This window comes from Humulus lupulus, chromosome 5, assembly GCF_963169125.1.
Source record: "Humulus lupulus chromosome 5, drHumLupu1.1, whole genome shotgun sequence".
Classification (NCBI taxonomy): domain Eukaryota; kingdom Viridiplantae; phylum Streptophyta; class Magnoliopsida; order Rosales; family Cannabaceae; genus Humulus; species Humulus lupulus.
Genome location: NC_084797.1, coordinates 179,801,012 through 179,871,117, shown reverse-complemented (window position 1 = coordinate 179,871,117; position 70,106 = coordinate 179,801,012). Strand labels below are relative to the sequence as shown.

The window sequence follows — 70,106 nt, the reverse complement described above, 5'->3', positions numbered from 1 at the left end:
TGCTTATAAGTTCGTTTAGTTCTAAGTTTAGTTTTATGTCAATGTATTAATGCTTAGGCTATCTTACTTAAGTATGTATATCAATGTATAAATGTCTATTGTACCTAAATACTTATAACATTGTATAAATGCTAGAGTTTTTGTTTTCATGTCTCTTTTTAACTTGTCTCCATCCTTATGGATGACATTTCTAATTAATGAAAGTTAACTTAATTTCATTAAAAAAAATAGAATTAATTCTAATTGCAAATATATATAAATTTAAAATTAGGCCATTAAAAAAACCAGAATTAATATCCAATTTTATTAAATTTGGTTAAAAAAAAAAAGAAGAATGAGACTTTCTACTTCAGTTTTTATGTATAAACAGAAGTAGAAAGTAGGGAATCTACTTTAGTTTATACATAAAAAGCGAAGTAGAAAGGTTTATATATGTCACACACTTAATTGTTCAAACCTTTCTACTTTGCTTTTTATGTATAAACCAAAGTAGAAACCTGTACTTTCTACTTCAGTTTATACATAAAAACCAAAGTAAAAACTATAATTTCTACTTCGTTTTATACATAAAAACCGAAGTAGAAAGTTCATTTTCCACTTCAGTTTTTCACCACCTTTTACTCCCGAACTACTTCTGTAACGACCCAAAATCACTAATATGGCTTAAGGGCCTTGATTAGTGTGCCGGGAGGGCATATTTGGTCCATGTGTCGATTAATTGATTAAATACATGATAATATGTTAAGACTGCCTGTTTGATTATATGAATGTTAAATTGTGATTAAATGTTATAATTGTGAGAACCACATTATTATGTGGGCAAATCTGCAGCGTGCGACCTGAGGCGATCCTAGGGAGCTAGATAGCGGGAAAAGTCACAACGGGGCTTAATAGTTGACTTTGGATAACTCAGGGGTATTTTAGGTATCGGGTAATTATTTAGACTATCGGGTTATGAAAATAAATATATGGAGATATATTCGAGGTTAGGAAGTCTAGGCGGGAATATTGGAGAATTTTACTGTTTTGGCCTCGGGGACGTTTCTGGCACCCCAAGCCTCGGGATTTACTTAACGGGATAAGGATAGGCTAAAGTTAAAGGAAAATAGTAGAACACAAAAATTAGACCGACCCTTTATTCTCAACATTTTCTCTCTCTTCTCTCTCAAGGAAAACACAAGCTAAACACAGAGAATTTGGAGGATTTCAGCTAGAATTTAGTGAATTGAAGAGAGGATTTTGAGGTTTAACTCAAGGATTATCCAAGAAATTTAATCTGTACTAAGGTAAGCAGTGATTCCTTTCCTTATTGGTTAGAAAATTTTGAGTTCTAGCTGGGTGTTGAGATGGTTGCAATTTTGATGTTTAAGGGCAGAATTAACGTGGAAAGCTTGGGAATCAACTTGGGTTTTTCTTGGAGAAGTGGTTCAGCAGAAGAGGTAAGCTTCAATTTGTGAATTAGAGGTTTAAATTTGAGTTTTGCATGGCTGGTTTTAGTGTTTAAAGTTCTTGAGTTTCAGAAATTGAAGATGGGATTTCCATGAGTTGTAGGTTGAGTTTTCAATTGAATTATGTTGTTTAAGTCATTCTAAAAGTGTTGGGATTACTTGGTTTTGAATAGGAAGCTTTGGGATGATTTTGGGTAAGGTTTAGGTGTTGAAAATGGTGGAATTTCTGGGCACGAAGGGAAGGGTCGCGGCTCTGTTCTAGAGCGCTGCAGCCCTAGGATGCAAAGGAGCCAAGGAGGCTCGGCCAGGGGTAAGCGCCGCGACGCCCAAAGCAAGGGCCGCGGTGTGTGTCTTCTTCCAGGGATGCCTTAGGTTCTATTTTAGGGCAGGGCCGCAGCCCTTGGGTGCTCACTTGAACATTTGGGGATTTTAGGCACGGGATTGTGATCTAGGGTGCTCGGGATTAATTTCCCCACCGTGCTTGGTGGAACTCAATGTCTCGTAAGCTAGTGTTGTATCCGGAAACCCTTATCTGAATACTAATGGAACCCTATATCTTGGTTGTGACTAGGTGTTGAGGCTAGGGCTCGGGAACGGATCGTGCTTGAGAAATGTTGCTCGTAATCAGTAACCGCAAAGGTCAAAGGTAAGAATACTGCACCTGGTTGTATATCTGCAATGGGAATAAGGGTTCCCTATTGTGTATTCTTGAAAGGATGGTATTATGTCAGGCAAGCGAATTAGTGAACCAACGGCCTAAGGGTGCCAAGGGTTACACTAGCGCACAGGGCGCGACTTGGCCATTGGTAGCCGAGGACAGCTTAATATGCACTGAGCTCGGTTTAAGCGGGCCAGAGTCAGTGGGGTAAATAGAGGGTGTGGCCTATGTTGTCGGCCCTGATTATTATGTGACTTGAATGTTATAAGTGATTGATTGCATTCTCAAATCTGAATATATGCTGATTGGTTAATGTGGATTATTTTGTGAAAGATCATGCTTAGTGAATTTACCATTTGTTATTATTGTTTGTGTTGCACATTGTGTTTTCTTGATTGGCCTTGTCTCACGGGTGCTACGTGGTGTAGGTAAAGGCAAGGGCAAGCTTGATCAGCCCTGACTTGGAGAGCTCTGCAAGCTGAATGTACATGACCAGCTGCTCAGCCGCCACGGTTGAGATGTAGGCAGGGATGCGAGAGCCAGAGGTGTTCATTTTGCCTTAGTATGGCTGTCAACTGTCTATGTTTTGGAGAGTCTGTAATCCAACTTTTATACTCTGTTTCTTTTGGGATCCCATGTATATAACTGTTAAATTATATAAAATGTAACTTTTGAGACCAAAACCATTTTAACCCTAGCCCATACATGTTTAGTGACACATTTTTAAATTAATGACTTGATTAGCAAGTCTTGGACCTTTACAAGTACATAGTGTAACGGCATTGGCTATCTAGAGCGTTACAACTTCGATTGCGAATTTATGCGAAAACTGAAGTAGTTCCACCTTAAAAACCAAAGTCGTAGCCCATTTTTCTTGTAGTGTCAAAGCCAAGAAAAACTACATAAATTTCTTACAATCATCATATCATATCAAAATAGCATTTCATACATGGCACATCATCATATATATCATTTATATTCATACAAGCCAATCTTACCGTTCATAGCATAACAAATAGAATTATATCTAACTTCTTTACCTCAGGGCCCTACAAAAAAAAAATTGACAAACTTCACAACGATCTTATAACCATAATCAAATAACATTCATTAGCATCTCATAAGATTTTCTTGTGCCCAACTCATATACCATATGTGTGCATGGGCCATGCACACATGCTAAAACTACACATATTTTCCAAACATGCATATTTACACATAAAATCACTAAAAGAATAATGAAGATTATACATATTTTACATGTATGGTTTTTAAGTAAAAATCATATGGTTGAATATTAGATATATTTTTTTAACATAAAAGTGCATTTGCATGCGACATGCACACGTGGGAACGCTATTAAAAAGTGACATTAAAAACGATAATTCATACGCGCTTATTTCTATCATTTTCAAAATAAGGATTTAGCAACATACTTTCTTACCATTATTTATTTCTTTTAAATCCCTAAGTTGATTAAACCTCTTAAGACATTATGTTTTTTTTCATAAAAATAATTTATTTAGCTATTTAAATTAATAAAACCATTTTTTATTTTTTAAATTACATAGAAATAACAAAGGCTTGAAATTATTTATAATACTTATAATTATCATGTTTCCTTAGAAAATAACAATTTTATTTAAATTAATAAAATTACAAATTTTATGTGAGAAAAATATAAATTTTAGGTGTGAGAAAAATATACTTTGCTTATATTATTTTAAGAATAAATTTTATGTAGTATATGTGATAATCAAATAATTATTTTTAATTTATTAAACTAAACTTTCAGCCACTATTTAATTTATTTAAAAATCACAAGTGAATTAATCTCAACATTTTTCTTAATTAAAATAAAGAAAATCGTATCTATTATAATGAACACTCGTGGTTACATTTAAAAATACCATTTTTAATATTTACATAGTTTAGGTGTTATATTATTTTACAAACCCACAAATTTTCCTTTAAATAAAAGACTTTCCAATATTTTTACCAAAATTTCCATCAACAAAATAAACTCTCAAAAATCACCATCTTGAAATTAAAATCTCATAATTTCTCTAAAATATACAAAAAAATATGTTGGTATTCATTTGAGTAAAAACACAATTTTAATGTATATTAAAATTTCCTTTAATTTCTTAAAAACATCATAGCAGTTGCAAATTCATTTAAGCATGCAAAATCATTGTTTTATCATATTCTAAACCATTTAAACAAAAAAAGAATCAGCAAGCTTAAAAAATCAAGAATCCATCTTTTACATCATGCTTCACAAAAATTTACACAATAACCATACATGTTTAAATCTATACAAATAAATCACAAACCCTAGCATGTTTCTATCACTCAAGTAATCCAAAAGAAAACAAAATTATCACAGACCCATTTAAAATCTTACAAACAACCTATCATGTTTCTAAGATTATAATTGAAATGAACACATAAAGGTGAACTAAGATGCTTGAATAACCATCCCTTCCGAAATTCCACAAGCCAAAAATAAACAAAACCCTTGCATGCTTACACATAGAACCTTTAAGCCAAAACATACATAGCATCAAATCATAGGAAAAACCTTAGGTAGCATAACATCAACACCACCATACTTATGATTTTAAGATCAAAACAATTATCCTTAACAAGAGATTGACATAATGACCATACATCAACAATAAAATATTGCCACAAACCACAACACCATGAATACCCAAGTCCACGCCTAGGTCAAATCCCTCATGCATCAAAATAAAAATATATCCATCAATCCATATAACCCAAGAAAGCATAATAACATTTGGGCTAAAGATTCATTACCTCTCTTGATTGTAGAATCAAGAATACAAAAGTAACCAACACCAAAAACTAAATCCACCCCTTGATCAAGCCTAGGGTTTCAAATCCCACGTGAAGAAAAGGTGAAACCAACAACAACAACAACAAAAGGAAAAACTTGTCAAAACCAAGAATCATAAGAAAAGAGTCTAGAAATCACAAGTACAAAGAAACATACCCTAGGATTGAACCCTCTTCTTCTTCCTTTTATCATCCTCCTTCTCTTTCTCTCTCTAGTTCGTCCACTCTCTCTCTCTCTCCTTCTCTCACTAGGCCGATGGCTCCAAGGCTCCAAATGGCCTCAGTTTTTTTTCCTCTCTTCCCTTTTTATTCCCTCATGGCCGAATACCCTAGCCCCAAACAAGAAAAGGCAACTAATTTCTTTTCTTTTTACTTTATTTTATTTAATCCCTTGATTTCCTACATTTTTAATAAAGGGTGGTGAACCTTCCTTTTTCCCATCTAATTTCATATAAATGTGGGATCTCAAAAAAAAAAAAAGAAACAACCCTCCTAGCTTATGTTCACACTCCACACGCCACCCTCCTCATTTCCTCTTCCTTTATTTATTTTTTTTCTCCTAATTAAATAAAATAAATCTAATAAAAGGAAATAAAAAAAATGTGTAGAAAATCTATACAAATGCACCATGAAACCATGCACATGCACACACTCAAATAATAGGGTGCATCACTACCTACCATGCACATTGGTGTATTCAACCATAACTCAATTATTCACATATTAAAATAAATAAATAAATAAACAATCAACAATTAAATTCACAAGATTCTACCAAACAATTCTAACAACTAATTTAAACAAATATATAAAATAATTCACAACACTTAACAATTAAATAAAATAAAGCACAAAATTTAATAAATAAATAAAAAATTGGTGCGCTACACATGTATAGGTAGAAGAAATGGTCTCTCCATGGGCACTTGACTATTTGGAGATGTTCAAGAAGCTAACAAGCCTAGCATCAAAGCCAAGGTCATGTCGAATCAAAATCAACACTGGTCCACCCCGCAAAATACTATTGTCAAAAACAATATTGATGTTGTTAATGATGAAGGGAAAGACAAAGTTGGTATTGGTGTTGTATGTAGGAATAACAGCGGTGAAGTTCTAGCATCTATAGCTCTCCCTTTAGATGCAACGTTTAGTCCCTTAGTGGCAGAGTTGAGGGCTATTATCCATGGCATCAGGATGGCTAAAAGGTTGGGCTATTCAAACATCATTATGGAGTAAGATTGTTTGGTGGCTCCATGGCATTAAGATGGCTAAAAGGTTGGGCTATTCAAACATCATTATGGAGTCAGACTGTTTGGTGGCTCTCAGTCATATTAGGAACAAAGTTGTTGTAACGACCCAAATTCACTAATTAGGCTTAAGGGCCTTGATTAGTGTGCCTGGAGGGCATAATGGGAACTATGTGTGATTTTAATGATTAAGATGCATGACTATGATTTAAAGCATGTTATATGACTATGTGTATTATGTTATGTGATACTTATGCTATGTGATTTGTACCACGTGGGTGTGGTGGTATCAGTGTGATGCACGTGCCGAGACGGTCCTAGAGAACTAGATAATGGTAACTGGTGATTTGGTAACTTGTGTAACTGTTAGTAACTATAGAGAGTAACAAGTTTTGTTGGAGAAGTGGTAGAATTGCAATGTTAGTAAAAGGACAAGTGTGCCCTTGAGGTTTAGTTAGAAAGGGATATTAGTGGAGGGATAAGGTAGTCTTTTGGCAGTGGTATAGATGGCTTTGGCTGAGGGAAAAGGATATACACGATTCCTTTATGCTAAGTATAACTGAAATTAAGACTTGGAAGGCTAGAAAGATCAAGAAGGAAAAGGAGAATCAAGAACCTAGAAGGCAAGGTGGAAGAGGAGTTGAGCTGTGTTCTTTGAGGCTAGTAAAGGGTTTAAGACTATGGAATCAAACACAGATCAAAGTCTACACTGAGGTAAGGATTTAGTCCCTGTTTTGTTAAGTTCTGAATTTGGTTTTGGAAGGAATTGAAAGATAGCCATGGCTTGTTTTGCATGAAAATTCAGCTGGTTTGTCAAGGGGAAATTCAGTTTAAAGCTTGGATTAGAGGAGGCTCAAGTTGGATTTCTGATTGAGGTAAGGGTATTAAACATGCTTGTAATCTCGTAGCTGTTATGGTTTAAGGATCTAGAGGTCTGGTTTGTACTTTTCTCAAGTTTTGGTTTAAGTGTTTGAATCTGAAACTTAAGTATAAATTCTGAAAGTGGTTGTGTAATCAAGCTAGATTATGATGTTTATAGGTTGTTGTATGGTCTATTTGGGGTTTTGAATTGGTTTTGGGGCTTAGGTATGAGTATGGGGTGATTTGGAGTGATTTAGGTTCGGGAAAAACGCAGGGGAAAAACCCAGATTTCTGGGCTCGCGAAGGAGTGTCGCGGCGCGAGGCTATTTCTGGGCAGAGCAAGTTCTCTGACTTTCTAGGCGCCGCGGATCTAACTTGTTGGGCGCCGCGACGCTAGGCCAATTTCAGAGCATGGATTTTGCTATTTTGAGCCTTTGCTCCGGGGGTTCGGGGGATGTCTTCGGGGCATTGTTTTAGGGATTTGGGGGATTCCGAGAGTGTGGGATTGGTTCCGGGAAGTAGTTTTGGATTGATTAGTGAAAAAGGATGTTTCATTTGCATTGTGACTAGGTCACTGGAGAGGCTTGGGGTAGAGGACCGTGCTCGCGGCTTCATGGCATCGGAAACTAGTAAATTGAAAGGTAAGAAAACTGCACCCGGTTAAATGTTTGTGATGGGACTAAGTGCTCCCGAGAATTGTGTCGTGTCAATGTTGGTATCACGCCATGGGACATGTAAAAGCGGCCTAAGAGTACCATACATGATACTAGCGCACAGGGCGCGAATTGGCCACTAGTAGCCAAGAACTACAGCATAACGGAGGGAGCAGCATGAGAGCGCTAGCCCTGGTTATCATTTGTGAACTGTACATGTTATGAATTGAAATGTTTAGTATGTGGAATACTTGATGGTACTGACTGATTATATGGTTGAGATTATGTGATGCAATATGAGATATTGACTTGTCTGCTAATTGATGTGCTCTGCTGTTGTTGTGTTTTCTTGCTGGGCCTTGGCTCACGGGTGCTACGTGGTGCAGGTAAAGGCAAGGGCAAAATGGACCAAGCCTGAGGTGGAGAGCTCCGAGGTGGAATGTACATAGCCAGCGGTTCGACCGTCACGGTCGAGGAGTGGACCAGGACAGGGATCACCTAACTGCTTGTTTTGCCTTAGTATGGCCGGTTGTTATATATAAACATTGAGACTTTTGTAAACGGTCTTTGAACTTAATATTTTTGGGATCCCATGTAACATATAATACTTTTTAATGAAAATGTGGCTTTTGAGACCAAAACGCTTTTAACCCTAGTTCCTTTATAGTTTAAATGACACGAATTTCATTTAAATGACTTGATTAGCAAGTCTGGCACTTTATAAACACACAGTGTAGCGGTCTTGGCTATCCAGGGCGTTACAACTTGGTATCAGAGCGTCCTAGATTTATGGGTCCTGAAGACTGGCTGGATATGTACATTCACCGCGGGAGACAAGCTCAACTCAGGGTTTGGTAATTGTGTATGCATGATTATGTGCTTAAATGATTTGAGTGAGACATGACTGTTGATGTCTGTTTGATGAATAAGGGGCATGAGATACTGATAGGGCCTGGCCCTTGACTATTGCATGATGTTATTGAGGCGTGCTTATTAGCATTGCTGTGCATGTGGGTGAATATCTGGATAAATTGCTATACTTTGATTGCTTATGAATGAGTGGAGTTTCAGTGATGGATTATGGAAAGATTATTACCCTGTCATCTTAGCCTAATTACCGAGTCGTTGATTGCAGATTGACTTGAATAGCTATGCGTTCAAGGAAATCCACACGACAAGCCGGCAGGTCTGGGGCTAGAGAGGATGACCAGGGCCCAACCCCTCCGCCAGTCCCTAAGAACTGGCAGCAGTTAATGGCAGAAATGCAAGCTCGGCTTCAGAGCCAAGACGAACAGATCCGAATTTTGCAGCAAGCTCCATCTGGGATTGTTGCCCCTGTTGTGCCACCGGCACTGGTACCTGTGGTACAGCCAGTTGATGTTGGGAACAAGATGGAACCGTTGTATGAGCGGTTCAGAAAGCAACAGCCCCCGACCTTTGAGGGTGGACCAGATCCACTGAAAGCTGAGCAGTGGATGACTTTGATCACTACCATTCTTGATTTTATGAGAGTGGAAGGACATGATAGGGTGGACTGTGCCACTTATATGCTGAGGGATGATGCCCGAATCTGGTGGGAGGTGGCATCACAGACTAGAGAGGTTGCTACATTGACTTGGGAAGGGTTTAAGGATTTGTTCAATCAGAAGTATTATAACGTTGCCATCAGGGGCAGCGAAAGTGAGTGAGTTCGTGGGGCTGGTTCAGGGCAGTATGACAGTTACATAATATGCCTTGAAGTTCGACAGACTTGCGAAGTTCGCACCAGATCTTGTGCCTACTGATGCAGCCAGGCAGGACAGATTTTTCAAAGGGCTGAATGTTATGATAGCCCGAGATGTAAGAATTACCACAGTTCCTGTAGTGACTACTTATGCTCAGGCTGTGGAGAGGGCTCTGACCGCTGAGGAAGTGGAGAATAGGATATGGAGGGATAGTGCAGCAAGAAAGGAGGGCCGCAGGGCGGTGCCCCCATACTCTGGGACTAGTAGGGGCGGAGGCCCCAGTGATTTGAAGTGGAAGGCTCCTGATGCCCCAATCGCTTCTAGGTTTGATAGGGGAGGTCGGGGTACTCAGGGTGGCCGTCAGGGGGGCGGTGACTCGTGGAGGACTTATCCAGAGTGCACGAGGTGCAGGAGACGCCATCCGGGTGAGTGTCGGGCTAAGGCCTGCTATGTGTGCGGGGTGGTGGGACACCTCAGGAAGGATTGCCCGACCGTGAAGAAGGGGGAGACAGGTTGACTCCAGCTCGAGTGTTCACCCTGACGCAGACGGAGGCCGAGACTAGTCCCTCGATAGTGACAGGTCAGCTTTCTAGTGCTGGCACTCCCTTTACTGTTTTGATTGATTTTGGTGCTACGCATTCATTTGTATCTGATAGGGTGATTGATAGACTGTGTAGGCCTAGTGAGTATAGTTCTTCAGGGTTTGGGACTATATTGCCTACAGGTGAGCTGGTAGTATCTAAGAGGTGGATTAGAGCACTGCCAGTGTTAGTTGATGGTAGGGAGTTGTCAGTAGACTTGATTGAGTTGAGTATGGAGGACTTTGACATGATTCTAGGTATGGATTGGCTGGTTAGATATGGGGCGACCATTGACTGTAGGAAGAAGATGGTAACTTTTGAGCCAGAGGGCGAGGATCCCTTCGTCTTTGTGGGAGCGGTGCATGGACCCCGCGTACCCAGGATATCTACATTGAGAGCCAGAGATTTGTTACAGGGTGGATGTATAGGCTTCTTGGCTAGTGTGGTGGATACCACCAAAGTTTCACCAGTTGGACCGGAGACACCAGACTGGTTTGTGAGTTCTTGGATGTGTTTCCTGAGGATTTGCCTGGGTTGCCACCGCGTAGAGAGATTGAGTTTGTTATTGAGTTAGCACCAAGGACAGAGCCAGTGTCGAGGGCACCATATAGGATGGCACTGGCGGAATTGAAAGAGTTAAAGATACAGCTGCAGGAGCTTCTGGATTTGGGGTTCATCAGACCTAGCTACTCGCCATGGGGTGCTCCAGTTTTGTTCGTTAAGAAGAAGGACGGGACGCTGAGGATGTGTATTGACTATCGACAATTGAAAAAGTTAACAATCAAGAATAAGTATCCCCTACCAAGGATTGATGACTTGTTCGATCAGCTGCAGGGTAAGACGGTGTTCTCAAAGATTGATCTTCGATCTGGTTATCACCAGCTGAGGATCAAGGATGAGGACATACCTAAGACGGCCTTCCGGACACGGTATGGGCATTATGAGTTCTTGGTCATGTCTTTTGGTTAGACCAATGCCCCAGCAGCCTTTATGGACTTAATGAACAGGGTGTTCAAGGATTTTCTAGATCAGTTTGTTATAGTCTTCATCGACGACATCTTGGTGTATTCCAGTTCAGAGACAGAGCACGAGTTTCATCTTCGGCAGGTTCTTCAGAGGTTGAGAGAGCACCAGTTGTATGCTAAGTTTAAGAAGTGCAAGATCTGGTTACCTGAAGTGACATTCCTTCACTACAAGAAAAAACAGTATTCATAACACTTAAAAACTGCTAACCGGGAGTATTGATAACGTTTCTGAAAATGCTAACATAGCCCCTGTTATTAAAAGTCCTGTCTTTTCTATAACAGTATTCGAATGTTATGTTCGATGTTATCTTAAACTATTCAATAACACATTTTTAGTTGCTATAATATTCAAATAATAACATTTAGTTAGAGTATTTGATTATAAATTTGGAGTTTAATCTTATACTTTATGCATAACACTTTTCCACTGTTACATTTAATTATTTTGATAGCATTTTTAGTTTGTTATATTATATAAATCATAACAATTTGTTATGCTTGTAATATATTTCTAAATCATAACATATTAAAAGTCTAGTAATAAAATTTTGTTACTTTAGTGTGGATAATATATTTTAAATTTTATTTTGATAAGTATACTTATAAGGTTTTTTTTTTTAATTAAAAGATTTTCATTATTGTATTTTGATAAAAAAAAAACAAAATTAATCATAAAATGTAATTCTCAATAGATTGATAAACCACAAGTATTACATTAAACAATAACTAATTCAAACCATAAATATGTCTACTTCATGAGATCTTAGTTCTAACTTAAATTTGAAAGCATAACATAATAAAGTTTTATAATCTTGAACATTTTTTACTTTAAAATGAAAAACAGAAACATTACAAGATACACAAAAGTAAATCATGCATAAAACTTGCTCCATCCTTCAATTCATCATCCAACCAAGTACTTGCTGCTGAAGTTGTTTGTTGCCATCCGAAGCTCTCTAAATATCAAAGTCTCCCTCATGATCTACAACAATAATAGACCATAGAAATTTGGTTAAGGAAAGTTTCCATGATAATTAAAAATGAGATACCAAAAAACAATTTAAAAAATACAAATGTAGCACAAAAATAAATACAAAAAAATTAAAAACCAAGAAAAAAAATTTAAATATAAATTCAAATACCAAGGACTTTTTCTAGCTCACTTATAATGAATTTTACTTGCAAAGCATAGATTACTGACCTTATATTGCACGAGAACATCATTGTCCTTCATGGTTTCACGAACAATATTGCCATTTTCATTTTCCACTATGAGAACCTCTTCTGGCTTGGCCATACGAGAAATCATAAGCATTCTTAACTTTGACATTGGCTCAGCATATAATTGTCGCCGCTGCATCAGTTGTGATCCAAGGCCATCAACCATACCAGGTAGCAAAGGCATCTGCTTATTCAGTATAAAACCAAAGGCTAAAATAAGTATATGTCCCATTACAAATTTCGAAAAAACAAATAACACATAAATAAAAAAGAATCACACAAACAAAGAGGAGATGGAAAGACAATTTCCTTAATAAGCAAAGGTTTGACATAATTCAAGAACAGAGATTACAGGTCACAAAATATTTGATGTCACAAAACTAAAGAAATTATATATTACTATCTCCAACCATTTAGACTACAAAAAGGAAAAGAAAAGAAACCCAACTGCTCTGAAGGTTCAAAAGACAATATTTATGGAAAACACAAATTGAAATGAAAATTACATATATATCATGGAAAACACAGAAATAAGAAACAAATCAACTAATTTTGTATCCGATATACAAAAGTAAACAGTAAACTGCAAGAGGAAAAAGATGATATGTGCAAGTGCAACCATATGAAAATAAAACAATCACACCAAAAACTATAAAATATCATCTGAAAGTAAACAATATACAAAAGTAAAACAGTAAAGTGCAAGAGGAAAAAGATGATATGTGCAAGTGCAACCATATTACAATCACACCAAAAACTATATAATATCATCTGAAAGTTAACATATTCACAATACCTGCAGCCCCATCATGTTTTCCGTTATAGCAGGATTATCCAAATTGTGGTGTGCCTCAAATAGTTCCAACACAAACGAATTCCAAAAGTCTAAGCAAACCTGTTCCGGTCATAAAATGATTAAAACTCATTCCAATTTTAACAAATTTCACTTGTATGTTCGAGTCTAGACTACTAAAATATTGGTACCTTGAAAACTTCTGTGTCATCCACATATGAAATTTTGGTAAGATATTCAACACCCATGAGCAAAGCAGCTATGTTCTCTCTAGGAGTTTCCAGCACACGAATGTGAGACTGCACAAGGATAGAACGATGTAAATGTTGCAATGTATTTAAACAGCAACTTCAAATCTTTGAGATTTGACAAGGAAACAATGTGATTGTATATTATCTTATTAAATCCCTTAAGCAGTGAATGTTGCAATCTATTTAAACAGCAACTTCAAATCTTTGATATTTGACAAGGAAATAATGTGATTCCATATTATCTTATTAAATCCCTTAAGCAGTGCCTTATTGACACATTAAGCCTGTTCTACAACTAAATGAACCATAACTTACAGCCATAAGAGGATGGCCATTGAGATATAAATATAACAAAACGTGGTAAATACTAAGATCAAGAAAGTATAAAGGGAAAAAAGAAAAAAACTTGCCTTATAAAATGAAGTGAAAAACAAAGCCAAATTCTGAATAAAAGCCTGCAGAATAGGTAAGTTAAAAAAAGAAAGACATTGCCAGAAATAAACAATTATTGAGCGAACACATAAAAAATGGTCTTCATTAAATTTTGAAGCGCCAAAAACAACTTTACCTGCTCTTCGCTGGAACCAATTGCATAAGCCTCATGAATGTTTGTATTAAGAGGAATCATGGTCTGACCAAAAGGAAGAAAAAAAAATATTAACAGCAACATAGGAACAAGACATACAATTAAATAAAAGAAAAAACTGGACAATGATGTGATGAGTAAGCCAACCAAAGATAGTACTACAATAAGCATTTCATTTCGGACCTACCTGTAACAGTTTCATGAATATGGTGTACATCTTAACATACTGGGCATTGTAGAAATCTCCAAAATTAAGTGCTGCAACCTAAACACCAGTGCAGTGAACTATGAGAACCAGGCACAGTTTTGAAGCAACTCTTAACTAAATCAGCATACAAACACACCTCTGTCAAACACTGAAGAGTGAGATTCCGATACGATGGCATGGGGAAAAAATTCAGCAGCGTTTCAAGCTGTTACATAAACAAACACAATCAGAATTTTGCTCAAATGTACTTACTCTTTTAAGGAAGTTATTAAGTATTAAATTCAAAGGCAATACAACAACCATCCATCAAGCAAAGCACATACCAATGGAGACTCAAATATATATCCCAGGGGAATCCATGAGAGAAATGCGTGCAATGTGGAGAGTGTTGCAAGTATAAGCTCAGTTCTTTGAGAGGCTGATAGTACATATAAGCATAGCTCATGAATGAGTTGAAATTCACTGCAACAACCAATCACATTATGTGTGAGAGATTGGAAAAATGCATAAACATATCAATACGGTAACATGTGGCATGCCAATTAGAAAATAAAAGCCAAATATATGATGACTATGAACTGGCAGTACGTGACTATCAGTAGTCCAAGATAAGTGATAAGATCACTTGACTTTGTGGTGGCAGATCACCCGGAAGACATTGTATCAAAATATGTGTATAATAGTGAATAAAAATAACTTAAAAAGTGCATAATGACTTCTCATCAAAGGATATCTAAAAGAACTGTCCTTAATATATATATATATAATTATAAGCAAATGATAAGTCTACAGAAGGAAAAAAAAAAAAGAGCACTCATGAAACATTACAATATAAAACATGAAATGCATCCCAAAATTAAATAAAAAAAAAACATAAATTATCTACCTGTTCAATGATTGTTTAAGCTCCTTTATCTTACTTTGAGTCACCTCTCCTCTTGAGAAATCAAACACCTCTTCACTTAGAAGCTGAAGAAAACATATTCAAGTAATTAGTGCCAACTAATTCTCAATAGTTTAAGAGAGAGAGAGAGAGAAACCTTCAATATAGCCATGCAATTCTCACAAATTGTTTCACTAGTTTTAGCAGCTGAAACAAGATCAGGAATAAAGCTTTGCCATCTTGCTGGCCAATCATGCTTCAAAATCTGTACATTAAACATAGAGGAAGCAAATTAGGGTTGATTATAGAACTTCAAACAGAGATACAACTCACCAAACAAAGTAGCCCCTCACTTCAAACAGAGATACAACTCACCAAACAAAGTAGAAAAAACCAATTTGTCAAAATGAGAAAGTTGCAGGTGGGGAAGGGAACACAAAACTAGAAAGAAATGTATTTAATTTTTTGATTTTATAGAACTTCTTGCAATAAAATAATCTCGTGGCCTTGAAATGTATAAAGAAACAGAAAATCAAACTAGACCCAAATTTTAATATGTTTTACATGATTTGGGATTTGCTTTTCTATGATGTAACTAGCTAGCAAGAAAAATTATAGTAGTTTACTACTACTACTACTACTAATTTCAAGTAAATTTAAAAAGTTTGTATTATCACAGAGAAAACTAATCCAAAATACAATTTAGATCCTTTACCAAATAGGTGGTGGATTTCTTGATGGCATCCTAGCTAAAATACCCACCAATCAAGTAATTTAAGAAATGGGATTTCTTGATGGCATCCAATCAAACAACCTAATAGCTTTATCGACTTCTCCATGTTTAGAAAACCCATAATTATAGAACTCTAAAATATAACATCTAACTTAGAACTTTCATCAAACAGTTTTCTTGCTTCACTCAGAAACACACAAAAACAAAAATCATTAGCACATACTACAAATATGCAATCTGAATTCCAAAGTAAAAATCTTAGTCAAATGAAACTCATAAAATAGTTGGGAAACAGCCAAACTAGTCTTAAAATCAACTACGGTGGCAACAAATCATTCTGATGCTATGCAAAGCCAACATCTTTGAGCTAGATGATAGTTAATAAGTAGAAAATTAATTTTCATCTACTTGACAGTTTCAATCAAATCTCATCAGTCTCTCAGTGTTTTTCTTACACAGAAACTGAGATAAAAATTATCTAGATGTGATTAAAAATAAGAAAAGGATTCCTTAAAAAAAAATAACTTACCATGCCTTTCATTAAGATCACTAATAGTTGTCTTTTTGTCTAATTCTGATCAAGAGTCCAGTATTACAGTATATCTATAGACAATGAAGCTCAGGGAGGAGGTTTAAGCTCAGTATTACAGTATATCTATATTCGCTCAACTCTATAGACAGATGTAACTCATAAAAGTATATCTCAGAAATAGTATTACATGTATATACCTGAGCGAGTATAGAATTGACTTCAGAAATTTATTCAAAAAAAATCTTAATAAATGAAGACCTGATGCCGTGAGATACTGAGGTGTTGTGCCTACTGCTTGCTGCCATCTGGCTTTTGTGAAGCTTTGAGGTGTCCTTCTGAATTGATGCCATGACTAGTGAGGTGAGCTGCCTTGAAGACCTGGTGTCATGAGAATGCCACTTACTTTTTGTCTTTCATAAACCGAAAATCTTGGACTCTTGGAATATTTCTGTACACAACAAAAATAGCACAGAAAATTTTTAAAACAAAATTGTACTTGGAATAGTATTCAAAATATGAAAACTAACAACGACTTCCAGTACTTGAACTAATTAAGGAAACGTTTCCATTGGTAGTCTTGAAAACAAAATTAGAACCAGACAAGAAGAGAACAGAACATTGAGAAGAAAAAATAATACATAAAAAGATCTAATAACCACCCTTGAGATCGTTGACAACATCATAAGGAATGGGGGTGACAGTTTCCAACTGAGCTCCTTCGACCATGAAACCTGGCTTAGGACCCTCTGGCTGCCTCTTGGTGCTGATGGCCTCACCTTTCAACTTGGCCTCGGCCTTGAGCTTATCGTTCCTTAACTTTCTGTTTCTGAACTCCTCAGTGCATCTAGAGGGCTAGACATGCTCCACACGAACATGAATCCTCTTCTTAATGATGCGGTTCCCAACCTGCTTGTTAACCTCCACGCCAATAGCGCGCTTGGTGATGTTCCAGACACGCCCAGTTCGGCCATGGTAGAACTTGTGGGGCATACCCTTGTGAATGGCCCCGTTAAAATTTCAAATCCATAAATCAACACAAAAAAAAAATCAAAATTGACAGGCTCAGTTACCTTAGTTTACATATAAATCATACTTCATATATCATAAATTAAAAAAATGGGTTAAAGTTACCTTACTTCACATAATGGACAGACTCGGTTGCCCATCGCCCATGGAGGAAAGGCCTCTGGTTCGCGCTAGGGAGAAGAAAGGGTCAAAGCACTTTGGGGAGCATCTGCTTCGCCCCTTATTGCGTCTTTTCATCATCGTCCCAAAGCCCTTTCTTGGGACCCTTCATCATTGATCCTTAGCACCATAATCTGAAAGAGAATGAGAGAGAGAGGTTGGTGAACGATGGTTCCAAACCAGAGAGAGCGAAAGAAATAGTCACTGTGAGTGGGATGAACGAGAGATTGAGAGAAGGCAAGAGATTGGAGTGTGTGTGGCTATTTTTAGAGGGAGAGAAAAAGAGACAGAGGGGAACACGATTAGGGTTGATTTGTGAAGAAGAAGAAACAAGAGAGAGAGAGAGAGAGATACTTTAGGGCTAATATAATATTAGAGGGGGAGATGGAAAAGCTAGTGGCGGGCTGTAAAATTTTACTGTACCAAGCGCGCCTGATTTTTCTATTTAACCATAGCATTTTTTAAAAATTGTCATTTTTAGGTGTTATATTAGGCTAAAATTCTTGTAGTGCTTGGACACATTGTAGGTGCGGATGGGATTAAGGTGGATCCGTCTAAGATAGAGGCAGTTAGAGATTGGCCGAGGCCAAGGAACGCCTCGGAGGTGCGGAGTTTTCTGGGATTAGCAGGGTACTACAGGCGGTTTGTAGAGGGCTTCTCGAAGATAGCAGCACCCATGATAGAATTGACAAGAAAGAATTTGAAGTTTATCTGGTCAGACAAGTGTGAAGACAGTTTTCAGGAGTTGAAGCGACGACTTATTACAGTGCCAGTGTTGAGTCTTCCTTCGGGGGAAGGGAAGTTTGTGGTATACTGCAATGCATCGAGGTTGGGCTTAGGCTGTGTGTTAATGCAGAATGAGAAGGTAATAGCCTATGCATCACGACAGCTGAAGGAGTATGAGCAGTGGTATCCTACTCATGACTTGGAGCTGGCAGCAGTGGTTTTTGCCTTGAAGATTTGGCGGCGTTATCTTTATGGGGAGAAGTGCGAGGTGTACACTGACCATAAGAGCTTGAAGTATTTCTTTACACAGAAGGACTTGAATATGAGACAGAGGCATTGGCTGGAGCTGGTGAAGGATTATGATTGTGATATTCTTTACCATCCAGGGAAAGCCAACATGGTGGCTGATGCATTGAGCCGCAGAGGTCCTGGTCAGTTGTATAGTTCTGTTCAGATTTCGAGGAAGTTAGCTGATGAGATGGTTAGAGCAGGGATAGAGTTGATGGTGGGTCAGTTGGCTAATATTACTCTACGGTCGACCCTGCTAGAGCGGATCAGAGAGGGGCAGTTGACAGACGCTCAGTTACAGAGGGTTAGAGAGGATGTCTTAGCGGGAATAGCTAAGGACTATTCTGTTTCTGAGGTTGGTTTGCTTCGGTATCAGGGACGGATTTGTGTTCCAGCTGATGAGGGGATCAGACGAGAGATACTGGATGAGTCTCATTCGACGCCGTACTCGCTTCATCCGGGTACCACGAAGATGTATCAGGATCTACGGACTTTGTATTGGTGGCCCGGGATGAAGAGGGATGTGGTAGAGTACGTTGCCAGATGTTTGACCTGTCAGCAAGTGAAGGCTGAGCATCAGCGACCAGCAGGGTTGCTTCAGCCTTTGGGTATCCCTGAATGGAAATGGGAGGACATTACTATGGATTTTGCAGGAGGTTTACCCAGGACAGTAGGACTTCATGACTCGGTGTGGGTGATAGTAGATAGATACACCAAGTCAGCTCATTTCCTTCCAGTGAGGTCAACATATACTGTGGATCAGTATGCTGAGTTGTATGTGAGGGAGATCGTACGTCTCCATGGGGTTCCTAAGTCTATAGTGTCAGACCGGGATCCTATTTTCACTTCCAAGTTTTGGGGTGGTTTACAGAAAGCTTTGGGAACTCAGTTGAAGTTCAGTACAGCCTTTCATCCTCAGACTGATGGACAGTCTGAGAGGACGATTCAGGTATTGGAGGATATGCTCAGAGCTTGTGTGATCGATTTTGAGGGTTCATGGAGTAAGTACCTTCCGTTGATTGAATTCTCGTACAACAATAGTTATCAGTCAACGATTGGAGTAGCCCCCTATGAGATGCTATATGGGAGGAAGTGTAGATCACCCATTCATTGGGATGAGATGGGTGAGAGGAGATATTTGGGGCCAGATATGGTACAGAAGACAAGTGAGGCCATAGAGAAGATCCGGGCTAGGATGCTCGCGTCTCAGAGTAGGCAGAAGAGCTACGCTGATCCTAAGCGTAGGGACTAGGAGTTTCAGGTTGGGGACCACGTCTTTCTTCGAGTTTCACCTCTGCGAGGGGTGAGGAGGTTTGGTAAGAAAGGCAAGCTAAGCCCTAGATTCATTGGACCATTTGAGATCCTGGAAAGGATTGGTCAGGTGGCTTACAGGTTAGCTTTGCCGCCATCATTGTCTGGAGTTCATGGCGTGTTCCATGTCTCCATGCTTCGGAAGTATGTCTCAGATGTGACTCATGTATTGAGGCATGAAGATCTGGAGTTACAGGAAGATTTGGCTTATGAAGAGCAACCAGTTCAAATCTTGGATCGAAAAGATAAGGTGTTGCGGAATAAGACGATTCCTCTGGTTAAAGTGTTGTGGAGGAATAGTGTAACGACCCGGATTTTCAAGACTCGATAATGCGGAAATATAAATGTTTTCATTTAACAAAATGTCTCAAAAACCCATAGAAAAAAAAACTTTTTAAAAAGTCGTATGGCCATACTTAACATTTAGTTACAAACATGTTTTATAAAGATTAGAGTGAGCCTAGTTTAGGAAAATTACACAACATTTCCAAAAATAAAAAGGCTTCCCAAAAGGTCGGTCCACATGTACATTTGCAAGGAAGACTCCAGCGCTCACTGCTCTGCCTTGCCCTTGCTTTTACCTACAACATGAAACAACTAGGTAAGCAAAAACGCTTAGTAAGATCAACTTTCAAACAAAGCATGTAGAGAAATAGGGATCCGGACCCTACACAATCAATTTCAAGAACGCTAAAGCGTCCTGGCAAACTTATGGTCATGCCTGATAACCAAGGATAAATTAATTCACATCTAGATAAAAATCCTGCACTCAGAAAAATCCCAGAACAAGCAGATATATTATATCACAACTATATCTTATCAACAATTATATCCCTGCACTCAGAAAATCCCAGAGCAAGCAGATATATTATATCACAACTACATCTTATCAACAATTATATCCCTGCACTCAGAAAATTCCAGAGCAAGCAGATATATTATATCACAACATAATTCGAGACCAACGCTCGACAATTTCCAACAATTCATGCGTAACGCGCCCTCCAACATAATTGCTAATCTGTAAAAGAGAACCGAGTCCCCACACTAAGATCTAGCCAATAAATATTCTCATCAAGGGTAACTATCGTGTTACCTAGGGCATCGCTACTTATTCAAGAGTGTAATCCAATTTACACGGTTTTACGGAGACTTCTATGTTAATCAGTGGTGCTGGTGAGCAGCTGCCCCTAGGGTGTTCAACCTCACTCAATCTTGGCAACCCCTAGTATCTCTAGGCACTCTCACGGAATGGCCAATATTCACGGCTGCTATCCGAGAATAACTTATCAGAGCACTTGCTCGGATTCTAACCGTCCAATGATTAAGTAAGCATGAGGGCCCCTAGGTCCCATTTATCTTGGCGCCCCTAGGTTTAACCAGCTTATCCTCATCTCATGGCCACTCGTCTCGGTAATGAACCGGACATAAATAAAATCAAGCAGTGTGACGGGGATCAACCGTCTAGGATATGACGGACTTCTACCGTTCATATTTTCTAAATCAGCACTCACTAGACTAACGTCTCTAAGCAACTTTCTATGACAGCCTATGTATATGCATGTATCCCTATACTAACATACAAGACAATAATCATTTCATGTTGCAGTCATACAATATAAGTTGACTTACTTGGAGTCCTTAGCGCTCAGCAAGTTTTCACCCTCCAACGTTCAGTCCAGTTACGCTTAGCCAATACTGTAGTTATCCATACAGTATACTCGGATTAATTATGGCACTAATAATTCATTATTATTATTTTGGGCAGTTTGGTCATTTTAATAAAAGTCATTTGTAAGGATTTACAATCCTTATTTGGTTTTAAACCTATTAAGGAAAGTTATACAAAATATTCGAGACTAAACCCTAAGTCTTGGGGAGACCTATCCTAAGGTCTCGATACCTAGGCTCAGGTATCACAATGGTATTTCCCACAATCCGCTAAAAATCTTATTCTTTCCAGGTATCGCTATTAACCCGCACTTTCGACTAGTCGGTTAAAAGATGTAAGATTTTAGCCGGTATTATATCCAGAAAATACAAATAAATTCCTTAATTATTTTTAAAGAAAATAAACTCTTTAAATTTTCCTTTTATTTTTCTTAAGGTTTTAATATCTAAAAACCGTTTTAAGAAAATTGCCTAATTTGTCTTAATTAGGAAAACCGTTATAAATTTCTCATCTTGACTAATTAATTTTCCAAAAGCAATTAATCAATTTTTACTTACTAGAAAAATAATTCATTTAATTATTTTCTCAAAATATAGGGTTTTAAACCCTCTTTTAATTTATTAACTATTAATAAATTAAATCTCTTATTTTTAGAAAGAATAAAAACTCTTTAATAAAAATAATTCATTTAAACTCAAAGGGTAAATTTTAGTGAAAATATGATTTCAAGACTTACTAATTTATATCTTGAAATAAGCAAAATTTTACTTTTTACCTTATGTTCCAAAATCTCATTTTTACACTAAGTGTGAAAAACCTAATTTTCACATTTTTAACTACATACTTCGTTAGTTCATAACTTGAAATTTACTTACCCAATTGTTACCAAAATTTCCCAATTCCATTTTTGTTATGCCATTTAGGTCTTTGTAAAATCTTAGGTCAAAATGAGCATTTTTGATTGGTGAAATCATTTTCCAACAATGAGGTAAAAATTACCTTATTTTCAAGTCCTTATTTTTTCCAAACTTTGACAGTTAATAACTTTCAAACCGTTTAATATTTTCTTACCAAATTTTACAGTGGACTAATAGGTTATTCCAGAAATATTTCCACAAAATTTTAGAAAAAACTGGGTTCATTTGCCCTATACAGTGGCTGTCCAAACTTGGTTCCGAAAATGATAATACGAAAAAACAGTTTTTTACCTAAACTTTGAAATAGCATAACTTACTCATTTCTAAACATTTTTTTGTGTTTCAAAAGCTCATTTTTATGTACTCAATCTCAACAACATAACAGTACAATTTAATTTTACAAAAACAATATACAGTGGCTGCTTGACCCCTTGGAAGTCACAGCTTAAAACATGTTTTGTTTTAGGGTATCCTACAAAACCCTTGGGGGTTTTGGTTCCCATTTTCAAAAATCAATACACATGCATCATAAAAATTATTAAACAACTACCATAACCTTATTACATCATCAACAAGAAACTCTAAGCATTAGATATACAAAATAATGCTTAAAACTAAAAACCCTACAACAAACTCATCAAAAGTAAACTTTTTTACCTCTTTGGTGTTCTTGCTTAAGGTTTGGACCTTCCTATAAGCTTTGACTCCTTCAAAACCTTTCAAAAGACCTAACAAACTTCCCCCAACAACATAGTCAATTAGCTATTTGAAACTCTATGCTTAAAACTTTACAAAAACCTAGATTAGTGAAAGTTTACCTTAGGGAAAATACTTCCTAGACCAAGACTTAGCCTCAAAGTTTCCTTGGTGTTTTTGGGCTTGAAAAATGGAGAGAACACTTTGAGAGGTCTTCAAAAATCAGATGATTGAATGTGAGAGAGTGGTGTGGTCGGTTGGGGAGGGATGGAAGAGTTATATACTATCTAATTTACCCTAAAAACACTCAAGTATTTTACCCACTTGCTTTTATCCCTAACCTTTAATTAAATGGGATTTAAATCTTATAAAAATGGGTTCACACAACTCTAAAAGACCACATGGCCGGCCACCCTTTGCCATATATGATCATTTCATTTTTTTTTTTTTTTTTTAAAGGGTTAATAAATGTTTCATAAGAAGAAAAGTCCAAATTGACTTTTGACACCTTTTTCACTCTTATTAAGTTTTAATTACCAAACTTAACATTAATTAATTAAATTAAATGTCTCTCTCACATTTAATTTAATTAATCACATAATAAAATTTAACCTAAGGTCCATTCATGGAATAAAATTCCCCATTTCGGCAAAATTAGGCATTTAACACAAAATGCCTTAAAATTTCCATTTTCTTTTAGGTTTATTATTTTTGACCAAACTTTAACTTTTATGAATGTATTTTATGCCCAAAATATAATTGCCATGATTTTTCGTTTTATTTTCCGAGATTTTTACCCGATCAGGGTTTTTGTGTCGGTCCAGGACCGAAAGTCTTATCTTGACTTTTAAAATCACAAAATTCATATTTTGGCTAGCAATAACTCATGGAATACTTACAAACAAAATATAATATTATTTAAAATAATATTCTTAACCCGGGGGAAAAATCCCGACCCGAGTCGTTTAAAGGTACCCAAAAACGTAGGACGTTACAAATAGTAAGGTCGAGGAGGCGACCTGGGAGCTTGAGTCAGCGATGCGGGATCAGTATCCTGAGTTTTTCAGGTAAATTTTGAGGACGAAATTCTCATTGGGAGGGGATAGTTGTAACGACCCAAATTCACTAATTAGGCTTAAGGGCCTTGATTAGTGTGCCTGGAGGGCATAATGGGAACTATGTGTGATTTTAATGATTAAGATGCATGACTATGATTTAAAGCATGTTATATGACTATGTGTATTATGTTATGTGATAATTATGCTATGTGATTTGTACCACGTGGGTGTGGTGGTATCAGTGTGATGCACGTGCCGAGACGGTCCTAGAGAACTAGATAATGGTAACTGGTGATTTGGTAACTTGTGTAACTGTTAGTAACTATAGAGAGTAACAGGTTTTGTTGGAGAAGTGGTAGAATTGCAATGTTAGTAAAAGGACAAGTGTGCCCTTGAGGTTTAGTTAGAAAGGGATATTAGTGGAGGGATAAGGTAGTCTTTTGGCAGTGGTATAGATGGCTTTGGCTGAGGGAAAAGGATATACACGATTCTTTTATGCTAAGTATAACTGAAATTAAGACTTGGAAGGCTAGAAAGATCAAGAAGGAAAGGGAGAATCAAGAACCTAGAAGGCAAGGTGGAAGAGGAGTTGAGCTGTGTTCTTTGAGGCTAGTAAAGGGTTTAAGACTATGGAATCAAACACAGATCAAAGTCTACACTGAGGTAAGGATTTAGTCCCTGTTTTGTTAAGTTCTGAATTTGGTTTTGGAAGGAATTGAAAGATAGCCATGGCTTGTTTTGCATGAAAATTCAGCTGGTTTGTCAAGGGGAAATTCAGTTTAAAGCTTGGATTAGAGGAGGCTCAAGTTGGATTTCTGATTGAGGTAAGGGTATTAAACATGCTTGTAATCTCGTAGCTGTTATGGTTTAAGGATCTAGAGGTCTGGTTTGTACTTTTCTCAAGTTTTGGTTTAAGTGTTTGAATCTGAAACTTAAGTATAAATTCTGAAAATGGTTGTGTAATCGAGCTAGATTATGATGTTTATAGGTTGTTGTATGGTCTATTTGGGGTTTTGAATTGGTTTTGGGGCTTAGCTATGAATATGGGGTGATTTGGAGTGATTTAGGTTCGAGAAAAACGCAGGGGAAAAACCCAGATTTATGGGCTCGCGAAGGAGCGCCGCGGTGCTGTTCTTGCGCGACGCGGCGCAAGGCTGTTTCTGGGCAGAGCAAGTTCTTTGACTTGCTAGGCGCCGCGGCTCTAACTTGCTGGGCGCCGCGGCCCTATAGGGCAGCGCCGCGACGCTAGGCCAATTTCAGAGCATGGGATTTTGCAATTTTGAGTCTTTGCTCCGGGGGTTCGAGGGATATCTTCGGGGCATTGTTTTAGGGATTTGGGGGATTCCAAGAGTGTGGGATTGGTTCCGGGAAGTAGTTTTGGATTGATTAGTGACAAAGGATGTTTCATTTGCATTGTGACTAGGTCACTGGAGAGGCTTGGGGTAGAGGACCGTGCTCGCGGCTTCATGGCATCGGAAACTAGTAAATTGAAAGGTAAGAAAACTGCACCCGGTTAAATGTTTGTGATGGGACTAAGTGCTCCCGAGAATTGTGTCGTGTCAATGTTGGTATCACGCCATGGGACATGTAAAAGCGGCCTAAGAGTGCCATACATGATACTAGCGCACAGGGCGCGAATTGGCCACTGGTAGCCAAGAACTACAGGATAACGGAGGGAGCAGCCTGAGAGCGCTAGCCCTGGTTATCATTTGTGAACTGTACATGTTATGAATTGATATGTTTAGTATGTGGAATACTTGATGGTACTGACTGATTATATGGTTGAGATTATGTGATGCAATATGAGATATTGACTTGTCTGCTAATTGCTGTGCTCTGCTGTTGTTGTGTTTTCTTGCTGGGCCTTGGCTCACGGGTGCTACGTGGTGCAGGCAAAGGCAAGGGCAAACTGGACCAAGCCTGAGGTGGAGAGCTCCAAGGTGGAATGTACATAGCCAGTGGTTCGACCGTCACGGTCGAGGAGTGGACCAGGACAGGGATCACCTAACTGCTTGTTTTGCCTTAGTATGGCCGGTTGTTATATATAAACCTTGAGACTTTTGTAAACGGTCTTTGAACTTAATATTTTTGGGATCCCATGTAACAGATAATACTTTTTAATGAAAATGTGTCTTTTGAGACCAAAACGCTTTTAACCCTAGTTCCTTTATAGTTTAAATGACACGAATTTTATTTAAATGACTTGATTAGCAAGTCTGGCACTTTATAAACACACAGTGTAGCGGTCTTGGCTATCCAGGGCGTTACAGTTGTGGATGCTTCCATCCACAGTGTTGTAATTATTGATATTCTTACTTGTTGTAATGATCTTAATTTCATCAACTATAGTCGCTGTAACATAGATGTTAATATGGTAGCCCGCTCCCTCGCTCAATTAGCTCTCTCATTAGAAGATGAACATGTATGGTGGCCAGGATATCCTAGTGAAATTGTAACATCCATTATGGTATATGCCCATTATCAATGACATTTGTAAGACACTATTTTTCCTAACAAAATTAGGAGTGGGAATATAGTCACCATTTTTTAATTCTTACCCCTATAAATTTATTCACACATGCTAGCTTTAGTATTAACTAAAGTCACTTTTTCAAACAATGAAATGGTTGTAGAACTTGAGGAATGTCATCCCTAGAAAATAATTAAAATTATTGAGGAATACCTTATAATTTCCCTTTATATATATAAAATAATTTTTAGGGCAATTCTTTAATCCCTCAGTTGCATTTGAGGGACTAAGTCCATCATTGGATGTGAGCTGATAGATTTTCTTTTAGTCATAGTGGACGACTGGATGAGCATGTATTATTTAAAAGTTGTTAAAATACCCAATTTACCCCAGCAACCTGCAACTGGTTAGCTTTTCATTTTGGGATTTTTTTTCATTCATGTGGATTTTTTTATACAGTTTTACATACCATGTCACTCTTCTGATCTTCTCACAACCTCACAACCAAGAAAGTCAGCGTCTGTTTCTTCTTCGGCCTTGACACCCTCTGTAAGGAATACATGAAGTTTGCTGCACTAAAAGCTCTGATCTGAATTTTGCTTCTTCAACCTAAACTTTGTTGCTTAAACTTCGATCTGCCATGTATGTACTCTGTCACTAAGATTTCTTTTAATTTTAATTGGGTTATAAAATTAGTTGTTCTCCCTTGTCAACTCAAATTAGATTAATACCTCCAATAACTAGAAAAACATTTTTTTTTTATATAAATTACCATTTTTTCTACCGAAGCTTTCGTTTTATGCTTCCAACAATAAAACCCCATAACCTTTATCTTATCAAACATGATTTTTTTTTTTTGGTTTGGTTTAAGCGCATTAAACACTATTATTTGTGTTATCCCCAAAATTTGAAAATTATGACGTGGCAATGGAAGCGTCATGTCCGCCCGGTCAGGTGCTTGTCCAACCAGTCACATGCTTGTCCGCCCGGTCAGGTGCTTGTCCGACCAGTCACATGCTTGTCTGCCCAGGCATGACCTTGTCCGACCAGTCATATGATTTTCTGCCCAGGCATGACCTTGTCCAACCAGGCATGACCTTGTCCGACCAGTCATATGATTGTCTGCCCATGCATGACCTTGTCCGACCAGTCATGACCATGTCTGACCAGTCATGACCATGTCTGCCCAGCCAAGTGCATGTCTGCCCAGCCAGGTGCATGTCTGCCCAGTGAAGGTTTGGCCAACCAGCCTGAATGTGATATGAATTGACTAGACAGAGCAGGGCTATGTGAAAAATCCCAGAAACGGCTTCAACAAGAATCGGTCTTGGCTTGCACGGGAATCTCTCAGTTTATCCCATGAATATAGTGTATTGTTATATTTTGAATATTATTGTAAATTAAATATAATGAGAATAACAAAATATCCCAATTATGAGGGGCATCATCTGTACGATCCTGAGCCTATAAATACAAGGCTTATGGAATCAAAAATGGGACTTTTGGACTTTTTCGAATTCTAATTTTCTAGAGAGAGAGAGTACTTGTATTTGAGAGAATTCTTGTATTCTTGTAATCTGCACTGAAGAAATTCAGTTGACTCAGGTTCATCTGATCTTGAGTGCAGATCTATAATCACAACTCTAAGTGGATTAGGCTATTACCAACACATTGGGGCTGAACCACTATAAAAATCGTATGTGTTGTTTATTTCTCTTGAAGGTTTTTGTCGTTTGGACGTCTACACGTCGTTGGCCAAAAACGCGGTCAACAATTTGTTTGTTTTTGTTTTTTAAATCTATATAATTAAAAGAATAACTGATATATGTTGTATATACTATGTTCATAAGCTATTTGATAAAAATTATATTTACAAGGTATATAATTGCTTATCAATTACTTGTCTTTCCCACCAAGTTGAGCTGGTGAAACTGGTCCAAAAATCAAGTTTTTTGGTCCAAGATGCATACCATTGAACTTTATTTCTTAAGTTTTGAAAATTGACTTATAGTAGCATGTTTTGTTTTCTTATATATGCTTCACTTTTGTCTGGTATTTCTAAAAGGAAAATGGCTAAAGATCTTGTGGTTGATTCTCCAAGTCAGTCGATCCTTATCGGGTATTGTGTGTTAGGTTGTGAGTCATTGAGTGTGGTTGTAAAAGAGTGTTTGGACTAAGTTATAGGGTACTAAATTGTGAGTTTGGTGAGAGTATCCTGTAGTGTATGAGAGTGATCTTTGATGTAAAATAATGTTATTTAATAGAAGAATTTGACATTAAGCTCAAATCGGATGTAGGCTATTTTTATAGCAGAACCATTATAAAATTTATAATGTTTTTCTCTATTTTTGTGCACTTTAAAGTTCTTTGTTGACTACTGCTGTAATGTTCTTGCTTTCTGTGATGTGTGTTCATTGTCTTTACAAGTTAAAGGAAATCTTGAATCGGTTTAATTTCTAACAGTTCTTATACCAATAGAATAAAGGAAGATTATTTAAGGTAATGGATAAAAACAAGCTATAACAAAAAAAATGAAAAGCCATATGACGAGTAGAAGTATTGAATAATTTGCTAATTTTGTTCACCATTAGGTATGTCTATAAAATTACATGACATGTCTTCCTCTCATTATATGTGGATCCTTGACCCATATTTGCCAATGCAAAAGTTAACTCATATTATATAATTATCAAAGTCTCTTCTTTGTAGTTTTAGTTCTTTTATTTTTGTTTGACAATGTTAGATCTATATATATTTTTTTGGATCTGACAAGGTTATAACTATTTGGTTTAATTAATTGCAGGATATTTGTATCTACAAAGCATAAGAACAAGATTGGCTTGCTGGAAGTGCTTTTACGATTCTCTAAATAGATGAGAAATTCAAATTGAGAAATGATTGTTTTAATGCAAGTATTCACTTATTTTCTGGAATGAGAATTTTGTGTTTCACTGCCTTTTTCAAGAAAAAATACATGTTGGGTTACAAGATTTGTGTTTGATTTTGTACTACTAAATGATTAAAAAAATATTTTTATTTACTATATGCTAGAATATTATAAAACAAGGAAAAAAAAAGCGTAGTATTTCTTAAATCACATTAAGAAATAATTTGGGAATGAAAGGCATTGAGCCCACTCAAGTTACGATATATTTTTTTTATGTCCATTGATATTAAGAACCAAGTAATTATTTATTTTTATTAATTTAATCTTTTTTCTAATTAATTTTAAAATTTATTAAATTATATACATATATAATAATAAGCATTAAAAATAATAATTACTAGTTTAAATAGTTTTAAATTTGTAGATATTCAATTTTGCAAATATATATATAAAAAATTAATCAAACATAATTAAATTTATGTATTTTATTATGAGAATTGAAGTGATACATTTCAAAATAATTTAAATGAATCTACACTTAAATATTTTTATTATTTATGTCAAATGGCTACAATACATTAATTTCACCCTCATGTAATAGTTTATGGTGACCTTAACTTATTTTGTAGTATTTTGGATGTAATCAATTGTTGGATTACCTTTCACGATGTTCTAAGATCAACAATCACATGTGTAAAGAGTGTTCTTGTTGACTTTAGTGGTCGGTAGTTAATGGAAACATTAGCTAATTATAGGATATTTTGGACCTAAACAACAGTCGAATTGCCACCTACTGTGTTTCTATATGGAATCTCCAGTCGTATTGGTAGGAGGGCAGCTGGAGGAGGGTTCGATTTCTTCAACATAGAAGTTCTTATGGCCCTCTTCCACACGTATGTACTTCTATGCTCTCTCTCGAAGTCATCCAAATTCGAAACTTCTCTTTTGAGCATGCTATCCCACAACTTGCTTCCTGGATGAACTCCGGCTGTAATAGCCATCTTGTGCTCCACTTTGGTTAAACCCCCCACCTTTGTGGCTTCTATACTGAACCTATGGATGTAGTCCTTCAGACTTTCATTCTCGCCTTGTTTTATGTTAGCAAGGCTGGTAATTGGCATGATGTAGTCACAAGCTGCATGGTGTTGCTGAAGGAATTCATCAGAGAGTTGCTGCCATGATTTGATTGTTCCTGGCCTTAACCTCTTGAACCACTTGTACGCCACTCCTTTAAGCGTAACGACGAAGCAATGACACTTTGCCCTGTTGTTGACCCCTCTTAACCTCATCAAGTTATTGAAGGAGTCTAAGTGATATTTTGAGTCTGTAGTACCCTCGTACGGAGTCATGCGAGGCTCTCTGAAGCCAGTGGGCATTTGCTCAGCTTGAATCTCCCTTGTGAAGGGTGAATCACGGTCGAATTCTTCGTCATCCATGTGCCCCCCAAGTGCAGTGGTGATCTTGCCTCGAGGGCTTCGCATCTTGGTGTCTAGTCCCCTCCTCTTTTTGCATAAGGAGTTTTGCGGGTTCTCGGGTTGATCCCTTGCCTTGGTTGTGTCCCTCGGGGGGACCGCGGGGGATACGTCTCTTACTTCTGACCTCTCCCCATGGAGCTCTTTTCTTAGGCCAGGGGGCGCCTCTTTTGAGGGGACTTCGGCCTCGTTCTTACAACCATCACCTTCCCTCAGCCTTTGCTCCTGGGCACCTTTTGTTGGCCTAGGTCCCCCCTGATACTTTGTCTGGGGGGTTTTACTGGTGGAAAGTTGGGCTCCCCCATCATCTACGGGGACAGTGCTTTCCCCTTTTTCATGCTCCTTCCCTTTACGCATAAGAGGGGGTGTGCTTGACTCTCCTCGCAGTAGGTCGTTTAAAACCTCTTGCATGTTCTCTATCTGGGTTTCCAGCCTTCGAGTCTTTTTATGTAACTCTTGAATCTCATCCCTGTAGAAGCGAGTCCTTGAGCTTGAACTTACCGAGCGTACCCCGGGACTCTTGCTTGGCCCGTGCGTTGATGGACCTGGGTCTTGGTGGCCTAAGCGTGGTGCCACCGAGGACCGGTGAAGTGAATGCACTGGCAGCTCCAAATGACCTCCGTCGGGCCGGATGGTCGAGGATGATGCTTCCTTCTCCTCCCTTGGGGGAAGAGACTCCTCCGGTCTGCCTCCATGTTTGGGCGGAGGGGGGTCTTTCTGGGTAGCCCTTCGCTCTACTTCATCCCGGAGAACCTCATCATCTTGTATTCGCCATAGGCTTTTTGAACGTCTTAGCATCTTTCTTTGCTGGAAATGATGGAAGAACGCTGGCTTGATGCTTGTTCTTCCCACAGACGGCGCCAAACTGTTGACGGTGAAATCTCGTCAACGATATAAGGTTAGAAAACTAAGACTATATTGCCAAAGGTATCTCAGAAGAAGATGGAGAAAACTTGAAAGAGTAAATATGTAGAATTGCAATGGAGTCGAAATTGTATATTACTTAACAGCCTTTGCATACAATCAATTTTCCAACCTCTTTTCAGGAGGGGTGATGATCTATTTATACTGGAGCTCTAATGACTCCCCATACATTGTGGTCCCAGGGGACAAGATTGTACATAGTTACATTCTCAGGGTAGTGGCACAGGTCGTGGTGGAGCAGAAGGTTATGGTGTCGGCCTGGTACACAGTCAGAGGTATGCATGTAGTGCTTCCACTCTCTGTACAAACTCGTACCTCCACCACTTATAGGACACAGATGTCAGAGTCATGCCTTTGCCCTTTTTCAGGGTTGTACATCCCGTGCTTGTACATTCATCTCATGCCTAGTGGTCCCGCTTACTTAAATACCTTCTCTAGTTTTCTTCATATTTTAGTAAGTATCGAACCATACTTCTTTCATCCCGACCCTATTTCCATGTATGAGACCTTGAAATGGGGATGTACGAGGCTAGGGGATGGGTCTCCCAAGGCGAGACCCTTGGTCCCCAGGCGAGTACCCATGCATGACTTGGGCATTCACGAGGCTCGGGGATGGGTCTCACAAGGCGAGACCCTCGGAGCCTAGGCAGGTGCTGGCTTGGGATGGCTGCATGCGCACGGTGGGCAGCCTCGCATAGCGAGGCCCTAGGAGTCTCGACAGGTGTGCGCACACGATGGGCAGCCTCGCATAGCGAGGCCCTAGGGGTCTCGGCAGGCGCGCGCACACGATGGGAAGCCTCGCATAGCGAGGCACTTAGGTCCTTGGCAGACGCGCGCGCATGGTTGGCAGCCTCGCATAGCAAGGCCCTTGGGTCTTTTTGGGAACCTTCGCTAAGGCCTCCTATGAGACATGGGTCTCGTGTGGGGCAAGACTTCGGGTTGCTTGGTTTGCCCGAGGCTAATGAGGGTAACCCTCACTTTTTCTCTTGAGAATTGACTATGGCTTTGGTCAATTTGTGGCATTCACAGCCACCTATTGTGTTTCAATATAAAGAATCACACTTATAAAGAATGTTCAAATTGACTTAAGTGGTTAAAAGTCTCCAATCAATGTCGATCGCCACCGATCTCGCCTGAGATAGTAGTTTATAGCAACCTTGTGTATTTTAGACATAATTAACGATCGGATCGCCACACGTGTTGTTCCAAGATCAACAATTACACTTATAAAGAGTGTTTATGTTAACTTTAGTGGTCAAACAGTACTAGAAATATAGGCTTTAACTTCGATTTTTACACATGAAAATGTTGGAAAATACATGAAAACCGAAGTTAAAGCCTTTAATGGGCTTTTAACTTCGGTTTTAGGTTTAGCGCTCAAGGGAAGAAAGACCTTTTTGTAATAAAAAAATGCGGAGACTTTTAACTTCAATTATTACCAAAAAACCGAAGTTAAAAGTAAAAGTCTTATATATCCGACCCTACCACTTCTCTCATTTATTAGTTTGAAACGAAACCCTAAGGAAAACCTCCATAGCCACCATATGGGAGAAGAGGGTTGCGCTCATTTCCCCTATTTTTTCTTGTTTTGTACCAATTTTTACCACTATTCTTGCTAAAAAAAGCATAAATACATAATAGATTTTGGATTATTTTTTATTTTGAGGGGTAAAAGAGATTATTTGGGCGTGGGTATGAGTGTGGCCGTGGGTCCAAATAACTAAAGTTAAAGCCCCCTTTTAACTTTGATTTTTTTAAAGATTTTTAACTGCGCATGGATAGACTTTGGTTTGCATTTATGCGAGAACCGAAGTCTATCCACCTTAAAAATCGAAGTTAAAGCCTCTTTTTGTAGTAGTGAAAAGTCTTCGATTGGTGTCAATTAACACCGATCTTACCCCAAGGTAGCTGTTTATGGAAATCTTGGCTAATTATCTGGTATTTTGAACTTAATCAACAGTCAGAGTTTCAACTACGAAGAAAATATATCATCACCATGACTGCATTGTGCAATTAATTTCCAAATTAATCAGTATTATATTAGCGACAAGGAGTATGTTTGTAAAAAATATATCAATCACAAGAAAACTACAACTAATTAATGTTAAATATTCAACCATCTAATTAATCTGAAGGTCAAATGCATTGGGAAAAATGATTAATACTAAACATTCTACCATCACTTTTTTTTTAAAAAATATATATAATTAATCTTATTGTCAAATATATTGGAAAAATTATTAATATTATATATTTGGCCATATATAATTTTTTTGTTAAATAAACATTAATTAGTCTTATTATCACATGTATTGGAAAAGTTAATTAATAATAAACATTCTACCATCTATAATTTTTTTTTTAAAAAAAAGCTAATTAATCTTATTGTCAAATACATTGACAAAAATAATCAATGCTAAACATTCTCTATTTACCTTTTGTTAACATCTAATTATTCTTATTGTTAAATACATTAACAAAATTAATTAATATTAAACATTCTATCATTTATAAAAAAAAAATTGTTAAATAAACATCTAATTAATCTTATTATCACTTCTATTCACAAAATTAATTAATGCTAAACATTCTACCATCTATAAAAAAAATTCAAAAAATCTAATTAATCTTATTGAAAAAAATAATTGAAGCCAAACATTCTACAATCTATTTTTTTTATTAAAAAATATAATTAATCTTATTATTAAATATATTCGTAAATTAGTTTTTTTGTTAAATAAAATATAATTAACTTTATTATAAAAAAATATTAGCAAAATTAATTAATGCTAAACATTCTACTATCTATATAAGTTTTTTTTTTAAAATAAAAAACCACTTAAAAGAATTAGAATACACCATTCATATGACTCATTCTACCGCATAATATATCCTCAAATCTTCTAAATAATATATATTCTTAAACCTAATTAATGGTAATTGAATCATCCCAAAATTAACAAAAATAAAAATAAAAATCTAATTTGTCTAAAATATTTTAATACAAAACTCACATACTTCAATCATAATATATATTAGTTTTTGTTACGTTTTACTCATTTCATGTGACCCAATATATTATTTTAATTATATAGCTACTGATAAATTTTTACATAGTTAATATCATAAATTAGTCTCAAATTCATACTAAAATGACCTTACAACCCCCAACTCATATTTTTTTGAACAGACATTTATAGTGATATCCCTTACTTTATTGAATCACACAAACTCCTTTAATTCAACCCTTTACGGCAACCGAATACACCATAAGCAAAAAATTATACTATTTTTTACTGCTAGAAAATAAAAAATTCTTATTAAAGGAGCTTTAAATAAATGAGATTTTTTTTTTTTTTTTTTGAGAATTTACTTATTTGGTAATGTATATTTTTACAAAGTATCATTTTGATACTTCTATTTTCAATAATGCTCATATAGTACTTTGTATTTTAAAATTATACATATTTGATACTCTAGACTCAGATTTAATAGATAAAATTTTGGCAATATGAACAAACTGTCATCAGTTATATGTAACTAAGTAATTAAATTTAAATTTAAAACTTACATAATTGACAACAGTTTGATTAAATTGGTAAAATTTTATTAATTAAATTTGAGTTTAGGGTATCAAATATGTACGATTTTAAAATACAAAATTACATATGATCATTATTAAAAACAAAAAGTACCAAAATGCTACTATGCAAAAAAAACTAATTTTTTTTTTTATTATTCAAATTGGAAACACAGTCAATTTCTTAGGTTAGGTACATTCACAATCTATATAATAATCTCTATATATAAACATATACATAGGAAAGCACCATCAGCCAAACTCGGAGAGAGGGCAGAGAAGAGTGGCTGAGATTCGGTTTTCCAATAACTCAGCTTAAACCCAATCACTGCGTCTTCAGCTACACACACATATGATATAACAGCCACATCTCTTTCTCTGTCTCTAGTCTAGTACGTAAAACTTTTCAATCCACCAGACCTGTTGGTTGGTCAGTAATTTTCCTTCTACCCAAACACTCTCTTGTGGTTCTTAATCCTCAAAATTCATTCCCATTTCCCATTTCTCTTTCAATTTCATTCTTTTATTTAACTGAACATTCAAGTACCCTTTTGTTTGTTTCTCGAAGATTCTCTTTTTCTCCAAGGAAATTAAAATAAAATTCAAAGCTCCATTATTAAGACTCACCAAATACCTTCCCCTTCTACCGTAACTTTTGGTTTCAGTCTCGCTTTCCAATTCCGTCGCTTTCTGGTAATCTTACCTAATATACCATCTCTTTCATTTTTGCTTTTTCAATACTACTTTTTTGTATTAAAACTCATATGGGTTCTTGCAGATATCGTTTTCTGGTCGAGGATTACTTTCTTCGCTCTCAATTCTTGTCTTTTGGATCCCTTGCACGTACTTTGGTCGGTGAGACTTATAGTTTCTTACGTTTGTTAATGCCCTCTTTAGTTGGTTTCTTATGTTGTTTACTTTTGTAGATTTCACACAAATCTCATGTTTCGATTTCGGATCCCTTTTCTTTGACTATGATTTTTTTTCTTTTCTTTTTGAGTTATGTGTTTGTGCTTGCATTTTTTTCCCTCTTAAGGAATAATATTCAGCATTGGTTTCATGGTGAATTCTACTTTAGTTTTTATTTAAAATGAAGCTTGTTCATTTACCAATTCGATCCTCCTCTGTTTCTCTATCTCCGTATTGAGCATTTCATGGAAGCTTTGGAATTGGATTATTATGAATTGTATGCTATGTTTTGGCCAAAGTTGTTCATATGCTTCGTGTGAAAGTTGCATGAGCGTAGAAACGAATATATAGAGCAACAAATACTTTAATTATGAAGATAATGAGGAGAGGGAGGAGGTGTTCAGATTGTCCTCTCTATTTTTTCTTTAAACATTCTTGCTTCATTGATTTCGGAATGAAGGTTTCCCCTCCTATATTTTCACCACTAACTGATGACAAAAGTCATTCAGAGTGTCAGATTTTAACTAACTCTTTGTTAGATAAAGGCAAGAGAAATAGGATATTACCTTTTTGAAAAGAAAGGGCAAAAGACATTAATAATACTTAATTTAAAAATTTTTGCTTTTGCTTGGTATGTTCTTGATTAAGGGCGCCTTTCATTTTAACTAAGATTATCAATTATGGCTTTATGACTTATTTCTGACAATTAGTACTGAGCAACTGTGATGATATGCATAAAGTTTTAGCTGTTTAGGGGTTTGTAAGTAGTAAATAATTCAGTTCAAGTACACCACATTGATACTGCCTTCCCTTCCTCTTTCAGTGTCTGAATTGATGTTTTCTTATCTGTTGGTGTATTTGTAAATATATCCCTACCTCTTCTTTATCTTTCTCTTTTTAGCTATAGAAGACATTTAAAATCTACTAGGAATCATTAGAAAATGTTTCGTGATAACTGCTGATATTTAGTTAGTTGTTCTCTGGACAAAAGACTGTTTGTTGATTGGATTTTGATTAAATTTATTCATTCTTTCCAAGATGTCCAATGAGGGTTAGTAAATTTTAATGTCTTCCATATTGTAGCTCACCTGCCAAATGTCTGAAGGGGTGACTTTGGATGGAAACGTCCATGTTATATGAGCCTACATTCTATATTTTGATTTATCACGTTCAATTTCCACATTGTTGTGTTGAGTATCTTCCCATCTGAGACCATCTTGTAAACCTTTCTCTATTTTCATGAGTTGTCTTTGGCTTTATCAACACATTTGCAGTGCGATCTTAAGAACAAATTTCGTAATAGCCTCTGATTGTGTGGTGCTCATGTCATTGAGAAAAAAATGTGTCCTTTCCCCCCAAAATTGATCACTTATGATTACTAGACACCAATCAATTCATCATTCTAGCTCATTTGCTTCCTAGAAAGTTTGTAGCTTAAAGGGGAAATGTTTTGGCAGCTTTTAGGGTCTGATTGATTTTTTGTATTCCTCCATCTTCATTGTTGAGGACATAAGACTTCAATTAACATGAGCAGGAATGGGTCTTTGGTTTATTAGTTTTTTGTGAATAATACTTTGACAGGATCTTAGTTCACTATCAAGGCCAAATCTTGAATAAAACGGCTTGAATTTCTCTACTTCAGTAGAACACAATGTTACAAAATGGTCCCAAGCTTTCGAGAGGCTTGACTTCTCCCAAAAGAGTAACTTTTCCCAAAATACAAAACAATCTGATAAAATGCTCTATCCCATAGGCTATCATATTCATATTATAGGTGGTTAGTTAAGGCTGTACCTGATTAGGATAATTCCTTTTAACTAACTACCCCAGCCCTTACTTTCTTCCTAAAATAAATATACCTAACAGTGGCCTATCATGCTTATGCAAAATGTGATAGTTGTGGGGTGTAATTGAAGTATGGTTAGTGAGTCGTGACCACGTTTATTAGTTTATGTCACTATTTATTTTGTGTTCCTCTAATCATAGTCCAAGGATGAGCTTTTATTTTGTTTTCTTTGGATTCTGAAAAGTTTGCCTTTCAAGAAAAGTACAATTTTCTGGGTAGCCAACGAGATATTTCCCTGTCTTTTTAATGTTAAGGTTTATAAAGGTGAAAATAAAACAGTGATGATGTTCAAGAAAAAAAATGTAGTTTCCGAATTTGTGTGTTTCAAAGTTAAGCTGCAATCATGGATGTTTCCTTAACATATCTTTTTCATGGATCTGATTTCACAATTATATATTGTCACCCTTCTAAAGCATAAATTTATTCTAATCTGTTCAATCCACACGTCCGGTCTAACCATCTTTTGGTATTTGAATTTCAAACTAACAGATGGGGGACGTAGTTAAGGATCTAACTGCTGGTACTGTTGGAGGGGCAGCTCAGTTGATATGTGGGCACCCATTTGATACAATCAAGGTTAAACTCCAAAGTCAGCCTGTTCCACTCCCTGGACAGCCTCCCAAGTATGCTGGTGCAATGGATGCTGTGAGGCAAACAATAGCTGCTGAAGGCGCAAGGGGTGTGTACAAAGGTATGGGAGCTCCACTTGCTACCGTCGCATTATTCAATGCTGTCCTTTTCTCCGTAAGAGGAAAAATGGAGACATTGTTGAGGTCCGAACCTGGTGTCCCTCTTACAGTCAACCAGCAAATCATTTGTGGAGGTGGGGCTGGAGTTGCTGTCTCAATTTTAGCTTGCCCTACTGAATTGATCAAGTGCAGGTCTGTCTAGTAGTTATGCTTTGCTTTGTAAACTATATATGAAATATTCTTTTGAGAGAAGATTGAACGAAATGCTGAACTATATTTTCAAGTGCTAGAGATAGTTGACAAGAAACAGTTAATAGTTATCCATTTGTTAAATTAGCCCCGCTGGGATTTGAACCCCAGACCTCTTACACACAACACACACCCAATCACTTGAGTCACTTGAGCTGGACTCAAGTGGCCCTCTTGTTTATACTATTTAGAAGACAGGGAGGCAATACTCAATTTATCACATTGTTTCGAATTACTAATTTCCATTGGGATTTTAGATTATAACTTCTCATTGAGAACTTGTAAGATCTATCTACGACCTATTAAATTTATTCTTATTTGTTAGCACAGGTTGCAAGCCCAAAGTGCATTGGCAGGTACTGCATCAGCTGGTGTGGCAGTGAAGTATGGGGGGCCAATGGATGTGGCCAGGCAAGTTCTCAGATCAGAAGGGGGAGTAAGAGGTCTCTTCAAGGGCTTAGTTCCCACCTTGGCTAGAGAAGTTCCAGGAAATGCTCTAATGTTTGGTGTTTACGAAGCACTTAAGCAATACTTTGCTGGAGGTCGAGACACTTCTGGGCTGGGAAGAGGCTCTTTGATTGTGGCTGGAGGCTTGGCTGGAGGGTCCTTTTGGTTCACAGTTTACCCAACCGATGTTGTCAAGAGCGTTATTCAGGTAGATGATTACAAGAATCCAAAGTTCTCTGGTTCAATTGATGCTTTTAAAAAGATTGTTGCTTCAGAGGGAGTCAAAGGTCTCTACAAGGGATTTGGACCTGCCATGGCTCGAAGTATTCCAGCAAACGCAGCATGCTTCTTGGCTTATGAAGTTACCAGGTCCAGTCTAGGCTGAGAAGATTATGATGGCCTAATTTATGTGGCTAAGATTCAGTTGGGTGTTAACATTTCCAAAGAGGCAATTGACATTTTTTTTTGTTTTGGTTAACTTTCAATTTGTAAAGTTGGTGTCATTGCCTTCGTCATCTTTTACTATCCATTTTGTCTTTCACCAACCACTTTGGTGCTTATATAATAATAATTCTACCCATTTGGCTAGTATTCTGTACCTAAGTTTAAGGCAAAGTTTAAATTATTGTATTGATTTTATAACGTGTACTTGTATAAAATTGAAAAAGTACATAATATTATGGGACAATATCTATATAGTGAAAATGATAGGAATTTCTGGTCAAGAAAGTATAAACAAGTATAGTAATAGTATAACCAGGGAGTTCGAGAGCCCTGTTCTCTCCCACAAAAAGGTTACAACCTTACATCAAGTATTGGACAACCCCACCCCACCAGAGACCCACCATAGAGACTTTATACTAGTACTCACTAGACTATTGTGGACCACAGCCACATACAAACCCAACCCAAATAACAACTTACATCATAATCAGTTTATTCCCCTACTGCTGCCTTACCGAACCATTTCCTGTTCTTCCTAGCATACACGTAGGTCAGTGGAGGCCTATCAATACTGCCGGCCAGAAGTCTCACCTTGTCCTTAAGGTGGAAGTGAGGAAATTGATCTTGAATGAGGGCGAAGTCTTCCCAAGTAGCTTCAAATTCCGGTATATTAATCCACTTGATCAGAGCTTGTGGAGCCACCTTGTGAGTACCTGGTCGCACCGCAAGAACACTCGGGTTCCAAAATCCATTCCAATTCGCCTGTCAAGCCGGGAGGAAGAGCAGTTGCCTGCTGATGGTGCCCAAGAGCAGCTCTCAAGAGCGAAACATGAAACACCGGATGAATGGCAGCATCTGGCGGAAGTTGTAAGCGATATGTCGCTGCTCCAACCCAAGCTAGCATTGGAAATGGACCAAAATATCGAGGAGACAACTTCTCGTTGTGACGTTTGGCCACCGATCGTTGACGGTACGGGCGCAACTTGACATAGACCAAATCACCCACCTCATAGTGCACATCCCGTCGCTTACGATCTGCTTGGGCCTTCATTTTTTGTTGAGCTCGGAGCAGATTTTGTTTCAGCAACGTCAGAATATCATCCCTTTCTTGAAGGTGCTCCTCAGCCGATGAAACCTTGGTGCGAGCTGGTTCAAAGCAAAGTAATGGAGGTGGTCCCGATGATACACTGCCCGAAAATGGCATCATCCTCGTTGCCGAATGGTAGCAAGTGTTGTACCAATGTCCAGCCCACGACAGCCATTTCACCCACTGTTTGGGTTTGTGGCTAACAAAACACTTGAGGTAAGTCTCCAAGCAACGGTTCACCACCTTCGTTTTCCCATCGAATTGTGGATGATAAGCAGTGCTCTGTTTCAGTGTAGTGCCTTGCAAATGAAATAATTCCTTCCAAAAATTGCTAAGGAATATTTTATCCCGGTTAGAAACGATTGAACGTGGCAGTCCATGGAGCTTAACAACTTCGCGAGCAAAAACCGTTGCTACTGTGAGGGTTGAAAAAGGATGGCGGAGATGGATAAATGCCCATACTTACTCAAACGGTCCACCACCACGAAAATGGAATCGAACCCATTCGACATTGACAGCCCTTCGATGAAATCTATTGAGATGTCCTCCCACACTTGCTCCGGTATAGGTAGGGGCTGTAATAACCTGGCTGGAGATTGAGCCAAGTATTTGATTTGTTGACATATTGCACATTCTGCCACGAATTTCTGAACGTCCTTCCTCATCCCGGACCAATATAAGTCCGCTGGCAGCCTTTGAAGTGTCTTAAACACCCCTAAATGTTCCCCCACTTTACTGTTGTAACAGTAATGGGATGAAGGGAGAGGTCGAAGGCAGTACTAACCATCCTTTGAACTTGAGGCAGCCTTGTACCAGCGAATATCCCTCACATTCCTTCCCCAAACATAGCTCATGAACCAGTTTAGAGAGGGTAGAATCTGATGCAATATGTGCTTGAAGGTTTAGTATGGATAACACATTAGGAACATAAATGGCAGCCAATGAAACTTCTTCATAAATTATGGATAATGCATCAACAGCCTTGTTTTCAAGTTCGGGTTTGTACTGAATATCGAAATCATACCCCATAATTTTTTAGAGCCATTTCTGGTGCTCCGTTGCTACTAATCGCTGCTCTAATAAGTACCTAAGGCTGCGTTGGTTCATGCGGACAATGAAATTGCGCCCCAAGAGATATGGACGCCATTTTTGAATGGCTAACACAATCGCCATCAATTCCCTTTCATACACTGACTTCGCATGAGCTCGGGCCGACAAAACTTGGCTGAAATATGCGATGGGGCGCTGGTTTTGCATCAACCCAACCCCGATTTTGAAGCGTCAGCCTCCACTACAAAAGGCATCGAAAAATCAGGCAATGCCAAAATCGGAACTGTGCACATCGCTCCCTTGAGTCAGTCGAAAGCTTCTTGGGCTTCTTGATTCCATCCAAATGCATCCTTTCTCAGCTGATCAGTCAATGGTCGCGCTACTTGTCCATAGCCTTGAACAAATTTGCGATAATAGCTCATGAGTCCCAAAAAACCCCCGAGTACTTTAATGCTCTTGGGTATCGACCACTTGCTCATAGCGTCAATTTTACTTGGATCAGCGAAAACTCCCAAAGGTGAAATTATGTGACCAAGGTACTCTATCTTCTCTTGAGCAAATAAACACTTCTTCTGATTAGCATAGAGGTTGTGTTGTTGATGTTAGGAGTGTGTCCTAAAAGCATGTAAAAGACATTTGTTTTTCTGTGAATAAATAAATATAATGGTTTATTATTATTGTTATATTTAGATTGTTAAATTATTGTTTGAATAATTTTGTAAATATCAGAAAAATTCCATATTCATTATTGAGGATGTGATATTGTATTAGTACGAGAGAATTAAGATCACATGAATGAATTAAAATAGTCAACAACAACAAATTAAAGTTATGGAATTATTTAATTGGAGTTGTAAGTACGGTTTACTGAGTATCATAATGATACAAATAATATAGATTCAGATTATTGATGTGGTAAGACATCCCGGTAAATGTGTTTTATATAATATGATTATATATGACATGAACAGATATGAATTAAAGTCTTTATCCAAAAACCATTTAACAATAAAGACTTGTAATTCATATCATAACTGATGATCATTTATAGATCAACCTAAATCCCGAGTGTTCATGAACTCCTGTTCATGTTTATTAAATCTTTTGATTCATTCGTTAAGGTCTCTTCAAAGAATGAGGCTAATGACTTTTGTTTTGGAGATTTAATATCATGGATGGCTGGGAACATGTATCAACAATATGGAATCTAATCTTTCCTAACGGATCATATATTAGTTCCCTTAAGGGTTAATTCTGGAACTGAATGATTTTAAGCTCAAATCTATAATTAGATTATAGATTAATTATTCACTAGTGAATTAATGATACTTAAGGAATAAGAAGTAAATTAGAAAGGTAAAATGGTAATTCTTCCATTCAAATTCATGAACTAATTAATTAGAGGGTTGAACTATTGTAAAATGGTTATATCAATGGACGACTTAAGATAAGATTTCTGTAAAAGTATATTTATAACATAAAGAGTGCAATTCTGAATTTATAGTGGAGAAATATCAGAATTAATAAATTAACTATTATAATTAAAGAGTTTAATTATTTAGTTTCAATTTATTGGAGCTTATTTTTCTATGTATCAAACATAATTATTGTATAATTATGTGTAATTAATTATTTATTTGATTTAACAAAAATATAATTAATTTATTTTTGGGATTTTTGGTATTTAAATAATAATAAAAATTGGGAAAAATCACATGCCCTCGGCGCGCCCAGTGCCCCCGCGTGGATCGCCTCGCGTGCGCACCTCGCCCACCGCCTCACGCGCCGCGGCACTCAGCAGCAGCCTCACGTAGCCCCGCCTCGGCCGCGCCACGAAGGCCTCGCGTGGGGGCATCCCATAGCCTCGACGGCCTCACGTGGGAGCATCTCCTAGCCTCGAGGGGCGGCCTCGCGTGGGGGCATCCCATAGCCTCGACGGCCTCGCGTGGGAGCCTCTCCTAGCCCCGACAGCCTCGCGTGGGAGCATCTCATGGCATCTCCACGAGGGGCGACCTCGCATAGCCCCGCCATGGCTACGCCGCGAGGGCCTCGCGTGATAACATCTCGCGCCCTTCACCTCGAGATGGCATCTCTTATGGAGACCTATGGAAACCCCACCGTCTAGAAGTGAAAGCCCAAGTATGATTCCGAAAGGTCATGATGGTACATTCTCGTACGGGGTACGATTTGTAAGACCCCGTACGTCTGACCGTGGCACTCATGCTAGTCAGGTAGTGGGAACACTAGGAGAGAGGACATGGCCTGCATACTCCTAATTAGATGTCAGAGTCGACACCACTATCACCTGTACCACTCCTCTGACATTCGTACAGTAGAGTAATGGAGACATCCTCATGGTACCTGGCTATGTACTAGTATCAGCACCACTACCCCTGAGACCACTCTCCTGACAGAGTACTTGTGTACCACTTGGTCCCCTGGACCACCATGTATCCAAGGCCATTAGAGCCTACTATAAAATGAACCCCACTCCCACATGGAGGGGGGTTGGAAAATTTACTGTAGCAAGTGCACCATAGTGAATGAGAAACTGATTTCACCATTGTTCTTCTGCAATTGTTCTTAGAGTTGATACTTAAATTTCTAAGGCTTTTTCTATTGATAATCTCGATCTTGCAATTCTTTCCAACTTAACTTAGTTGACGAGTTTTCACCGTCAACACAACCTTACACCAAGTATTGAACAACCCCACCAGAGATCCACCATACAGACTTTATACTAGTACTCACTAGACTACTGTGGACCACAGCCACATACAAACCCAACCTAATTAACAACTTACATCATAATCAGTTTTATTCCCCTACTGCTGCCTTACCGAACCCTTTCCTGTTCTTCCTAGCATACACGTAGGTCAGTGTAGGCCTATCAGAAAACCTTAGCTTTGTTACCAAGTTGATAGGAACTTCGTCCAAATCTTGAACAAACTGATGGAATTTCTCTATTTCAGTAGAACACAATATTACAAAATGGTCCCAAGCTTTCGACAGACTTGTTCTCTCCTTAAAAAGTCCAGCTCTTCCCAAAATACAAAACAATCCAATAAAATGATATCTTATAGGTTATAGGGATATTTGCAGTATAAGTAGTCAATGTTTAGGGAAAATACTCGGCATGGACCCAATATTTTTTTAGTGGGAAAAGTACCCAAAGTGACTAAAACTGTAATTCCATCAGACTCCTTTGTTAGGTCTCCATTATGTGAATACTAGACCAACATGTGCCACTCCGTGATTGGTCCAGCTCAATAATATTTTAAAAAATTAATTTTAATTAAATAAAAAATATTTAAAAATATTAAAATAATATATATGAATTTTAAAAATAAATAAATAAAAATTTAGAACTGATTTTGACTTCTTTTTTTTAAAAAATAAAAAATAAAAACCCTAAAACTATCTCTCCCTCCCCGATCTTTATCTCTCCCTCTCCCTCACAACCCCACGCCGTTGCAGGTATGTGATTGTTAGTGTTTTGATGATCATTTGAAGTTGTTTTAATTAGTACAAACTAGTCGATAGTCTTTTCATGAAATTTGTACTAGTGAAGAGTTAGATGTGGTTTTTGAAGAAACCCACCATGTGTTTGACTAAAGTACGCAATGAGATAAGAATCAGAATTTTATTCCTTACAGATTATTTACAAATGTATTAGTACAAGTAAAGTTGATTATTATGTTTATTTTTTGCAGTCATATCTTCCAAATGAAACACCAGCATCGCTGCTTAAGTACAGAAGGGAAGAGCTTGCCAACTTGAGAGGAAATGGAAAAGGAGAGCGCAAAGAGTGGGACAGAGTCTATGACTACGATGTGTACAACGATTTGGGTCAAACTTTGTTCGTAAAACCCTTGGAGGGAATAGCGAGTTCCCTTACCCTCGTAGAGGAAGAACGGGCAGAGCACCCACCAAAACAGATAAGGCATTTGTATATGTTATTTTTAGATATATGTATTGCAGATTTGGGATTTCGGTTCTTTTTCTAAACACTATATTTTTTTTCTTTCTTAAATTATGTTTTATAGATTCTAAAAGTGAGAGCAGGCTGAAACAAGTGAACCTTATGAAACCACTGGATCCTATTGAATCTTTAGACATTTATGTCCCACGAGATGAACGATTTGGTCACTTGAAGATGGCAGATTTTCTTGCTTATTATGCACTCAAGTCTTTGTCTCAAGCAATCGTACCTGCGCTGAAACATTTCTTTGATCAGACTCCAAACGAGTTTGATTACTTCAAAGAAATACATGATTTGTATGAAGGAGGAATTAAGCTACCAACGTCAGTACTTGACAATATTAGGAAAAATGTTCCTGTCGACCTGTTCAGGGAAATACTCCGATCTGACGGCGTGGGGTGGTGAGGGAGAGGGAGAGATAAAGATCAGAGAGGGAGAGATAGTTTTAGGGTTTTTAATTTTTTTTTAAAAAAACGTTAAAATCAATTCTAAATTTTTATTTTTTATTTAATTTAAATTTTAAAATCAATTAAAATTAATTTTTTAAAATATTATTGAGTTGGACCAATCACAGAGTGACATGTGTTTGTCCAGTCATTACATAACGGAGACCTAACGGAGGAGTCGGACGGAATTACACTTTTAGTGACTTTGAGTACTTTTCCCACTAAAAAAAAAGATTGGGTTCATACTGGGTATTTTCCCCAATCATTAGGTACTTATGCCGCAAATATCCTTTATTCTATTTATATAATAGATGGTTAGTTAAGGCCAAGGAAAATCTCGGCTGCACCTCCTAAAAAGGGGCACACTGGTGCACTCCTCTAGTTTATGGCTCGAGAAGTATTTTAGGCGCAATTTTTTTATGGCCGTGTATATTGTAGTTAGTTAAAGCATCCTGCAAATTTTTAGAAAATTATGAATAATTTACTGTGGTGAAAAAACAATGTTCAAATAGTTTGTTGCATATTTTGAATGTTTTTTTTATGCGCGTAGTAACTTATTTGAATATTATTTTAACATTGTAAATTATTTGTAATTTCTTGAAAATTTACAGAATTATTTAAATAACTAAAATATATACGACCATAAAAAAAAAAAAAAAAACTTCCCAAGCAAAATACTAGAGAGAGAGTGTACCGATGTGCTCTTTCTTGGGTGCATCGGAAAACTACATTATATATAGCTAATTAGGATAATTCCTTCTAATTAACTACCCCATCCCTTACTTTTTTCCTAGAATAAATGTACCTAACCGTTGCCCATCATTTCCCTCTGCCAAACTTTCACCTTATCCTTAATTAAATGAATTGGGAATGCAATTAATTCTTGTTACCCCAATTCATAACCATAGTAATCGATTAACACCTTCAACATGTAAATCCATCATAATAACACTACAAATAGAGTTTCCACTCCTTCTAATTATCTTGTTCGATACCACACCGCCATCTTTTAAACATTATGAATTATCATTCATCACTAATAAAAATGATATTGGCGGCGATAATACCCAATTTCTTTTTGCAGTAATAATACATAAATTTTCTATTTTGGTGCAACCGTTAGTGCTCACCGTTAATTATCCGCTAAGTAAAGTATCCACTTGAAACATTTTTATACTCGTAAATTTAGGTATTAAAGAGTAACTTTATAAATGATTTCGGTATTATCGCATTCAATATGCCTAAATTCTTTAAATACTATAAAAATCATTTTAAAATTTAAAAATTTTAAAAATTATTTGAAAGTAATTAATAAAACTAAAATATGCAAATTTGAAACAACCCAAATTAAAATTGAAACTCAAAATCATCCCAAAATCCATATTATTAATTAGTTTTTAATAATCTTTTAGATTTTTTAAAATTTAAAATGATTTTTATAATATTTAAATAATTTAAATAATTTAGTCTAAAATCATCCAAAAATCCATATGTGCCACATGAATACTTAACGGACAGTTCATGGTGAGTACTAATGGTTGCACAAAATTGTAGATTTAGGTATTACTGCAAAAAAAATTGGGTATTAAAGTGTAACTTTTGAAAATATTTGAGTATTATCGCCGCCAGTTAGACTAATAAAAATGGGCCACGTAGATACTTAAATGACAGTTAACGGTGAATACTAATGGATGTACCAAAATTATAGATTTATGTATTATTACCGCAAAAAAAAGATTTGGGTATTGAAGTGCAACTTTTGAAAAAAAATTAGGTATTATGACCGCCAATATCCCTAAATAAAATTACTATTGTAGTAGACGACAAATAGAATGGGAGATTATAACCTCCCTCGAAAATAACGAGCAACATTCGACTAAGAAGTTTTTCTACTTGATATAACTTCTTTACACAACCAAGAACCGTGATAAAACAACCCTACAAGGACCTTCTTGTTGGGTTCGATCTTTACTAACATAATAAGAGCATTAAGATCTAACCCTAAAATTCTGAAGAGCATACCATGGTTGCATTCGACAACGTAGTCATTATTTCCAACTCTTATGTCCAACGATACCTTTTCAGTATGTTTTGCATCAAACCTGACATTCCCTTCTTCATCAACATACTTTTAACTTCACCAAATCTTGCTCTTTTGCTAAACACCCAGATTGTTTTGTGTAAAATCATTTATTGGCATATTTGATAAAATTGACAAAATTAATTATGGATGTATTTTCAAAATTGTTTGGTTCTTGTTTTATTGTGAAATATTTTATAATCAAATTATTCTATATATGTTAATAAAATAAATATATAATTTCCTATAATAGAATATCTTTTCTTGACTTTTGTATATATGGAAATTATTGGTATTTATTTTAATTTCTTGATCTGATTTCTTTTTCTAGAAACCGTGTACAGCTTGCAGAGATAATGTATATATTATTTCCTTATTTATTTAAGGAATCTGGGTTTAAAAACTGTCCAGGTTCAATGGATTTGTTTAAACATATTGCCAATCTGTTTGAATAGATTTTGACTTTCCTTTTTGGGAAGATTTTCCATTTATTGACTTATTGGTTTCTGATTTGTTTTCCATGATCTAAAGGGATTCTAAAGGGTATATAGACATCCTTAGGTCGTTAATTTTTCTTATCTCTCTTGGTGTATTATTTTCCAGACATTTTTCAAGTTTTAGAGAGAGTTTTTTATTGTGTGAAGAACTTGAGTCCAGCAAGTTCTTAGTGGTTTATTACAATGTACTTCTGTATTGTTTTCTTTGTGGTAATTGTGCAGGTTGAACACACTTGGGCATTGTTCATCAAGCTTCGTGAGAAGTCTTGCTCGTGAGTCACTTTTCGGGAGGAAAAGTACAAGTGTCATGATTTGAAGGGAGTTCAAGATCTTAGCACTTCAGAAATTTGATTAGGAGTTTAGATTACAATAGTTGCGACAAATTTAAGAGGGGGTATTTATTTGTATAAGTCAATTTTGTTTTGTAATCGTTTAGATATTCTTCTAATAAATTTCATTCTCTGGGCGTGGCCCCGTGGACTAGTAGCAATCTGAAAAGATTGCTGATACCACGTAAAATTTCGTGTGTTCTTTACTTTATGTTAGATTTTATCTTTTGTTGATAAACTGTTTAAACATATGTGGTTTCTATTCAAAAAGTTTCTGTGTCCATTTAAACATTTTTGTAACAGTACAACAATTAATTATTTAATTTAAATAATTAAGTTGGTAATCATAAAAAACGGAATTTCAATTGGTATTAGAGCGGTTCACTAAACTCTAAGTGAGATCTTGTGGTTATTTTTCGTTTGATTTGTTTAGTGTGAAATGTCTTTCTTTGCAGAAGGTAGTTCGGTGTCTCGACCTCCATTGCTTAATGACTCAAACTTTCCATATTGGAAAGTTAGGATGAGAACTTTTATAAAAGCTCAAGATGAGAAAGCATGGAGAGCAATTTTTTCTGGATGGTCACCTCCTACCAAAAAAGGTGAAGATGGAAGCACAACGGTAAAATCTGAACTTGTTTGGGATACAGAAGAAGAAAAATTATCTAGTTATAATAATAAAGCTCTTCACGCCATTTTCAATGGAGTTGGAGAAAGCTTTATTAAACTTGTTTCCACATGTGTCTCGGCTAAAGATGCTTGGACAATTCTTCAAACTCAGTTTGAAGGAACTGTAGATGTCAAAAGATCTAGATTTATTATGTTACAAACTAGGTTTGATGATCTTAGGATGTCTGAATCTGAAACACTATCCAAATTTTATGAGAGATTATCTGATATTTCTAATGAGTATTTTGCACTTGGTGAGAAACTTGATGATTCTGTTCTTGTTAGAAAAATCGTTCGAGTTCTTCTTGACAGGTTCAATGTTATGCTCATTGCTATGGAAGAGGCAAACAATTTCAGTACTATGAAAGTAGAGGAATTGATGGGGTCACTTCGTACCTTTGAGTTAAATCAAAAGATTCGTTAAAAAGACAAGTCGAGTACTTCCAAAGAAAAAGAGAAGACCATAGCTTTCAAAAGTACTGAAAAAGAAGCATCATATGATGAAGATGGTGATAATGAAATGGCAATGCTTGCAAAGAACTTTCAAAAATATATAAAGAAGATAGGAAATAGGAAGTTCAACGGCAAGCGATCAAAAGGTAATCCTTCTTCTCTTAAACCTTTTCAAACTAATAAAAAGGGTATTCAGTGCAGGGAATGTGATGGATTTGGTCACATCCAGTCTAAATGTGCAAACACCTTGAAAAAGAAAAAAAAGTTATGATTGCTACTTGGAGTTATAATGACTCTGAAAGTAGTGAAGATGAGGAAGGTAATGTCGCTTTCACTTCTATATTACCTGTTTCTAAATTTGAAAATGAAAAAATTGTTTGCTTGAATAATGTTTCAAAAGATAAAGAAAATTCTGATAGTGATGAATCTGAATTGAATGATGAGTCTTTGAGTGAATCTTACAAAAAGATGTATGGTTCATGGTTGAAAGTGTGTTATGAAAATCGATCATTGGCAAGCAAAAATAAAGAATTATATTTTGAAATTAAACAACTTACCGATTTAAATGAAAAATTTGAAGAAGAAATAATTTCAAAAAATGTTGAAATTAATAAGTTGTCTAAAGATTTGGATACTCTTGAGAAAAATGTTAGAATGCTTAACCCCGGTTCAATTGTTTTTGAGAATATACAGAATGCAAGTCAAAGAAGTCATGTGGGACTTGGTGCTTCAAGTTCTCAAAAATCAAAGAAAACTGTCTTTATCTCGGCTGGAATGCTATCTTCTGATGTTCATGTGTCATCTTCACTGAAATCTGTTGCATCCAGTACTCGGATTGTTCCAACAGATAGGACACAGTCAGCAGGTAAATCCAATGGTAAGTTCGAAAAATTCATTCCAATCTGTCATTTTTGTGGTAGGAAGGGTCATATTCGACCTAAGTATTTTACTCTTATGAATTTTGTAAGAAATTCAATTATTTTGATAATTCCAAAAGAGTAAAAAGGAAAAATGTTCAATAAAAGAAAATATGGATCAAAAAGAATAATTGTTTTGCTAGTTTTACTAGTAAATATGATATATCTGCTTCATATTTTTGGTATTTTGATAGTGGTTGTTCAAGACATATGATAGGTGACAGGTCTATTATTACAAACATAAAACCTATGCACTGTGGATCTGTTACTTTTGGGAATGGAATTGAAGGTAATGTTCTTGGAATGGGTACTCTTAACTTTGAAGGGTTACCTAAAATCAAAAGAGTATTACTTGTGGAAGGACTTGAAGCTAACTTGCTTAGCATAAGTCAAATTTGTGATCAAGGTTATACTGTTAACTTTGATAAAGAGAATTGTTTTATTTTAAACAAGAATGGTGAGAATGTTCTTGAAGGTTTTAGATCTAATGACAATTGCTATACTCTTTTGCCTTTTATTATGTGTCAATCTGTTGTGGGTAACAACACTGATGTGTGGCATGCTAAACTTGGTTGCATAAATTTCAAAACCTTGAAAAAATTGTCACATGCAAGGGTTGTTCGTGGTTTACCTAAGCTAGGTAAAGAATCTGATGGTAAGTGCAAGAGTTGTCAACTTGGTAAGCAATTAAAAATTACACATAAAAGTGTTTTTGACATAAACACTTCGAAAGTGTTAGAATTGCTTCACATGGATCTTATGGGTCCAATTCAAATTGAGAGTTTAAATGTGAAAATGTATATTTTTGTTTGTGTGGATGATTTTTCTAGATATACTTGGGTGGATTTCTTGAAAGAAAAATCTAATACTTTTAATGCATTTAAAACTCTTTGCTTGAAATTAAAAGTTGAAAAAGATTGCAACATTGGAAAAATTGTTCGAATAAGAATTGATCATGGTAAAGAGTTTGAGAATTCTGTCTATGATGATTTTTGTAAGTCTACATGTATTTCTCATGAGTTTTCAGCTCCCAAAACTCCTCAACAGAATGGAGTTGTAGAAAGGAAAAACCGCACTCTTCAAGAAATGGCTAGAGTGATGCTAAATAGCAAAAAATTGACCAAATGGTTATGGGCAGAAGCAATTAACACTGCTTGCTATATCATAAACCGTGTTTTTCTCCGTCCAGGTACATCTAAAACATCTTATGAAATTTGGCTAGGTAAGAATCCAAGTGTGGCTTACTTTCATGTTTTTGGATGTGTTTGTTACATTTTGAGAGATAGAGAAAATCTTGGTAAGTTTGATGCTAAGATTGATGAATGTGTCTTTATTAGATACTCCACTAACAGTAGGGCTTATCGTGTGTATAACATGAGAACCCACACTGTAATGGAGTCAGCTAACGTTGTTATTGATGATGCCAGGGATTTTCTGAGTTTTCTACTGAGGAAGAAATTGATAGGTTTATTGATGAACCTTCTAAAAAACACGAAGAAGCTTCTGTCAGTGATACTATTGTTGCAACGTCTGGTCCATCTGTTCCAACAGATCACGAATCCGATGAAACAGATTATGGACAGACAGAAAAGAAATTTCCAGATATTATTTCAGATGAAGTCCAAAAGGAGCCATCAACCAGAGTTAAATTAAATCATCCATAAGATTTAATACTTGGAAATCCAAAAGAAAGTATGGTCACAAGAAGAAGGTTTAGTAATGTTGTTCAATTTGTTTGTTTCCTATCTTTACTTGAGCCTAAAAATGTGAAAGAAGCTTTAACTGATGAAAATTGGATTAAGGCTATGCAGGAGGAATTAGAACAATTTTTTAGAAACAAAGTGTGGACTTTTGTGCCAAGACCGTTGTATACCAATATTATTGGTACAAAATGGATTTTCAAGAATAAATCTGATGAATTTGGTACAATTGTGCGAAATAAAGCAAGATTAGTGGCACAAGGGTACACACAAGTGGAAGGAATAGACTTTGATGAAATAATTGCACCTGTTGCAAGACTTGAATCAATTAGATTATTATTGTCTATTGCTTGTTTGATTGGTTTCAGGTTGTTCCAAATGGATGTCAAATCTGCATTTCTCAATGGGATCTTGAATGAAGAGGTATATGTTGAACAACCCAAAGGGTTTGAAGATCCCCATGCACCTGATCATGTTTACAAATTGGAGAAAGCTCTTTATGGTTTGAAGCAAGCCCCTCGGGCTTGGTATGAGAGACTCACTCAATTTCTTGTTTCTCATGGATACAAAAGGGGTGGAGTAGATAAAAATTTATTTGTCAAAAATATTAAATCTAACATAATTATTGTTTAGATTTATGTTGATGATATTGTGTTTGGTTCTACTTCTGACAATGAGGTGCAGGCATTTGTGAAACAAATGAAAGAGGAATTTGAAATGAGCATGGTGGGAGAATTAACCTATTTCTTAGGTTTGCAAGTCAAGCAATTAGATGAAGGCACATTTATTTCTCAAAGCAAATATGCTAAGAACTTGGTCAAAAAGTTTGGACTTGAAAGTTCAAAGATTTCTAAAACACCAATGGGAACGACTGTGAAGCTATCCAAAGATGAAAATGGTGTCAAAGTTGATCCTAATCTGTATAGGAGCATGAATGGTAGTCTTCTTTATCTCACTGCTAGTAGACCTGATTTGAGTTATAATGTTGGTGTGTATGTCAGGTGCCAAGGAAATCCCATGGAGTCTCATGTGGCAGCTGTCAAAAGAATCATTCGATATGTTCATGGGACTGTTGATTATGGTATTTGGTATTCAAAAGAAACTAACTCTAATCTAGTGTGTTTTAGTGATGCTGATTGGGCAGGTAACACTAATGACAGAAAAAGCACTAGTGGAGGATGTTTCTACTTGGGAAATAATCTAGTTTCTTGGCACAGCAAGAAACAAAATTCTATTTCTCTCTCAACAGCTGAGGCCGAATACATTGTAGCAGGAAGTTGTTGTGCACAACTTTTGTGGATGAAGCAGATAATGATGGATTATGGGTTTGATCTTGACATTTTAACTATCTTTTGTGATAATACGAGTGTAATTAATATTTCAAAAAATCATGTGCAACATTCACGTACTAAACATATTGATATTTGTCATAATTTAATAAGAGAATTAGTTGAAAATAAAGTTCTTGTCTTGGAATATATTGAAACACATAAACAGATTGCTGATATTTTCACTAAAGCTCTTGATTCGATTCGCTTTGATTTCCTCCGAAAATCTTTGGGGGTTTGTTCTCTTTAAATTTCCTGTTATTGTGTAGTTTCTCTTGATCAAATGTGTGTTGTTTGAGTTTAAGAAAATTATCAATTAATTTGAAAATTTTGTTGTGTGTCAAGCTAGATAATCTGACTTGTGTTTATGTTGTATATTCTTGAGAGAAAAATAATCAATTCCTCCTAGGCATATTATAGTCAATCAATCAATGTTTAATGTTTGAGCTTCCTTTTGTGTAGCATTGTTTCAAGCTCCTGTGCAAGAATAAAGCTACCTACATCAGTGTGTGAAAGCCGTCTTTTGAGTAAGTTGGAACTTTGTAATTCAGAGTTATGAAGAGGATACACTACCATAGAAAAGGGCTACCACTGGTGTAGTGTGACAGCGTCTTCATGGGTTACAATTATTTACAATTTCGAAAAAGACTTATTTGTCATTGGACAATGTTCCCTTGCATACACTGTCACACACTTATGCTTGAAACTATGCAAGAAAAATTGTACACAGTTTATAAAAAAAAATGTGTCTAAGACTCATACATGTTGATTGATTCACTTAACAATATGTGTTTGTGACTGAATTGTGCATTATTTCTCTCAAATATTCTTTCTAATTTTTCATTTTCACAAGTGTTCTTATCCATGTTATACACTAACACTTATTTTCAGTTGCCTGATTCTATTTTTTTTCCAGGATGACACTCATTGATCAAAGCAGATATTTTTGGTTGATTTTTATTTTTGTGCATTTTTATATAAAAAAATATTTGATTGACAAGGAAATTAATGTAGGACCGAATCTTTGTGGCAATTTTGTGAAATTGTGCATTTATTTTATGTGATTTAATATATTCTGTCTCCAAGGAGTTTATTTTGTCATCTTACTATATTTTGGAATACCATGATGTGTCTCTTTATTGTTCTTTTGCTTTGTTGCCTTTTTTTTTTAGCATTTTTAAATAAATAAAAAATGGAAAAGATCTCATCTGTTCGTGTAAGAGTAGTTTTTGTATTCTTGTCTTTTTTTTGTTCTCCTCAATTGTCTCTTTTCATTTAATAAAAAAAATAAAAAAGGGGAAAAATTCAATAGGATGATCGTGTGGGGTTTTTTGTGTGTTACCTTTTTTAGTGTTGGTATTCTCTATTTATTTTATTTCCTTTTATAAAAGAAAAATAAAAAAAGGTAAGTTTTTATTTTGATCGTGGGTAAGAGGTTTGTTTCCTTTTATTTTATTTTATAATTAAAAAAAGGGAAACTTCTTTTTGCCGCCTGTGTCTTAAATGGAAAAGTTTTTATCCTTCAAAAGCTTGTCATCTACCCATTTTCTCCTCACCCATGATCCCTCTAAGTTGCTTCTTCTTATTTTCTCTCATTGTTTTTGTTAGTGTTTGCTGCTTTTCAGAGAAGGAACAATGGTGAAAACTCGTGGAGCTTTCTGTTGTGAAAATTGTATACGCAAGTGCACGCAATCGTCAAACAAGTAATAAAGTGATAAGTAAGATCGTCTCCACAGGGATTGCAAGTCAAATTTAATGTAAAACCAATTATTTAATAATTTGGAATTTTAAGAAAATAAATAGATTGGATGTTGTGAACTAAAATAAAATGATTAAACTGACATCAAGATTAAAATATTGCTACAAACGCTGGAAAATTAACTGCAGGAAAAAGTATCTATGGAATGATAGACTTGAATAGCTAAATCCCCCCTATGTTTTATCTGCCCAATTGTTACAGCATTACTTCAGCAAAACGCACAGAGTTAACTAGAATTCCTTACAAGCCCATGAGATTTTTCCAAAACTCATGAAATAAGTTCTATCATCTAACCCAATATATTCCTATATTAAATCAGATTCAAGAACATAATTTAAGCATCAATTCTCAAAGTTATGCAAGGTAGTAAAATATTCCTATTTTACTTACTAAGAACAACCTAGAAAATGGGTGTTCTCTTGCATCATTCAAGTACCAACTACTAGATTTAACCTTTCCAGTATTAAATCCAGCTTAATAACCTGCCATTAATTTCCAAACAACAACAGTAAATAAACATGAAGCTCACTTGAATGAACAATGGCAATTTAGCTTAAGTAATGCATTCAAACTTGAAATACATGAAAAAGGGGATCTTTAATCATTCAAGTCTCAAAAGTTTAGCTCATCATAAATTGTGCAAAAATAACAAAATTGAAAAAGAGAGAAAGATAGAAATAAAAACCCAATTTAGAGTTGTCACAAGACTCTAAGTTTTTCTTCCAAATTCCTCTTCTTCTTCCTTTGAAAATTTGCCAATCTCAAAATTAAAATGCAAAACTAAAACCCTAAATAACACTCAAATAAAATTTCTCTTTTTTTCTTTTTCTTCTTCTTTTTCTTCATTGTTCTCTTTTTGTCGGCCTCCCCTTTGTAGCAGCCCCCCTTCTTTTCCTTTGATGATATATATATCATATGCATATGATACCCTTGGTTGCAATGTCCAAGGCTAATCACGTGGCCCATTTGCTTTCCTTCATCACATATATACACATATATGATGTAAGGTCTCATTTTGTCACTTCCCTTTTCCAAAGCCCAATACGTGATGGCCCATCTTTTATCTCTTTTTTTTTTCTTCTTTCTTTTGATTTAAAGATATCTCAAATAAAGTCCACATGAGCCCAATCCAATTGGAAATGTGTCCAATTAAAATAACCACTAATCAATTTGAGCTTTTGGTGAGTACATAGACTTTGAATGAGGCATCAATTGTTCTTTAATCTCCTTTAATTTCAATATTTCCATTTAAGCTCCTAAAAATACACAAAATTGAGATTAATAATTATAGATAGGAAACTAAATAATGGCAAAATTAATATTTATTAAAAACTAAATAAACCTAATTAAAAGTCACTAAATTTAACTAAAAATACTTGAGAACAAAACTATTTTAATGCACAAAAAGAGTTAAATCACTCTATTTTTATAGAGTTATCAGCTTCCTCTAAGAAGACCCCTGCTACTCAATCCAGAAAGCTCCCCTCTCCGTCGCCTCCTCCATCTGTGTCAATGACGCCTCCATCTGCTTCAGCACCAACGACATCTGTTGGGAAAACTCCAAAATCCATGGCGCGCAAGAAGGTGTTCTCTCTCTCTACTAAACACCCCATGGTGTTTCCAGATATCACGGCTGATATTGTCGACGATGCACCACCATCTGAAGTGGTGGTGCCCTCTCGAGCCAAGAACCAATCTCCTTTTTCGATTGAACCGTCTCTGGCGGCTAGGACAAAATCCAAATCTGTTTCATCCTCTTCCAAAGCTACTGCTGTTGGGTTACTTAAGCTGCCCATGAAGCTGAGCCAGTCCAAGAAAAACTATGTGGCTCCAAAAAGAAAATAGGGGTTGGACTCGTCTTCTTCCCCCTTGACTGCTGCCAAGAAAAGATTGAAGGCTCATCCCCCTTCTCTGTTTTCCTCTGAATCTAAACTGAGGAAGCGAAATCCGAGTTTGAAGAAACCCATGATACCACCTTATCTGATGAATATGTTCCTGACAATGCTGAATCAGAGGCTGAGTTTGATGAGCCAGAACTAGAAGATGTTGTCCCTACTGAACAAGAAGTCGAATTTGACACAGAGCCAGCAACAACTCCATTTTCATCCAAGGCTAAAGGAAAGAGACCTATTTCTGATTCTACCCCATCTCCAAGACTCTCAGGTGTTAATTTCAAACCTCATTCTTCTATTTTTTGTTATAATGACAATGCTCGTGATATGGTTCTCTATGCTCAAAGGAAATTTCTCAATGAGAGAAATTATGTCTTGAGTGATCATCGACCTTATGGTGTGCTAACAATGCTTCAAGATAAAAAATGGACAGTGTATGTTAGGGGCCATTGGTTTTATTTTTCTCCATAAGATATTGCACAGGCTTTGCATCTTCCTCTTGATGTTGAGGATGATGATGATCCTGCCTCTCTTGACAAGGATGAGGTCATCACTGAATTAGTAGGACAAAAAATGGTATGGCCACCTAATATAGTCATCTTGGTTACCAATCTCACCTACACTTATGCTGTTCTCCATAAGTTTGCCACAATGAATTGGAAACCGACTTCTCATAGCGCAACTATCTCATTTGACATGGCTTCCTTTTTGTACAAAGTGGGAACTTGAATTGGTATAGACTTAGCTATGTTTATCTATGATCAAATCATTGGCTTTCGAAAAGATAATAAGAGAAACTTGAATCTTCCTTTTCCTCAATTATTTATAAAGTTTTGAGTATGCAGAAAAAAGATCTCAAGCAAGATCAAGAAGACTTGGTGGCTCCCACTAATGCTGCTTCCTACAAAGCATCTGCTCCAACTTCTGAAGCTGCTAATGCTCCATCATCCAAGAAAGCCAAGCCTCAATCCTTGAAATTTGCCTCGGATAACATTCCTCCTGAATCCTCATCTGTTCCCACAGATTCAGGAACTGTTGCTGCAAACTAGCTGCTGTTCGAGCCTCTCTTGATTCTTTGGCTGCTCGAGTGATGACAGTTGAAGGACTACAACGTTCTATTTTGGATGTTGTTCAAGCCTTGTCCAAGGATCCAACGGTTTAGTTTTCCTTGTTTTTATGTTTTTTGTCCTAAGAACATTTATACTTTCTTTTGCCTTAGGCTTATTGTCTTTATTTTTGCATTATGTTTCTTTGGCTTCTTTGAAAGACACAAAGGGGGAGACTAGATACCTCTAAAAACCTGCTTTGTTTGTTGTTTTGTTTAACTCTGGACCTTCTTATTTTGAGGGGGAGTTAAGTCTTAGTTTCTTTATATGTTTGTTATAAGTTAATGCATGTTTGCAGGGGGAGTTTTTTCTCTTTACTTGTCACTAACATTTGTGTTGTAGGTTTTTTTTAATTAATTTTGTCTATCAAATTGCCAAAGGGGGAGATTGTAAAATCCGTTATTGGCATATTTGATAAAATTGACAAAATTAATTATGGATGTATTTTCAAAATGGTTTGGTTCTTGTTTTATTGTGAAATGTTTTCTAATCAGATTATTCTATATATGTCAATAAAATAAATATATAATATCCTATAAAAGAATATCTTTTCTTGACTTTTGTATATATGGAAATTATTGGTATTTATTTTAATTTCTTGATCTGATTTGTTTTTCTAGAAACCTTGTACAACTTGCAGAGATAATGTATATATTGTTTCCTTATTTATTTAAGGAAACTAGGTTTAAAAACTGTCTAGGTTCGATGAATCTGTTTAAACGGATTGCCAGTTTGTTTGCACAGATTCTGACATTCCTTTTTGGGAAGATTTTCCATTTATTGGCTTATTGGTTTCTGATTTGTTTTCCATGATCTAAAGGGATTCTAAAGGGTATATAGACATCCTTAGGTCATTGATTTTTCTTATCTCTCTTGGTGTATTATTTTCCAAATATTTTTCAAGTTTTAGAGAGAGTTTTTTATTGTGTGAAGAACTTGAGTCCAGCAAGTTCTTAGTGGTTTATTACAGTGTACTTCTGTATTATTTTCTTTGTGCTAATTGTGTAGATTGAACACACTTGGACATTTTTCATCAAGCTTTGGGAGAAGTCTTGCTCATGAGTCACTTTTCGGGAGGAAAAGTGCAAGTGTTATGATTTGAAGGGAGTTCAAGATCTTAGCACTTCAGAAATTTGATTAGGAGTTTAGATTACAACAGTTACGACAAATTCAAGAGGGAGTCTTTATTTGTATAAGTCAATTTGGTTTTGTAATCGTTTAGATATTCTTCTAATAAATTTCATTCTTTGGGCGTGGCCCCGTGGACTAGTAGCAATCTGAAAAGATTGCTGATACCACGTAAAATTTCGTGTGTTCTTTTCTTTATGTTCGTCTTTATCTTTTGTTGATAAACTGTTTAAACGTATCTGGTTTCTGTTCAAATAGTTTCTGTGTCCGTTTAAACATTTATGTAACAGTACAACAATTAATTATTTAATTTAAATAATTAAGTTGGTAATCATAAAAAACGGAATTTCATTTTGGAAAAGATTTTGATAGTTACAATGAGTTTTCCTCTCTTCCTTTTCCCCTGTCAAAAATCCATCTGTTCAATGTAATATTTATAGCTCATTCTCTATAGGGTAGTCCTACGCAATCCATTATCTTTACCCAAAGGCTACCTAGAGAGATAATCTATATGAAAGTTGATCAATCTCTCAAAGGACACAACTACAAACATGGTTATTTGAAGTCACTCAACAAAAAGAGATCTTTGAAAAGGCATGAGTCCATTGCTTGGCCAGCGACTTATGTGGTACAACACCTACTACTAAATCTAATCTTTGTCTCATAATCACATGTTGAGCAATTAACAACAATCATTTACGTACTAGTTCAGCCCTGAAGAACTAAAGATGCAAATATATTGAGCACAAATTTTTCTGAATAACTTCTCAAAAGCTTTGAAAAAGTTACAAGCATCTATCAAAGACATTTATTTATAGTCGAGCTGAGTTACAAGATTAAATAACATAGTAACTACTTCTTACAACTAATATGTAACTAAACGAATAAAAAACTTAGACATTTAGCTTAACTAATTGTAACGAACTGACTAAAAACCAATTAATTGACTAAATACCCTGTATTTAAGTAAATTAATACATACATAAATCTCTTTAAGAAAATAAAAATTTTACTGAAACTCTTTTATAAACAAACATGTATTGAACACCTTTTACAAAACATACAACTCGAGGTTTTAATATTTAAAATAAATCAGCTTTTATCTGCATAAGTAGTAACCACTCATGACATGCACACATTTGACTGAGTCTGCTCCAACTCATCAACTCAACAAACTATGCTTTTGCTCTTACCTACAGCACAAAGTGCCCGTGAGCTAATGCTGTAATGCCCTAAACTCCAGGGACCGTTACGGTGTGCCTTGTAAACAGTGCTAAACTCGCTAATCGAGTCATTTGGCCAAAATCGTGTAACTAAGTATGATTAGCGGTTTAGGGATTAAAAATTTTGGTTAAGATATAACGTTTCATTAGAACATTTATTATATACGTTGGGATCCCAAAAATATAATTTTAAAGGTCTATTACAAGAAAATATTTACAACCAGCCAATCTATGCGGCAAAACAGGGTTGAACCCTAGCTCATCTCCTTCAAACCTCGGCTGTGGCGGTCGAGCAGCTGCATATGTACACATCGTCACCTAAGCCCTCCAACTCAAGGATGGTCCAGCTTTCTTTTGCCTTTACCTGCACCACATTGCACCCGTGAGCCGAAGCCCAGCAAGAAAACTCAATATGCTCATGAACAGTAATAACATGTCATCAAATCATAAGGCACACGCCTAGCAGATATAGCTCTATTCAAGCATGCAAACAGATTCACGTAATGATGGGTATCCAGGATAAAGAATCCTGCCCTCCTGAGTGGACGACTATCAAGTCAATCTCAATCAGATAAGTGATTTATCACTGGTGGTTCCGGTAACCATACCAGGCTGTTAGCCCTAAATAAAAGAGTGACGGTGGTACACGTCACTAAGGCGGGTTCCATTCACAATATAAATAAGTGATCCTTTCACTAGCTTAAACAAGATAGGTGCATGATGATTAGTCACCAACATAACCTTCCTCATCACCCTAGAGTCATAACTATGGAACTCTATTCCCTAACCATGTGACAAGCAGTCACCTAGGCCTTAGGCCCTGGCTCTGAGTAACTAGTCCTAGACTAGCCAAGCACTTATAATTTTCATCGACCTACAGGTCAGTCCAGCATTAATACCCCATATGAGTCATTCAACGTTGATATCGATTAGATCTAATCTTCATTCGGCCCTGCATCCTCGACGCTTGTGCCATTTCTGACTCTCAGGTCAGTAATACGCGACCAATGCCGATCTTGAACAGTTAGTGCCACACACACAAGCAAGCAATGCTACCAAACATATATCATATGTCAAATATTCGAATATAGGGCATTCAACATGCTTACTTAACAAATACTAGCACAATTAGGATCATGCATAAACACAGAGGCTCAAGCTCTGAACAATATCATACTCAGTATACAAAGCATGTCCTAATCACATGTTTCTCATGCATTACATTTAAGCATCCAACATGCATAAAAAATAGCCATGCATGTCACATATACACAGGGTGCAGTTTTCTTACCTTTAGTCCAAGCACAGTTACCAACAAACGAGCAACAAGCACGATCCCGATTCCAAGCCTCTAGTGATAACCTAGTCACAACCACAAATGGTGATCCAATGAGTTCAAGTTCTAAAACTAATCCCGGAACCAAGACCTAGCCTCCGAGACATCAAACGCCACCAATCCAGGTAGTAGGAATGATCCTGAGGCCTAAGGTTTGAGTTCCCATGACTAAATTCCCATTTTGGTCACTTTTCCTCTTTTGAGCCGCAACCCCAACCATTAGAGTCGCAGCCCCACTTAAGGCGGGCCCAAAAACTCTTCTCTGACAGCAATTAGAGCATTAGCTCTACCCAATAGAGCCGTAGCTCAAATAGCCCATCAGCCCCAAACCACCAGCTTCTTCAAGCTTGAGCCGCAACGCCTAAGAACAGAGCCACGGCTCAACCTCGAACTTAACCAACAAACCTCCATTTCTTCATCTAAAAACCTTTCAAAAACATATCCAAACTCAAAAATCAAAATTCCCAAACATCCCCATGATCCAAAACCAACAAAACCCAAGTCTCAAATCACCCAAAAACACATCAAATCACAAAATCCAATTTAAGCTTAAAAACTTTAAAAACTTAAAACTTGAATTACCTCCAATTGAGTTGTTTCCAACTAAATCCTTTTGCTAATAAGCTTCTAATCTTTCCTAGGATCACTATGCCTTAATCCTCGCCTGATTCCGAGTCCTAGAACCCAAGTTATCTTTGAAAATACGATCGGGAGACAAAAGGGGAACTTAGAGGGAGAGAGAACGTACATAACGTTCTTTTATTCTTTTAAAAGGTTACTTCAAGCTTAAGTAGCCTCAACCAAATCCTAACGCTCGGGGTCCCAAAAACACTCCTGGGGGCAAAATAGTCAAAACCTCCAGAATTTCCCCCTAATCTTACTAACTCCCAATTTATCACCAAATATTAATTCTCATTACCCAATAACCCTCTAAATACCCCTTGACTCACTTCGAGTCAAGAATAAATCCCGTTGTGACTTTCCCATTAGCTTACCTCCTAGGATCGTCTTGTGCTGAGTAACCCTGGCATAACCAAATAATAATATAGCACCACACACATATATGCCAAATATGCCCGAAATGGCCAAAATATGAAAATCACCCAATTACTCAAAAATGAGTTCACATGCATATTTAATACACCTAAACATGCATACTATCATTTAATAGCACAATAAATCAATTATGGTCCTCCCGGCGACCTAATCAAGGTCCTAAACCTTATTAGGAAATTTGGGGCATTACAACTATCCCCTCCTTACAGAAATTTCGTCCTCGAAATTTATCTGAACTGTCGGAATATCAATTCCGCACAATTGATCCCAGTCTTCCCAGGTCACTCCCTCGACCTCACTATTTCTGTAACATTACCTTAACTCAGGGTACACTTTGTTCCTCAAAATCTTATTCTTTCTGTTCCATATCTGGACTGGCTATTCTTCACAGGATAACTTAGCCTCAATTCCCCGATTCTCATAACTCAACTCATGAGTTTCTTCAACCCATGTCCTAAGCATGGAAATACATAATACACTATATACAACTAATAGTGCCAACGATAAGGTCGAACCAAAATCAACCCAACCAATCATATCCAGGACTTAAACTGTTCTGCTACTCTAGAGCTCGACTTGCTCTTAACTCAGCACCCCTTTCCATGATGATACTTTTTAAGGAAGATATAATCTTCTGTCTGGAACTCTATGTTCCTGCTTTCCAATTCAGTAAAACTTTTCCATTTACTCTGAGAAGTGAGCATCCATGCTTCACCCTCTAATAATCTCAATAGTCCCCTGAACCACCTCAGGATCCAGATATATATTAACTCATTCATCTTATAAGATGTTCTTCCAATAATAATTGGATAACCCTCTCTCTCTGGTTTACCATCAGTCTGAGAGTAATAAACTGTACTGAATCCCATCTATATACTTGTCGCCTTCCTTAACCTTTCCAAAACCTGGAAGTCGCAATAGAGTCTTCATCTGATAAGATAGACCTTGAGTTTCATGAAGGCGCACTATTCCTTTCTCACATAGGGATCTGAGTACTGATCAGCTGTATAATTCATCCTTGCTGACAAAAATAAACTCACTTAAAACACTGGTCCACAATGACCTAAACCAATTCACGCTGACCCACTAACCTGGGAAATCCCACCGCGAAACCCATCACGATGCTATCTTATTTCCATTATAAATACTCAAAGCCTACAATGGCCTCACCGATTTCCAATACTCTGTCTGACCTGCTATCAGGCTAAGAACTTTACCCCGCATACCATTACATCCTTCTTCATCTCAGACCACCACTATAAAGCTTTCATATTCTGTTACATTTTCATGGTGCCTGAATGAAGCAAATAAAAGAATAGCATGAGATTCATCTAGAATCTCCCAATTAATCTCAATGTCCATCGGATTCCAAATCCGACCCTTATACCACAATAAGTTCATATCTGACACTGCACAACTCTTAGCTAATCCAGCTAAGACTTTCCACTCAATCTTTCCTATATGTGGTTCACTTAATTGATTTCCTTTTGATCTTCTCTGAGATAATAATCTCAAACATAAAACTGGCCACCTAGCCCACCAGAAACTCTACTCTAGTTCTGGTCAGATACTTTAACCAACATATTGCATAGGCAATTACTTTTCTCTATCACTGAGATGTCATAACAACCCACAAACTGATTCTGATCTGTAAAAAGACTCAGAACTCTTTCCCAAGGCACCTGTAATATCTTTACCACCTAAAAAAACTCTTGCCCCTAAGGAGTTCCTTAACCTTGGCAAATCTCCGTAGAGAAAATACCACAATACCATCGTCCAAGATGATCACAAATCCCTTTCAAATAATCCTTTGAATGCTCTGTTCATCCGCTTCACAAAATCTTGGCACTAAACCAATTCTCAAGACATATTCAACACTCTTAGTGCTCTTATCTGATACAAACACATTCTTTTATATAACTTCCTCTCTGATCTCTAATTGGTCCTAACCAGATCCATGATCCACCTTAGAGAATTCCATCTTACTTAATAACTGAACCTTAAGTTCTTACAACCCTACTGAACCATTCAATACAGTGCCCTAAAACCTGTTTCCATTCCTGGCACCAATCCATTTATCATTCTATCTCTTCATATAAAGGAAACCCTGCCAAATCCCCTGGAAGCACATCCAGAAACTCACAGACTAGTCCAGTCTGTCCTGATCTCACTGGCACGATCTAAGTGGTATCCACCACACTAGCTAAGAGTTCCATGCACCTCCCTGCAATAAAAATCTAGCTCTCAATACAGATGTCATAAGTATACAGAACCAGGCACCATGCCAATTATTACAAGGCTTCCCACTCTCAAGCTCAAGAGTTACTATACTTTCCTTGCCATTTTAAAATTGCCCCACACTTGGCTAATCAATCCATATCCCAGAATCATACTAAGCCAGTCATAACCAGCTTTACCAAAACCATTGACGAGTCCTTTTTATCATAACCCAACTCATCTCTTAAGTCACCAATACAGTATTGCCTTCCCATCACAACATAACCATGCCATCAACATAATGACTCTATGATTCTATATATACGACAAACAAAGGAATAGCATGGCACCAAAACCAGTCAGCATAACTCAAAACTCAGAACTAGAAAACTAACCTGTCACCCCTGAGGAACTAGTCTCAGTCTCAAATTCTGACTACATCCGAATGAACACTTGAGCTGGGGTCGAGCTGTCCATCCCCTTTTGCTCATCCTTCCTTTGCATTGGGCAATCTTTCTTATGATGTCCAAACATATTACATGAGAAACATGCCCTTGCTCGGCATTCTCCTAAATGATGCCTTTTACACCGAGCGCATATTGGATATGTCTTCCGGCTTTCCTTCTTACTTACTCCAATAAGTGGAGGTACCACTGTCTGAGCTCCGTGCTCCCTAGCACTCTTCTTCTCATTTCTTATGCTCTCAACAGCAAGAGCCTTCTCTACCACCTGGGCATAGGTAGAGACTTCATGCACTGGGGCAACCCTAATGCCCTGAACTATTCTGGGATTTAACCCCTGAATAAACTTTTCCTTCTGAGCTACATCTGTGGGTACCATGTCAAAAGCAAACTTGGCCAACCCATCAAATTTGCTAACATACTCGGCTACTGTTGCCTCTCCTTGAACGAGATTCGGAAACTCATTCATCTTAGCGGTCTTAACTGCATCACAGTAATATCTTTCATTAAACACCTGCCTAAATTCTTTCCAATTCATCACAGTTGTGTCTCGTGTCTGGGATACTACTTCCCACCACGTCCGGGCATCATCCCGCAACACATATGTAGCACATATCACCCTATCGTGACCTACCAGCCCCATACTGTCAAGAATGGAACTGATCATGCCTATTCATTGCTTAGCTCCGAATGGATAAAGGCCTCCCTCAAAGGCTGGAGGGTAATACTCCTGGAACCTTCCACAGAGAAATTCCCATCTATTCTCAACCCTAGGCTGAGCTAAAGTTGATGCCACTCCTGGCATAACAAAGGAATAGATGCTTCCCAACAGATTCCGCTGTTGCTTCAAACACCTAATCTCTTCCTCATGCCTCTGCAATCTTGATTGCAAATTTGTAAGCATTTGCTGAAAATTCATAGGTGCAGATGAAAAACTGATACTCTGGCTGTAATTCCCAACCTCATTATAACCACCACCAGGCCTCATTATCTGCCTTGGCTATAAACCTGTTGATTGAATCTGCAGTCAATAACTTGACCCATTAATCATGATGAGCATATCAAGAACTTTCCCCACGGGATAAATCTTACCACAACACAATCACAAACCACTTGCAGTGCTAAAAACATGCCCATGGCATATACATATCAATCATAATCCCTGCTCTTCCAACATTCACATCATGCCTCCAACTCCAGCATGAAAATATCACAATTATATATTCATGAAGCAGGTAATCATATAATCGCATTCATATACATATTCACGGAGCATATAATCATATAGTCAAGAGCCAGGATTTATCAGAATCTCATGCTCCATAATACAATGTGCAGGTAAAGCATTTACATTCTATTTAAGCAGTTAAGCACATAACTACAGAAATAGTTACCATTCCCTGAGTGAAGCTATCTTCAATGACGAGTGTACATGCCCAGCTTGTCTTCAGGTTCCATAAACCTTGGCTCGCTCTGATACCAAGTTGTAACGCCCTAAACTCCAGGGACCGTTACGATGTGCCTTGTAAACAGTGTTAAACTCGCTAATCGAGTCATTTGACCAAAATCGTGTAACTAAGTATGATTAGCGGTTTAGGGATTAAAATTTTTGGTTAAGATATAACGTTTCATTAGAACGTTTATTATATACGTTGGGATCCCAAAAATATAATTTTAAAGGTCTATTACAAGAGAATATTTACAACCAGTCGATCTATGCGACAAAACAGGGTTAAACCCTAGCTCCTCTCCTTCAAACCTCGGCTGTGGCGGTCGAGCAGCTGCATATGTACACATCATCACCTAAGCTCTCTAACTCAAGGATGGTCCAGCTTTCTTTTGCCTTTACCTGCACCACATAGAACCCTTGAGCCAAAGCCCAGCAAGAAAACTCAATATGCTCATGAACAGTAATAACATGTCATCAAATCATAAGGCACACGCCTAGCAGATATAGCTCTATTCAAGCAGGAAAACAGATTCACGTAACGATGGGTATCCAGGATAAAGAATCCTGCCCTCCTGAGTGGACGACTATCAAGTCAACCTCAATCAGATAAGTGATTTATCACTGGTGGTTCCGGTAACCATACCGGGCTGTTAGCCCTGAATAAAAGAGTGACAGTGGTACATGTCACTAAGGTGGGTTCCGTTCCCAATATAAATAAGTGATCCTTTCACTAGCTTAAACAGGATAGGTGCATGATGATTAGTCACCAAAATAACCTTCCTCATGACCCTAGAGTCATAACTATGGAACTCTGTTCCCTAGCCATGTGACAAGCAGTCACCTAGGCCTTAGGCCCTGGCTCTGAGTAACTAGTCCTAGACTAGCCAAGCGCTTATAATTTTCATCGACCTTCGGGTCAGTCCAGCATTAATACCCCATATGAGTCATTCAACGCTGATATCGATTAGATCTAATCTTCATTCGGCCCTGCGTCCTCGACGCTTATGCCGTTTCTGACTCTCAAGTCAGTAATACACGACCAATGCCAATCCTGAACAGTTGGTGCCACACACACAAGCAAGCAATGCTACCAAACATATATCATATGTCAAATATTCGAATATAGGGCATTCAACATGCTTACTTAACAAATACTAGCACAATTAGGATCATGCATAAACATAGAGGTTCAAGCTTTGAACAATATCATACTCAGTATACAAAGCATGTCCTAATCACATGTTTCTCATGCATTACATTTAAGCATCCAACATGCATAAAAAATAGCCATGCAAGTCACATATACATAGGGTGCAGTTTTCTTACCTTTGGTCCAAGCACAGGTTACGAACAAACGAAAAACAAGCACGATCTTGATTCCAAGCCTCTAGTGATAACCTAGTCACAACCACAAATTTCGTTCCAATGAGTTCAAGTTCTAAAACCAATCCCAGAACCAAGACCTAGCCTCCGAGAAATCAAACGCCACCAATCCGGGTAGTAGGAATGATCCCGAGGCCCAAGGTTTGAGTTCCCATGACTAAAAACCCATTTTGGTCACTTTTCCTCTTTTGAGCCGCGACCCCAACCATTAGAGCTGCAGCCCCACTCAAGGCAGGCCCAAAAACTCTTCTTTGACATCAATTAGAGCCTCAGCTCTACCTAATAGAGTCGCAGCTCAAATAGCCCATCAACCCCAAACCACCAGCTTCTTCAAGCTTGAGCCGCAGCGCCCAAGAACAGAGCCGCGACTCAACCTTGAACTCAGCCAACAAACCTCCATATGTCAACCTAGAGTAATTATGTAACTACCCAAACATGCTAGTAGGGTTTAGTGCCTTGATTAGTATGCCAGGAGGCATAATTGGATATGTGTGTGATTAATTGATCAAATGCGTGACTAAGTG

At 36.9% G+C, this 70,106-nt stretch overlaps 3 protein-coding genes across 5 annotated transcripts; 1 reads left to right on the top strand and 2 right to left on the bottom strand.

The window, feature by feature from the left end:
* Nucleotides 1-11,726: 11,726 nt before the first annotated feature.
* On the bottom strand, nt 11,727-13,365 carry LOC133777895 (protein EXPORTIN 1A-like). Its single transcript, XM_062217655.1, has 4 exons — nt 13,265-13,365; nt 13,077-13,175; nt 12,261-12,464; nt 11,727-12,041 (listed from the first exon to the last, which is right to left on the bottom strand). The coding sequence occupies exons 1-4, from the start codon at nt 13,319-13,321 to the stop codon at nt 11,964-11,966; spliced, it is 438 nt and encodes a 145-aa protein (XP_062073639.1). The 5' UTR covers nt 13,322-13,365; the 3' UTR covers nt 11,727-11,963.
* A 637-nt stretch (nt 13,366-14,002) lies between these two features.
* LOC133777894 (protein EXPORTIN 1A-like) lies at nt 14,003-16,407 on the bottom strand. 2 transcript variants are annotated; one of them, XM_062217654.1, is made up of 6 exons: nt 16,264-16,407; nt 15,159-15,266; nt 15,005-15,087; nt 14,442-14,580; nt 14,255-14,323; nt 14,003-14,175 (listed from the first exon to the last, which is right to left on the bottom strand). In XM_062217654.1, exons 1-6 carry the CDS (start codon nt 16,273-16,275, stop codon nt 14,083-14,085), a joined length of 504 nt encoding a protein of 167 aa, XP_062073638.1. In that variant the 5' UTR covers nt 16,276-16,407; the 3' UTR covers nt 14,003-14,082. The 2 variants fall into 2 exon arrangements, with proteins under 2 accessions (XP_062073638.1, XP_062073637.1); XM_062217653.1 differs by lacking the exon at nt 16,264-16,407 and having other exon boundaries at nt 15,159-15,586.
* A 19,304-nt stretch (nt 16,408-35,711) lies between these two features.
* Nucleotides 35,712-40,180, top strand: LOC133777893 (mitochondrial carnitine/acylcarnitine carrier-like protein). 2 transcript variants are annotated; one of them, XM_062217651.1, is made up of 4 exons: nt 35,712-36,145; nt 36,231-36,303; nt 38,697-39,088; nt 39,476-40,180. In XM_062217651.1, exons 3-4 carry the CDS (start codon nt 38,697-38,699, stop codon nt 39,975-39,977), a joined length of 894 nt encoding a protein of 297 aa, XP_062073635.1. In that variant the 5' UTR covers nt 35,712-36,145; nt 36,231-36,303; the 3' UTR covers nt 39,978-40,180. The 2 variants fall into 2 exon arrangements, with proteins under 2 accessions (XP_062073635.1, XP_062073636.1); XM_062217652.1 differs by having other exon boundaries at nt 36,231-36,307.
* Nucleotides 40,181-70,106: the final 29,926 nt, after the last annotated feature.

Coding starts and splice junctions, on each gene's coding strand:
- LOC133777893 (XM_062217651.1), top strand. CDS start 38,697: ATGGGGGACGTAGTTAAGGATCTAACTGCTGGTACTGTTGGAGGGGCA. Junction 39,089..39,475: donor ACTGAATTGATCAAGTGCAG/GTCTGTCTAGTA, acceptor TTGTTAGCACAG/GTTGCAAGCCCAAAGTGCAT.
- LOC133777895 (XM_062217655.1), bottom strand. CDS start 13,321: ATGGGTGTTGAATATCTTACCAAAATTTCATATGTGGATGACACAGAA. Junction 13,176..13,264: donor ATGACACAGAAGTTTTCAAG/GTACCAATATTT, acceptor TGACCGGAACAG/GTTTGCTTAGACTTTTGGAA. Junction 12,042..12,260: donor ATGTTCTCGTGCAATATAAG/GTCAGTAATCTA, acceptor TTATTGTTGTAG/ATCATGAGGGAGACTTTGAT.
- LOC133777894 (XM_062217653.1), bottom strand. CDS start 15,281: ATGTTTAATGTACAGATTTTGAAGCATGATTGGCCAGCAAGATGGCAA. Junction 15,088..15,158: donor ATTGCATGGCTATATTGAAG/GTTTCTCTCTCT, acceptor TGTTTTCTTCAG/CTTCTAAGTGAAGAGGTGTT. Junction 14,176..14,254: donor CTCTTCAGTGTTTGACAGAG/GTGTGTTTGTAT, acceptor ACTGGTGTTTAG/GTTGCAGCACTTAATTTTGG.